General features: G+C 51.3%; 4 protein-coding genes and 1 pseudogene across 4 annotated transcripts in view; 3 read left to right on the forward strand and 2 right to left on the reverse strand.

Moving 5' to 3' along the window:
• The window catches only part of LOC133770598 (DIS3-like exonuclease 1), a 16,711-nt gene extending 12,332 nt beyond the window's left edge, over positions 1-4,379 (forward strand). Inside the window, exons 12-17 of the mRNA XM_062206655.1 lie at positions 569-1,102; positions 1,880-2,034; positions 2,121-2,290; positions 2,860-3,005; positions 3,818-3,998; positions 4,089-4,379. Coding sequence (XP_062062639.1) covers positions 569-1,102; positions 1,880-2,034; positions 2,121-2,290; positions 2,860-3,005; positions 3,818-3,998; positions 4,089-4,379 — 1,477 coding nt within the window. The remainder of the gene's footprint in view (positions 1-568; positions 1,103-1,879; positions 2,035-2,120; positions 2,291-2,859; positions 3,006-3,817; positions 3,999-4,088) is intronic.
• Positions 4,380-25,498: 21,119 nt separating this feature from the next.
• LOC133769599 (mitochondrial import inner membrane translocase subunit TIM14-like) lies at positions 25,499-25,822 on the reverse strand (annotated as a pseudogene).
• A 1,326-nt stretch (positions 25,823-27,148) lies between these two features.
• LOC133769600 (DIS3-like exonuclease 1) lies at positions 27,149-43,549 on the forward strand. The gene is made up of 17 exons (XM_062204808.1): positions 27,149-27,287; positions 28,031-28,181; positions 30,092-30,220; positions 31,566-31,698; positions 33,375-33,551; positions 33,921-33,996; positions 34,573-34,710; positions 35,754-35,923; positions 36,856-37,017; positions 38,651-38,895; positions 39,342-39,434; positions 40,486-41,019; positions 41,798-41,952; positions 42,039-42,214; positions 42,369-42,514; positions 43,009-43,189; positions 43,280-43,549. The coding sequence occupies exons 1-17, from the start codon at positions 27,149-27,151 to the stop codon at positions 43,547-43,549; spliced, it is 3,075 nt and encodes a 1,024-aa protein (XP_062060792.1).
• Positions 43,550-67,838: 24,289 nt separating this feature from the next.
• On the reverse strand, positions 67,839-69,515 carry LOC133770600 (mitochondrial import inner membrane translocase subunit TIM14-like). The gene is made up of 2 exons (XM_062206656.1): positions 69,334-69,515; positions 67,839-68,175 (listed from the first exon to the last, which is right to left on the reverse strand). The coding sequence occupies exons 1-2, from the start codon at positions 69,513-69,515 to the stop codon at positions 67,839-67,841; spliced, it is 519 nt and encodes a 172-aa protein (XP_062062640.1).
• Positions 69,514-69,728, forward strand: part of LOC133770601 (DIS3-like exonuclease 1) — a 17,046-nt gene continuing 16,831 nt past the window's right edge. The window contains exon 1 of the mRNA XM_062206657.1: positions 69,514-69,652. Coding sequence (XP_062062641.1) covers positions 69,514-69,652 — 139 coding nt within the window. The remainder of the gene's footprint in view (positions 69,653-69,728) is intronic.

Genomic DNA, 69,728 nt, shown 5'->3' on the forward strand with positions numbered 1-69,728 from the left:
CAGGAGGTGGGATCTGAGCTGGAGCCCATGCGTCAGTGTGACTAGGATCGAATTGCCTTCAGGGATCACAGCAGGCACATGCTCACCAGCAGTGCAGGATGCCTCATTTCCCATAGGCTTGCACACAATACCTTGTCTGCTTCTCTCTGCCAACTTGATAGAAGGGTTGGAACTACATCCTTGACACTGCCACATGGTACTTTGACCCACTGTGCCACAGCACTGGCCCTGGCACTTGGGTCAACATCCAACACCAGTCCTGGCTGCTCCACTTCCATTCCACCTTCCTGCTAAGGAGCCTGGGGATGCAGCAGAAGATGGCCCCTGCCACCCGTGGTGGAGACCTGATGGGATTTCCTAGCCCCTGGCTTTACGCCTGCCCCAGTTGTGGTTATTGTGGGCATCTGGCATGAACCAGTGTCGGGGCGGTATGTCTCATATTTCTGTCTAGTTGGAGCAGAAACCTGTAGAAATGTCATTTCAGTCAAATCACATTGAAGGTTGAATTCTCTTGCTGCAAGGGGTGAAGATGTGGATAGTGACATTGTTGATGTTACTGCTTTTGTAGATACGCTATGAGTGTCATCTGGGAACTGCATAGGACCACCTACGAGATTAAGAGTGTGTGGTATGGAAGGTCAATTATCCATTCCACATACCAACTCTCCTACGAAGCAGCTCAGGAGCTCCTCGATGGGAACTTGGGCATCACAAATGACATGAAGGAATTCCAAGATATGGACAAAAAGGAGAAAGAAGACAGGCTGCAGGAACTAACATGGGCGATTGAAAAGTTGGCAGACATAGCCAGCCACTTCCGGGCGCAGCGAGGTCTCGATGGTGCCTTAGATCTGGACGGCATTGAAATCGGTGTGCTGTTCGATGACGAGAGGAACATTCTCGACCTCGTCCCCCGGCAGCAACGTACAGTCCATTGGATGGTGGCGGAGTGTATGATACTCGCCAACCACTGGGTGGCCAGGAAAATCTACGAAAGCTTCCCCAGGCAGGCCCTGCTGCGCCGGCACCCGCCTCCACGCCAGAACCTCTTCTCGGAGCTCAAGCAGAGCGCCCAGGCCGGAGGGTTCTACATTGATACGAGGTAGGAGCGCCAGGCTGGGCTGCACAGTCACTAGCTAGCAGGCAGAGCTACAAGGGTTCGTCACCCGTGGGTTCCCTCCCCAGCTGGGCCTTGATCCAAAGCCAGGAGCTTATCTGGGTCTCCCACATGGGGGTAGGGACCAAAGAACTCGGGCTATCTGCCAGTGCTTTCCCCAGGCCATGAGCAGGGAGCTGGATCACAAGCCGTCTGGGATGCCAGTATCAAGTGGAGGCGTAGCCTGTTGGGCCTCAATGCCTGTTCCCAGACCTACTTAACAAACTCGGGATTGTTTGTGCATCTTAGGAGGTGTTGTGCTGGGGCCATAATTCGATAAAACATTTAGAAGGCAGAGTTAGAGAGGCAGAGGCAGAGAGGTCTTCCCCCTGCTGGTTCATTCCCCAATTGGTGGCAATGGCTGGAGCTGAGCCAATCAAGAGCTTTCTCTGGGTCTGCCTCATGGATGGCATCCTCCACTGCTTTCCCAGGCCACAGCGGAGAGCTGGATCAGAAGTAGAGCAGCCAGGACTCGAACCAGCACCCGTGTGGGGTGCCAGCCGCAGCAGGGACAATCTAAACTCGGGGGACACTCAAGTGTAGCATTACTTCTGGAGCTCTAGGCTGCTGTAGTAGAAGAGAAGAGCTGCTTCTGAGATGTGGTCGTGAATGAAACACGTCTCCCTGCTGGCAGAGGAAGTTACTTAGAGGGGACGGGAGGCTTTTCCGAACGCATTGCCTTGTCCGTGCCTGGAGTAAAACCGGGCTCCTCTGTTCTGTCAGCTCTAACAGGTCCCTGGCGCTTTCCCTGGATAATGCGCACGACGTTTCGGACCCCATAGTCAACAAGCTGCTGCGGAACATGGCGACGCTGGCCATGTCCAACGCACTCTACTTCTCGACAGGCTCCTGCAGGGAGCACGAGTTCCACCATTATGGTGAGTGACAAAGGGTCCTGGGTTGCCATAGCCTGGAGCAAGTTGTTTCCAAATCTGATCTTCAATCGTTTGGTTTCTCTTCACAGCACTCGGCCTGGACAAATATACTCACTTTACCTCACCAATAAGGAGATATGCCGATATCATAGTCCATCGATTACTGAGTGCAGCTATCGCAAGAGACAAACCGGAAATGGATTTGTTAAGTGAACGAAGTCTCGAAGAGCTGTGTGATCATATCAACGAACGACACAGGGTAGGAGGTTTTTAAATTCTTAGCCATTGCCTCTTGGTGAGCTGTGCTGGGTACTCAACTTTAGTGCCATGGTAGTCCAGCAAGGATCACGTTAGTCCAGAAGGATCTGACCCATGCTCCCAATCCATTCACAAATGTAAGAGGGGAAAGTTGCATGGACTTGGACTTCACCCTAAACTACACGTCCTCAAAAGGTGGGAAGGTTCACATCACACAGACAGGAAGACCTCCCCACTGAGGTTCTGGACAGCGTGAACGAGAGGATACAGCACTGCTGTTGGACCATGCTCTGTAAAATTCGCATGGTTGTTCCTGCACAGCCCATCACAGCAGGAAAGGTTAGAGAAGCTTCTCGCGGAAGAACTCGAGTTTTAGACTTGGCATGATGATGGGGCCTGGAGAAGTTCCTGGAAATGGCCTTCCCAGGTCTAGAGGTGCGCAGACAGAACACCGGCAACGATCCTGGGTGTTCCCAGGACAGCAGAGAGCAGTGGCTGTGGGAATCGCTCTCCGCTGTAACCTTGTGGAGGGGATCTCTGACCAGGCCCTGGGCCTGTGGCTTCTTACAGGCTGCGAAACTGTGCCAAAGGCAGGCAACGGAACTCTTCCAGTGCCGTTTCTTCCGAGACAAAGATGCAGACAGAGACGAGCGCTGCGTTGCCGACGGGATCATCTATGGCTTCCGGGACACCGCTGTGCAGCTCTACATCCCAAGGTATGTCCCATCTGCTGCAGTAGGGAGTAAGAAAGCCTGCCTCAGCTGCAGAGAGCACGCACAGCACATCAGACGAAATTATTAAACCACTGCTTCTGGAGGTTCCCTATACACATATTGTAAGGATGCCTAACTATAAAGGCAAAGTGGGAGATGGGAGAACAGTGCACCTTCTAACTCAGTGAGTTATCTGAAAGATGGCGGATGCGAAGTAGATCCTCCATCGACTCCTTCCCACCCAAAATGGCCACAGTTGGCCAGGATCTTGGAACGCCGCTTGATGTATGGAGCAGTAGTCACATTCACCTCCTCCCCAGGCACATCAGCAGGGAAGTGGAATACCTGGGACTCGAACCAGCACATCCAATATGGGATGCAGGCAAACACTTGTTTTGCCTTTTTTTTTTTTTGGCAGGCAGAGTGGACAGTGAGAGACAGGTCTTCCTTTGCTGTTGGTTCACCCTCCAATGGCGCCGCAGCCAGCCCGCTGCGGCTGGTGCACCGCGCTGATCCGAAGGCAGGAGCCAGGTGCTTCCCCTGGTCTCCCATGCGGGTGCAGGGCCCAAGCACTTGGGCCATCCTCCACTGCACCCCTGGGCCATAGCAGAGAGCCGGCCTGGAAGAGGGGCAACCGGGACAGAATCCGGCACCCTGACCGAGACTAGAACCCGGTGTGCCGGTGCCGCAAAGCGGAGGATTAGCCTGTTGAGGCACAGCGCCAGCCTGTTTTGCTTTCACTACAAAAGGAACACTGTGTAGATAAGTGTAAAATCTGCTGTAAAAAACTACTGTCTTATCTGTCAATGATTCAGGTATGGGATTAAAGGAAGCGCACAGCTGAAAACCAAAGATGGCTGTGTCCTCCATTTGGGGCCCAATGGTGAAAACCTTGGCAGCTGGGCCCCAGGAGCACCCAGGCGATGGTACAAGAGGACAGACCGTGTCACATCCAGCGGGCAAGGCGTCGCATTCCGCATGTTCGAGCATGTTACGGTAAGGCTGTGCGGGTGCCTTGTGTGTGTCCTTTCCAATGCAAAGTAGAGAATGCAATTCGGGAATACATCTCTCCTCTTCCTGTGACAGGTGAAGATATCTGCACAAGTTCAACCGTATCATCCCAATGACCTACACCTGGAAATCATAAGCAAGAAAGCCTCCGTGGACCCAGAGGCAAGGCATACTCCCCAAAGCTCCCCATCACCCACGAGAGAGTTAGCGGGGGGAAACACTCAGTGTGCCGAAGACGGCAAAGAAAATCTCCCTGAGGAATACCGGCAGTTTCGGCAGACAGAGGGAGAGAGCCTCTACACTCTCCTGGAAGAGATGAAGAATCGAGCGATCCAGGACCTTTCGAGCCATCTTGGAATTCTATGAAACTTTCAGTGTCAGTCACAATTGACTATTTTTACATTTACTGCACGAATCCTGTTATTTGTACAGGATAAACAGTAGTACATATTGTACCGTTATAATTGTGTAGCTACCTCCTGTTGCTATGGAGCAAGTGCTGCATCTGCTTAAGATGCCCTGGGACAGTGATGAATTCTGTGTGCCCTCATCTTCCCAGCAGATTGTGAACCACAGTGTATGTGATGTCTTGATTTGGCATATTTACCATAAATAATAAATGTATTTCTTACAATGTGTCCTCAGCTTCCTTTTCTAAGGGCACAATCTTTGGGAATACAATTTCTTTAAAGATGTTTTCCAATGGATGGAAGATATTCCTCTCGTTTATAACTGTCTCATGTTGAAGATTGATTTGAGGGGACAGATGGGACAGTGCCCTGATGGAGGAGCACTAGAAAGAAGTAGTGCTACTCTTGTCTTTTACTAGCAGACCTGATCTATGATGGCAGCAGCTGGGGGAGGGGCAGTCCGTGAGGAGGGGAGGCGGGGAGGGTGAACTGGGAACATCTGTCTGGAGCTGGGGACACAGCTGTGCTTCACGGAGTGTGTACATTCCCGTCTGTAAGTCGCCCTCCAGTAAAACCATCACTAGAGAAAGAAATCACAGAATCTCAAGAAAGCAACAGAAATAAAGGCAGACTGATCCCAGTAGAGTGTTGGTTGTTCTGTTTTTTTTATAAAATGATGGGATAACAAACCATTTGTTGTTTTTCTAAAGATCTATTTCATTTAATTGAGGCAGAGCCACAGACAGGGGAAGACCAAGAGGCCTTCCATCTGCTGGTTCACTCCCCAAATGCCCACGATGGCTGGGGCTAGGCCTGGACCAGGTGCAACCCAGGAATCTGGAACTCCATCCACGTCTCCAACATGCATGGCAGGGGCCCAAGCATTTGGGCCATCTTCTGCTGCTTTCCTTGACCCTTAGCAGGAATGGTCGACGCCCATATGGAATGCCAGTGCCACAGGCAGAAGCTTCAACTAGTATGCCACAGAGTCCCCTCCCCACCCCCAACTTTGTTTTGCTCTTTTAGAAAAAATTCATCTGAAAAAAGCAGGAGACCCAGAGAGAAAGGGCTCAGCCAACTGTCAGGTGACTCCCCAAACAGCTGCAACAACCAGTCCTGGGCCAGGTCAAAACCAGGAACCAGGAACTCCACCTGGGTCTCCTACGCAGGTGCAGGGGCTCGAGTCTTTCACAGCTTTCCCAGGCGCATTAGAGGGAGCTGGATCTGAAGTGGAGCCGCTGGGACTTGAACCAGTGCTCTTATGTGGGATGCAGACTTGAGAACTGCAGTCTGGGGCCAGTGCCATGGCACAGTAGGTTGATCCTCCACCTGCGGTGCCAGCATCCCATATGGGCCCTGGTTCTAGTCCAGGCTGCTCCTCTTCCTATCCGGCTCTGCTACGGTCTGGGATAGCAGTGGACTTGCGTGGGAGACCGGGAAGATGCTCCTGGCCTGGCCCTGGCGGCCATCTGGGGGGTGATCCAGTGGATGACTCCCCAAAAACTAAAAGCTTGCTATTGAAACTGGCCGGTTCAAGTCCCAGCTGTTCCACTTCTGACCCAGCTCCCGGCTAATGTGCCTAGGTAAGCAGGAGAAGATGGCCCAATTACTTGGGCAGACCTAGAGCTGGATTTTCAACTCACTGGGGCTGGGTAAAGCGTCAACCAGATGTATATACTGAAAGTGTAAATTACAGAACTAAATAGCAACAAGAAATGTTCCTAAAGAGAATAGGAATTTGTGTTTTTGCTGTTTAAAAATAGACACACTCCACAGCAACAGTTGTTTCAAGATGCAAATACACATTACACATCCCGGAATCTACTGAAGACATTCAAAACGGCTGCTGCTTATTTCCCAGGGATCATGTATTTAGACGTCATACTTGTACAAAAATCAATGCCAAAGAGAATAAATTAGCGAAATGTGACAAAGTTAGCAGGAATAGGCGTACGATTTATCAGCTAAGGATTTCCACACACAGACGATACACACTCCTCCTGCGCCTGCAGAACCATGACTCAACAGGCACAGGCAGAGGCCGTGCAGCCACAGCAGCAGCCCTAGGTGCACGAAGCTCCACAGGCTCGGTCTGCTGGTGTCTCCTCTGTCTTTAATTCCTCCTCTTCATTTACAGAAGTGGCTGCGGCACCGTTCTGTGGACAAATGGAAATGGCCTTGCTTGACCCACGTCCCTCCGCCTCTTGATCCTCCCCAGTATTCACCTCTTCAACAGTCTGTGTTCTGGGTGTGTCCATTAACGTATCTGAAAGAGACACCAAACCATTATCACTGATTTTAATTACATGATTCTGTCTCACCTCATGTACACAAATCTCTTCAGAAACCTAATTTTGATCACTGTCTTAGAAATATAAACCTCTTCATATATGGAGGAAGTCCACTGAGATCACAAAGAGGGCCAGGCACTTGGCCTCATGGTTCAGACACCTGGATCAGAATGCCAGGTTTGACTCCCAGCTCTGGCTCCTGGTTCCAGCTTCCTGCCACCCATGTGGGAGACCTTGACTGAGTTCCCAGCTTCTGGCTTCGGCCCAGCCTAGTCCTGTGGGTTTCAGAAGTGAGCCAGGGGATGGGGAGCACTATTCAACTCTGCCTCTCAAATAAACTAAAACATAAAAAACCAATGATTGGATAATTTCATGTCAACTTTAAAGAGTGGGCACTGTGGCACAGCAGGTTAAGCTGCCACTTGGGACGACTGCATGCCTGCATGGAGTGCCTCTACTTCCCACTTCCTGTGCCACACCTAGGAGGCAGCAGACAATGGCACAAATCCCTGGATTCCTGCAACCCACGAATGAGACTGCAGGAAATCCCTGGATCTTAGCTTTGGCCTGGTGCACCCTTGGCTGTTGTAAGTATGTGTTAATCTTATAAATAGAAAGTGATCCTTAACCATCTATTTTCAGGTATATGTTGGTTAAAAAAAAAAAAAGAGCCATTGTTGTCAGTAATAGTTGTACCTTCATCTCAGTTGTCATGGGAGGGCTGTATTGTGGTCCAGTGGGTTAAATTGTCACCTATAATGCCAGCATCCCATATGGGAGCACCAGTTCACATCCCAACTGTTCCACTTCCTATCCTGTACCCCCCCCCCTCTTTTTTTTCTTTAAAGATTTATTTATTTATCTGAAAGGCAGAGTTACAGAGAGGCAAGGTGGAGACAGAATCTTCGATCTGCTGGTTTACTCTCCAAATGGCCACAACAGCTGAGCTAATCCAAAGCCAGGAGCCAGGATCTTCTTCCAGGTTTCCCACATGGGTGCAGAGGCCCAAGGATTTGGGCTATCCTGTACTGCTTCCCCATGTGGAATGCTGGCACCACAGGCATTGGCTTTACCCACTATGCCACAGCACTGGCCACTGCTCCACTTCTAATCCAGCTCTCTGCTATGGCTTGGGAAGGCAGGAGAAGATGGCCCAAGACCTTGCGAGAACCAGAGGAAGCTCCTGGCTCCTGGTTTCAGATTGGCCCAGCTCTGGAAGTTGAGGCTATTTGGGGAGTGGGCCAGGAAATGGAAGCGCTCTTTTTTTTTTTTTTTTTTTTTGACAGGCAGAGTTAGACAGTGAGAGAGACAGAAAGATCTTCCTTCCGTTGGTTCACTCCCCAAATGGCCGCTACAGCCGGCATTGCGCCGATCCGAAGCCAGGAGCCAGGTGCTTCCTCCTGGTCTCCCATGTGGGTGCAGGGCCCAAGTACCTGGGCCATTCTCCACTGCACTCCTGGGCCACAGCAGGGAGCTGGACTGGAAGAGGAGCAACTGGGACAGAATCCGGCGCCCCAACCGGGACTAGAACCCAGGGTGCCGGCCCCACAGGCGGAGGCTTAGCCTAGTGAGCCGTGGTGCCAGCCCAGAGCTCTCTCGCGCTCTGCCTCTCTGTAACTCTGCCTTTTAAATAAATAAATAAATCTTTAAAAATAAATTAAGTATTTTAGAACCTATTCATGGGAGCCATAATTGTAGCATACTGGTTAGGCTGCTATCTCCAACAATGGCATCCAATATGGGTACCAGTTGGAGCCCCAACTGCTCCATTTCTGATCCAGCTCCCTGCTAATGCACCTGGGAAGGCAGTTTAGATGGCCCAAGTCCTTGGGCCCCTGCACCCACATGGGTGACATGGATGAAGCTCCTGGCTTTTGGCCATCTACTCCTCCTGCTCTATTTGGAACTCTGCCTTTCAAATAAATAGGTAAATTTTAAAAAAGGAAAAAAAGAGACGTATTCTTGTTGCAGCACATGGCTTTAAAATCCTCAGTGGGTACACAATGTACCGTTTATATGATTAGAATTGTATCACAATAAGTTTTCATAATTATGCTAAAGACAGCATGTATCACATCCTTTAAGGAGTTCGAAAACATAGCTTTAAAGTATTTTAAATCAGTTATTAAATGGTTACAATAACTGTTTGAGAGCCAAGGAGAGAAGGAAAAAGGGAGAGCAGCGGCACTCGCACGCGTGTGTGTGTGTGTGTGCTCACTACCCATAGGCTTCCCAGGAAGACCATGTGTGTGTGTGTGTGTGTGTGTGTTCACTACCCACAGGCTTCCCGGGAAGACCGGGTGTGTGTGTGTGTGTGTGTGTGTGCTGGCTCACTACCCACAGGCTTCCCAGGAAGACCATGTGTGTGTGTGTATGTGTGTTCACTACCCATAGGCTTCCCGGGAAGACCGTGTGTGTGTGTGTGTGTGTGTCTGTTGGTTCACTACCCACAGGCTTCCCTGGGAAAGACCATGTGTGTGTGTGTGTTCACCACCCACAGGCTTCCCGGGAAGACCGTGTGTGTGTGTGTGTGGCCGCGGTTTGAATACAGTGAGCCAGGAACAGGGGATTCAATTCATGTCTCCTGTAAAGGTGGCAGGAACCCAGCTACTTAAGCCATGACCATTGCCTCCCAGAGACCACGTAAGCAGGAAGGCAGGCAGGAAAGGAACCCAGAAGCTCTGAGGTGGGACACAGGCATCTCAACCAGCATCTTGAACAATCATTCACACTTTTGATTCCTACAGATACTTTGAGAGGATAGTAAAGAAGTCACAATGTCTAACAAGCCCTTGATGTGTTCATAGGAGCCCATAACACTCAGCATGACAGGTACCGTGTCCTGAGGACTGACCGTCGCTCAGCAGCCTGGCCTGCCTTCTCTCCAAGGCCAGCTGCTTATTTCTCTCAATTCTTTGTTGTTGCTCTTCTGTCAGGCTTCCACTCGATTCCGAGGCAAACTTCGCACTTTCAGGTGAGTTTGTAAAAAAGGGATCTATTTCAGCAGCAGTTATATCACGGTCATTATTCTCCCCTACGTCATCTGCAGTAGAAAAGGAAACGTTAGTACATCTGTAGTATAAGACTAGTTACAGAAGGAGCTCGTCTTCAGTCAGGGGCAGGTGCCTACCCGAAGAAATAATTTGTAAGGCATGAGAATGTGAGAATAGGGGCCAGCACTGTGGTATAGCGGGTAAAGTCGCCAGCTGCTCCTCTTCCCATCCAGCTCTCTGCTGTGGCCTGGGAGATCAGTGGAAGATGGCCCAAGTCCTTGGGCCCCTGCACCCACCTGGGAGACCCAGAAGAAGCTCCTGCCTCCTGGATTCCGATCGGTACAGTTTTGAGTATTGTAGCTATTTGGGGAGTGAATCAACAGATGGAAGCTCACTCGCTCTCTCTCTCTCTCTCTCTCTCTCTCTCTGCCTCTATGTAACTCTAACATTCAAATAAATAAATCTTAATAAAGAGAATGTGGAAATATATACTTGATATATTCTTGATTTAAAGACACATTTATAAATCACTTATAATGAGGCATGTTAGTCAAATGGAAATACTGTTTAAAATATGCATGAAAGGAAAAGTTCTTAGTTATGATTAGAAATATTTTATGCTTGGCCCGGTAAGAGAGCTTAAAGAATCCAAATCATCTTCTTGTTCTACATTTTAATTTCTGGCCATAGTGACTCTGTATAGCATACAGTCATAATTTTATGTAGGCCATTATCTCTTAGAGGGCAAAGCAGACACAAATGAAAAAGGAAAAGAAATTTGTATCTGCAGACATATTCCCAAAATAATGTTTAGAAAATAAATGCTCTACATTATTAATGTTAACAAACTCATAAAACCACCTAGATCAGTTATCTCAAAGCAGGATGCCTCCAACGTGATCCACAGTGGTGAGGATTAGATGTTCCATTTAAGTATTAAGAAAAGTGAGTTTTACAAAAAGGTTTAAAATCTTATGACAGAGTCACTGTATCTGTGAGCTCCCTAGAAGGGTGAGAGAGCGGGGCCTCTTTTCACTTTAAGTGTAAGCACACGGGGACACAGTTGTTTCTGACTGCCCAGTCAAGTAAACACACAGATATGATCTTGTCTCACCCAAACAATTCCAAAAAAACACATGAGCAGTAGCTTAAAAAGATTCTGCAAAAGAACACAATGCCTCCAATTGGAATAGAAGCACAAGCAAGAAATATGTGACTTTTATTTAGTTAATAGTTTAAAAAAAAAAAGATTTATTTGAAAGAGTTACACAGAGAAGGAGAGGCAGAGAGAGAGAGGTCTTCCATCCACTGGTTCACTCCCCAATTGACTGCAGCGGCTAGAGCTGTGCCAATCCGAAGCCAGGAGCATCTTCCAGGTCTCCCACTTGGGTGCAGGGGCCCAAGGACTTGGGCCGGATTCTACTGCTTTCCCAGGCCACAGCAGAGAGCTGGATTCAAAGTGGAGCAGCCGGGACTCGAACCGGCGCCCATATGGGATGCTGGCACTGCAGGCAGCGGCTTTACCCACTACACCACAGCGCTGGCCCCTCTATGTAACTTTTAAATTAAAAAGTTTAAAGCTGTGCAAAGGTCGCAGGGCTGTTTGTTCACACCCCCCCCCCCCACACACACACACGCACACGATACTGAAAGTCCTTGTGAAGGTGTTCGCGGATTTCTGCCCGGTTGTAAATGGCAGTGGCCTGCAGGAGCTGGGCATGGTCTGGTTTGTCCTGGGCCACAGTGCAGTGCCACGCCGGGTGGGATGCCTGATGGCCTCTTCTCTTTGGCTTTCCCTTCCCTTGGCTGTCCAAGGACCCCAGGCCACAGGACAGCCCACTGCTCTCGCAGCTTTCAGCACTGTGTTGCTGATGGAAATCTCTGACTGTGGCTCTGTTTTGCTGGTGCCTGACTTCAGGCTCCCCCAGGCTGAGCACCCACGTGCTCAGGCTGCAGAGGAGCGTGGAGCATCTGTATGGGAGTGCAGACATCAGCAACCGCTCTGGATTAAAATCAAAAGGTCTCATCAAAAGCTCAGCCCGGGGAAGGTGGGCATTCTAACAAACAGCTAAGAGGACAGGGAGGCTAAGTGCATAAAAGAAATCCTGGAGGTGAGCTCCAAGGGCCAGAGTGCTTATGGAAGCCAGTTTTGAAACGCTCTGTACTTATTTCTTTCTTTAAGATCACCTAGTGGGGTCAGTGTTGCAGCATAGTGGGCTGAGCTACTGCCTGCGATGCTGGCGTATCATATCTACCCTGCTTGGAGTCCCACATCCCAGCTCCCTGCGAGTGAGTCTGAGGAAAAGATGGCCCAAGTGCCTGGTCCCCTGCCACCCATGTAGGAGACAGGATGGAATTCCGGGCTCCTGGCTTTGGTCTGACACAGCCCTGGCCATTGTGGCCATTTGGGGAGTGAACTAGCAGATGGAAGACCTCTCTCTCTCTCTCTCTCTCTCTCTCTCGCTCTAATTCTGCCTTTCAAATAAATAAGTGTATCACACTAGTACAATGTGCACGTGGCAACACAAACAGTGCTGAAACATGCATACGCCTGACAAAAACGTTCAAGTTCTGTTCCTTTCTGAACTCTTCCCTCCCGAGTCATTCACCCTTGTTGACAGCTGGCAGATGGGGATAATTTTAAAAGTTCTTGGAAAGTGGAATTAAAAATTTATTTTGGTGCAAACATTTTTTGAAATTCATGCATACTTTTTCCCCCATAATGCACATTTTCCATGGATGTTTTGAAAGACCCCTCATGGAGAAGGGATGAAGTGACTGCCATGTCTGTATACCCAGTTCCTGGGAAAGTCATTTTGAACCCAAGCGGTTGGTTACAGAGTTCATGCAGTAGTGACCCGGCTGTGCCACCTTTCGGCTAGGAAATGATCAGAGTTCTAGAAACTGGAGTATAAGCTATGATGGTAGACTGTGGATGAACGCACTTACAGGGCTACAGAATTCTGAAATATGGCATTTAAATTTTTTTGAAAAAAATTGATTTAAAAGGCAAGGTGACAGAGCGAGAGCGAGAGAGAGCAAGAGAGTGAGAGAGAGGGAAGAGCGAGCTTCCATCTACTGGTTCACTCCCCAAATACCCGTGACAGCTAGGTCTGGGCCAGGGCATAGTCAGGAGCCAGAAACTCCATCTGCGTCTCCCACGTGGGTATCGGGGATCCTCGCATGTGGGCCCTCCTCTGCTGCCGTCCCAGCTGCGTTAGCAGGAAGCTGGATTGGAAGTGGAGCGGCCGGGACTTGAACCCGCGCTCTGCTATGGGATGCAGGAGTCCTAAGCGGCAGCATAACCTGCTGGGCCACCGCGCCTGCCCCTCCCCGCCACGTTTCAGTACCCACCCTGCCCTTACCTGGACTCCCGGAGTCTCAGTGACTCCACTTGTAAGTTACGGCTGGCAGGAGGGATGATGCTGGCTATTAACGTGAAAGACCTCGTGATTCCAAAGGCTCCCCTAACTGTGTAAAAGTACCCGGTCTGTCTGAGGAGTCAGTGTATTTCCACCTGGACGCCTCTCCGTGGGAGACACATTGGAGGAGAAATGGCCTCTGAGGTTGCTCTGCTGCTTCCATTAGGGATAATTTCATTTCCTATATGTTCGAGGCTGTTCATCCTGGGTTTTCACTTTTCCCAGCAAATCCAAAGGCTCCCTTCTGGCATTCTAAACGCCCTGTGAATCCCCCTAATCCACTTTGCAATGATTACTCTAAAATGTTCTGCTTAACTCTTGCTGATTTTTCAAAGGGAAAATTATTTTGCTCTCACCAAATGGTGTGTCTTAGCAAGATTTTTAGCGCTGTGTGCTTCGCCTATTGAGAGTTTTGTCCTTCTGCCACTAAGGGGCGCTGCTTCATCACTTTGGTTTGTGTTTTTAGGGGTCTCTGCTGAAGTCCCCCTCTGGGCTGATGCCTTCCTGGAAACTTGGCCTTTCACACCTTGCCCTTAAAACGCATTCCATGACTCCAGGCAACACACACACCTCAGATGCTCCAACCTTAATTAGCAACCTGGCTTCATTGATTGATAAAGAAAAAGAAAATCCTTTAATCTTGAAACAATCGAAGGGGAAATGCACTTGTGCAGACAGCTGCTTATAATAAAAAAATAGAAGCATCCCTGTTTATTGTTTAATTTTTAGCATTGATGTCATTTGGTACAATTACACGTTCATCTGTCTTGCAGGGTTTTTATTTCCAGCAATGATAAATGCTTATTGCATTGGATTAATGTATTTTATGGAGTCTTTGTTTATTTTGCTATTTTATTATGGATATGTTTGAATGTGGGAAAGTGAATTCCATTTGAGTCTTGTATTAAGACAATGAATTAGGGGCTGACACTGTGGTGTAGTAGGTTAATCCTCCGCCTGCAGTGCCGGCACTCCATATGGGCACTGGTTCTAGTACCCGGCTGCTCCTCTTCCCATCCAGCTCTCTGCTATGGCCTGGGAAAGCAGTGGAAGATGGCCCAAGTGGTTGGGCCCCTGCACCAGCATGGGAGACCCAAAAGAAGCTCCTGGATCCTGGCTTCGGATCGGTGCAGCTCCGGCCGTTGTGGCAATTTGGGGAGTGAATCAGTGGATGGAAGACCTTTTTCTCTCTCTCCCTCTCACTGTCTGTAAATCTACTTCTCAAATAAATAAATAAATAATTTTTTTTTTTTGACAGGCAGAGTGGATAGTGAGAGAGACAGAGAGAAACGTCTTCCTTTTTGCCGTTGGTTCACCCTCCAATGGCCACTGAGGCCGGTGCATCGCGCTGATCCGAAGCCAGGAGCCAGGTGCTTCTCCTGGTCTCCCATGCGGGTGCAGGGCCCAAGGACTTGGGCCATCCTCCACTGCCTTCCCGGGCCACAGCAGAGAGTTGGACTGAAAGAGGGGCAACCAGGATAGAATCCGGCGCCCCGACCGGGACTAGAACCTGATGTGCCGGCGCCACAAGGCGGAGGATTAGCCTGTTAAGCCATGGTGCCGGCCAATAAATAAAAATCCTAAAAAAAAATAAAAGACAATTAGTTAGGGGCTGGTGCTGTGCCACAGTGGGTTAATGCCCTGGCCTGAAGCGCCGGCATCCCATATGGGCGTCAGTTTGAGACCCAGCTGCTCCACTTCGAATCCAGCTCTCTGCTATGGCCTGGGAAAGCAGTAGAAGATGGCCCAAGTCCTTGGGACCCTGCACTCATGTGGGAGACCCTGAAGAAGCTCCTGGCTCCTGGCTTCGGATCGGCACAGCTCTGGCCATTGTGACTAACTAGGGAATGAACCAGTGGGTGGAAGACCTCTCTCTCCCTGTGCCTCTCCTCTCTCTGTGTATCTCTGACTTTTAAATAAATAAATAAACCTTTAAAAAAAAAAAAAGGACAATGAATTCTAAAAGCTTATATTTATGACTGAAGGGTTATGAAGGAATGGGGTGGGGGGAGAAGACAAAGATGATTTACAATGATCGCAAACTTCCTGATTTTGGATACATATAAGCAAAGTATTAAAAATTTCAGAGTGGGACCTGGTGCTGTGGCATAACAGGTTAAGCCACTGCCTGCCTCGCCAGCATCCCATATGGGTGCCGGTTCTAATCCCGGCTGCTCCACTTCTTATCCAGCTCCCTGCTAATGAGCCTGGGAAAGCAGTGGAGGATTGGGCCCTGCATCCACGTGGGAGACTCTGAAGAAGCTTCTGGCTCTGGCTTCTGCCTGGCACCACCCCGGCCATTATGGCCATTTGGAAAGTGAACTAGCAAGTGGACAGCTCCGAGCGTTGCAGCCATTTGGGGAGTGAACCAGTGAATGGAAGACTTCTTTCTCTCTCTGTCTCTCCAGCTGTAATTCTGCCTCTCAAATAAATTTATTTTTTATTAATTTTTCATTTTTTGACAGGCAGAGTGGGTAGTGAGAGAGAGAGAGAGAAAGGTCTTCCTTTTTGCCGTTGGTTCACCCTCCAATGGCCGCTGAGGCCGGCGCATCGCGCTGAACCGAAGCCAGGAGCCAGGTGCTTTTTCCTGGTCTCCCATGCGGGTGCAGGGCCCAAGGACTTGGGCCATCCTCCACTGCCTTCCCGGGCCATAGCAGAGAGCTGGCCTGGAAGAGGGGCAACCAGGATAGAATCCGGTGCCCCGACCGGGACTAGAACCCAATGTGCAGGCTCTACAATGCAGAGGATTAGCCTGTTAAGCCACGGCGCCGGACTCAAATAAATAAATCTTTAAAAAGAGAGAGAAAGAGAGGGAGACAGAGATTTTCCCTTGATGGCTCAATCCCTAATTGGCTGGAATGGCCAGGGCTGGGCCAGCCCAAAGCCAGGAGCCAGGAGCTTCATCCAGGTCCGCCACCTTCTGCTGCCTCCCATGTGCACTAGCAAGGAGCTGGATGGAAGAGGAGCAGCTGGGACATGAACTGGCGCCACATGGGATGCCAGAGTCAAGGCGGAGGCTTAGCCTACTACGCCCCAGTGCCAGCCACCCTGTACAAGTTTCCTAATCTCCTCTGTAGAGCACCGGTGTATTAATTAGGGTAATGCTAGCTGCTACAGGTTTATATCTCCAAGAATCCACCAAGAATGCTCCCAGGTTCTGGTAGGCAAGGTTTTGCTCTGCAGAGTCCTCCAGGTTTCCAAGTTGATTGGGGGGAGGGGAGGATCTGCCATCGTTAATGATGACTTCCCAGATGCCTGGGGCCTTGGCATCCAGCAGTGGATCCAGGTGGAGCATGCATGGGGGTCGCCATGGGCCAGGTCTGGACGTGGGGCCACTACATTCCACCCATTAGAAGTCAGTCAAGATGCCAGCGCTGGGATATAGCGGGTAAAGCCACCGCCTGCAGCACCATCCTATATAAGTGCTGCTTCGAGACCCGGCTGCTGCACTTCCAATCCAGCTCTCTGCTATGGCCTGGGAAAGCAGCAGAAGATGGCCCAAGTCCTTGGGCCCCTGCACCCACGTGGGAGACATGGAAGAAGCTCCTGGCTCCTGGCTTCGGATCAGCTCAGCTCCAGCCATTGCAGCCATGTGGGGAGTGAGCCAGTGGGTGGAAGACCTTTCTCTCTCTCTGCCTCTGCCTCTCTGTAACTCTGCCTTTCAAATAAATACTTAAAAAAAAAAAAAAAAGTCAGTCACATGGCCACACCTATCTATCTGCCAGGGAGGCTGGGGAGTGTGGTTCATCTCTGTGCCACAGAAAAGGAGGACATGACGCTGATGGACAGAGTCAGTGTCCACCACAACAAATCACGCACTGAGGGACGGTGCCGAGACTCGGAGGAGGTGTTGTGATGGACACTGGACTCACTGGATCCTGGGGACGGCGGGGCAGGGCAGGGCGGGGCGGCAGGGACAAAGAGAGCAGTGGAGGCCTGAACAGCGTCAGGGGAGGGCAGAGCAGACTGACGCCTCTGGGCTAAGGGTTTCCACTGAGGCACCCCGGTAGTCACAGATGCTGTTCACCAGAGGCTGTCACTGCCCTGCCTTCAGGCCACGGGGTGGGAAGGCAACTCCTGCCCAGCCACCCCCATTGCTGGGGGAGTGGTCATGGGACTAAGTTCTGGCATGGTGTTACTGGACCTGACAGCCCACTTGATGCAGGGTTGGGGAGAACAGAGCCCAGGGACAGGGCAGGAGCTCACAACAAACAAACAAAAGTTACTGAACAAGAGCGAGGTTTTAGATGTGTAATTGCTGGTCAGGCTTGCTTCCACATTTTTGTCTCATTCCATGACACAGAAGTTTCTCACCTTCAGAAAAACTCCCATTGTCTTCAGCTTGTCTCACACGGTAGGCCAACGTCTAGCCAGCTCCCTTAACACCTCCCCTCAAGAGAAGTAACCCACAGTCTTATGCGGGGCGGGGGGAGAGTGAAGGTCCATATTCTGCATTGTCTTCAAGCTGGCATATGGGGGCGTGGAGCTGGTTACGGGTACTCTTCTCTTGAGGTCTGCCCTGTGGTGTTGGAACGTGGTGTTGGAAAAGATGGTCCGGCGTGGTTCACCGGGCTGATCATGTCATCTGATGGACGCACAGACTGGAGGCCCTGCCTCATCATCATCTGGAGCCGGACACCTTCTATTCTGGTAGAGACAAAACAAACGGTGCAGTAAAGACACAGGGTCCAAGGAGCAGTGAGAGTATGAGAGCTATAAGGCCAAGGAGAGACAAAAACCGGGATTTCCACAACCCAGTGTGGGGCCAGAGATTCCAACCCTGTTCAGCCTGGTCCTAGCGCTGCCTGGCCTCAGCCAAGAGATGGTAAATACAGTTTACGTTGTCCCGTTTGACCCAAACACAACCATCGCGCAGCACACCCCTTGGGCAGCAGTTAGCATGTCTAAGGCCCCCTGTTTTGAAGGACTAGGCTTGGCCATCCTTGCGCAGGGGCCCTAACCATGACAGCCTTTCCCTGGGAAAAGGCTGTGTTTTGTTCTCTCCCTGCTTTATTATTTCCTTGTATCTAGGGATCTACAACCGGCTAAAGAAACGGCGGAGCTGTCTTAAGGCTGTCGGGGTAGGGCTTTGCTGCACGGCCCATGTCCTCTCTGGGTCAGCCTCTGTCCCCAGGGGTGAGGACGAGCCCTAAACAGTCTACTTCTGACAGTAACCACCTTCTGTTAGGAAGTTAAGGGTGTTAGTCAAAGGTCCCAACCTGGAGTCTTGAGAGAACACAGCAGCAAATCGTCTACATATTCAAGGATCTCTCTACCCGCCTCAAGAGACTGGTTCTTTGGGTGCTCTGCAGGGGCCTGTCCAAATAGCTGGTAGCACTGTCCAAGTTAGCTGTAACTCTATGCCATTGGCAACTAAGAACCCACAGGAGGGGCCTTTAGGCTTAATGATAATAGAGCAGGCCAGGTATGTGTGAGGCCCAGACCTCTCTTCACATGGGGTATTGGAAGAGACATTGCAACACAGGCATAAATCTCCTTAGGGAAGGCACCATGTGAACCCTCATTACCAGGCAGGACCGGGAGGAGGTTAGCACAGAATAGGCAACTCCAGAATCTAAAAGAAAAGGCATGGCCTGCCTGCAGCATCCAACGACCCTAGACCCTGGCCCCCCGTAGCAACGGTCGGCTTGGGAGCAGATGGAGGGAAGGGCTTCCTGGGCACAGGGCCAGCAGGGCCTGTGGTGCTGACCTGGGAGTCCCCCTGCCCTCGGGGCAATGCGGTGACCCAGCTCTTGGCAGAGAGGCCAGGGCCCTTTCAGAGGCCAGCTTCTGTTGTGACAGCTGCTCGCCCCGTGCCCTGGCTTCCACGTGGAACGCAGATGCTATGTGGGCAGAAGTGGCCTCACTGGGTCTCCTCGATGGCAGGCAGATCACTGCGGAAAGCAGCTATCGGCTGGGCCTGCCATCGCTCCTTTACCACTCCACCTGCTTGGCTCCTTCCTCTTCCTTCTGGTCTCTGTCACAGTAGACCTGGGGCAGCCTTTCGCATGTCAGCCAAGGGGTGCTCGGCCCTATCCCTAACGTTTGAAGCTTCCTTCTACTACCAGGAATGGCCTGAGTTGGGAACCTACAGTCAGGGGCATCTTTAGACTGTGTGTTTTCCTGTGAGCGAGGAGAACCGTGTCCTTCTGGTAAGAGTGAACGTGTCAGTGAGCTCACACCGTCCATCTATCCATGTAGAGCTTCCCATCTCCCTCTGTGTGTCTCGTATTGTAAAGAGGCCTCCTGTCCTGAGCATTCCCCCAGGAGCCGTTCAGTCTCTCGTGTCCTGTAGGGGGTACCTCCCAGTGGCTTCTACACTCAAGGCTGAGGGCTGAATCTCCAAGCACAGGAGAGCAGAGGGCACAGGGACGCTGGGTACCCACAGGGGCACTGTTCTGCGGTGGCAGTTCTTTTGGCTTTGCCTCAGGGTGGGCTCTTGGGGGCAGATTAAGTTTTAGCATGGATGAGTCCAGCTTGCAGTTTTTATAGAGTTCATGATTTTCTCTTAGCGCCATAAAGGCCTTCTCGTCGGGGACTTCTGTCCACTTACTGTGCCCACGGCAGAACAGGTCTAGCTATAAAATGGTATTATAATTTAAAGTTCCATTTTCTGGCCAGGCTTTCTGGTCACCTAATTTATATTGTGGCCAGGTGGTGCTGCAAAGAGAAATTAGCCATTTCACTGATCCTTAAAGTCAGTGAAGGAGGGGGAGTCAAACTGTGACCAATTTTTGAGAATCCGTCCTAGAGGTGAGCCGAGGGGGATGAGGGTCGGTTCCCCATCTGAAAGGGAACAGGGAAGCTAGGGCAGGCGTCCCCGCCATCCGAAGCGCTGCCACCTCCCGACGCCTGGAGAGCTCCATGTAAGTTCTTCCCAGGGCTTCGGCACTGAGCGTGGAGCTTGTGGGCTGCGGGCCAGGGGATTCCACACTTCACTGGCATTTACCCCATACCCCATTAATGTGTTGACCACACAGCCCGGCTCATTTCTGGTATCCGTATGCACCACATGAGCCATCTGCAACCGTGTCTAAGTGTCCTTGGGGACCTCTCCTCCCTTTTGGCTGCACCTCCCACAAAATGCCCGGCTATTTAACGTTCAGCTTGTCTGAGCCTCTGTCAGTCACCCTGTAGAGCATCTGGCCTGTTGACAGAGCCTGCTGGCTTGGGCAGGACAAGAGCATGCATTTATCCCATTTTTGGTTTTGTTTGTTTACCCTTTAATTCGACCAGCCATGACTGCTGGGTAGCTACTGGCAAAATGCACCCGGCTACTGAGTAAAACCCCAGGCCTGACACAGGTGTCCTGTCCAGTGGCAAGGATTTCCCATGGGTGCATTGCTGGACCCCTATATAGACATTCTGCCCCCAACCTGGGGAGGTTAACCTTTAGCGCCTGGGGACCCTGAGCACCTGGAGAAGGCAGGGGAGGGGTGCGAGCGAGGTTAGGAGTGCAGTGGGGGAGGTTAGCCAGCTCCCTGTCTCAGCGACGACCGAGCATACATTCCCGCCACCCTCTGCAGCCCCCTGAGAGACAGGAAGCAACCCTAGGTCCACAGCCAGGGACAAAGGGCCCAGCTGACTCCAGCCTAATGTGCGGAAGGACAAAAAGCCCCCAGGACTCAAAAACTGAAAACCAAACAGGATGTGGTTACAGCTGGACTCGGCCAGCTCCAGATACTGACTCCCCAGCAATGAGATGGTCCTGAGATGTGTGATGCTTGCAAAACCCTGCCCCAACTTCCCCCAGCCCAAAGGATACAAAGCCCTAGGCTCCTGCTCGAGAACACCTCTCACTGAGGGAGCTTTCCTTTGCTTCAATAGAACTTTGCTCTCCCTCGGGACTGGCATTGTGGTGTCGTGGGTCAAGCTGCTGTCTGCAACGCCAACATCCCGTACGAGCACTGATTCGAGGCCCAGCTGCTCCGCCTCGGATCCAGCTCCCTACTAATGTGCCTGGGAAAGCAGCAGAAGAGGGCCCCAGTTCATGGGCCCCTGCCAACCACACGGGAGATCCAGATGGAATTCTAGGCTCCTGGCTCTGTTGTAGCTACTTGGGGAAGGAACGAGAAGATGGAAGACCTGTCTCTCCCTCTCTGTAACTCTACCCTATAGACATAAAATCTTAAATTAAAAAAATGGACTGGCATTGTGCACAGTGGGTAAAGCCACTACCTGCAACACCAGCATTCCATATAGGCACTGGTTCATGTCTCAGCTGCTCCACTTCCAATCCAGCTCCCTGCTAACGAGCCTGGGAAAAGCAGTGGAAGATGGACCCAAGTCCCCAGGGCCCTGCACCCACACCGGAGACCTGGAAGAAGCTCCTGGCTCCTTGGCTTCTGCCTGGCTCAGCCCTGGCCATTGGGACCATCTGGGAATGAACCAGTGGATGGAAGATGTCTGTGACATTCACATAAATAAATAAATCTTTTAAAATATAAATTTCACACCATGCTTTCGCTTTTCACTCAAAGTTTCCTTCCTGCTCATGTTTTCTTGTCCATTTGTCTTGGTCACAGGTCGTGAACCTGAGCAGACAGAATTGTAGTCTGCTGCACCAACACAACCAATGGAACATGCAGGACAGGCCATGTCTGGCCTGGAGCTGTGGGGGATGGGGCCGCTCTGGAACCACACCCCTTTGATGCCAGGATGTAAACCATCAGACCCTTAAAGGAGCACTTGTGAGTTTGGCATCATTGTAGAAACTGTTTACGCGACCTAAATTAACTCACACAGCTATCATCTCTGCAAGTTGACAGTCTCGGCCTGTGAGAGCTGCAGGGATCCACCTAAAAGTCAAAATCCAGAGAGGCCGGCCAGAAGTTACATTTAAGGAATTGTAGGAGGTCAAACCACTTGGTGAAAACAGGAATTTAGACTTTTTGTAAAAGTATTAATCCATTTAACCTGAACACTTTACCCAAGGCTGTGGCCCAGATCTAATTAGAGTTCTGGGAGTCACTCAAACAGGCAGATCATGTGAGCTCCTTTAAGACCCATTTTTGTTTTCAAGCAATCAAGACCTGATAAGGACAACAAAAAAACGTACTGCTCAATTGAAGGATTAGCATGAGGCAAGTGAACCCATGACTTAGGACAATTAAATATATAGTGGAACAAAGAGGCAGAGAAGACACAGGACCTAACTGTAACATAATTTCTTCTAACCTCACCCAGCTTAATCTCACACACCCTTCACTTCCACAAACCTTTACAATGTACATCATCCTCTTTCTCAACCAACCTTACCAAGAATACATGCTTCCTCCACTTTCTTTCCTACCTACTGTTTCCTTCAATTCATGTCCTAACATAGTCCTCCAATATCTCTAAATTAAGAGGAACATATGTTTAAAAGAACAATTTGTACAGCTGCATTTGATCTGTTTCCACAATTGTACTTTGCCAAGTGGTGCACACTTTAGCCTACAAAACATGTAAGTACAGAATCAAGACTGTTTTGCTAAAAGATATAACTGCATGAACCTAATAGCAAATACTGTCATAGAATCACAACTGGATCTCAAAAGACTTATAAAGATGGTCACGAGGGGGCCAGTGCTCTGGCGTAGCTGGTGAAGCAGCCTGCAGTGCCAGCATCCCATGTGGGCACCAGTTTGAGTCCTGGTTGCTCCACTTCCAATCTGGAGAACAGCGGAGGATGGCCCAAGTCCTTGGGCCCCTGCACCCACGTGGGAGACCTGGAGGAAGCGCCTGGCTTAGCATCGGCCAACTCCAGTTGTTGCAGCCATTTGGGGAGTGAACCGGCAGATGGAAGACTTTTCTCTCTCTCTCTGCTTTTTTTTTTTTTTTAATTCTCTACCTTTTAAATAAATAAGTAAATCTAAAAAAAAAGAAAGAAAGAAAAAGATGGTCATTGGGACCAGCATTACGGCACAGTAAGCTGCTGCTTGTGATGCTGACATCCCATGTGAGCGCCAGTCTGAGTCCTGGCTGCTCCATTTCTGATCCAGCTCCCTGGGAAAGCAGGGAAGGGTGCCACAAGTACTCGGACCCCTGCCACCCACATGGGAGACCTGGATGAGGTTCCAGGCTCCTGGCTTTGGCCTGGCCCAGCCCCAGCTGTTGTGACCATCTGGGGAGTAAAGCAGCAGATGGAAGATTTCTCTCTCTCCTTCTCTCTCTGTAACTCTGCCTTTTTATTTATTTATTTATTTATTTATTTATTTGAAAGACAAAGTTACAGAGAGAGAAGGGGAGATAGAGATCTTTCACCCATAGGTTCACTTGCCAAATAGCTGCAACTGCTAGGGCTCGGGCTGGGCCAGGCCGAAGCCAGAATCCAGGAGTTTCACGTGGGTCTCCCACATGGATGGCAGGGGCCCAAACACTCAGGCCACCTTCTGTTGCTTTCCCAGGCCATTAGCAGGGAGCTGGATTGGAAATGGAACAGCCGGGACTGGGACCAGAACCCATATGGGATATTATGCTACAGCACTGCTCCCTCTGTAACTCTTTTAAATAAATAAATCTTCTTTAAAAGATCAGCCAGCCACAGTAACAACTCAGCAATCTACACAGACTTTTAGAAAGAACACACAGAGCATTTTGTCCTGTCCGGTGTGGGGACCTATAATGAGTGGCAGCGGCGATGGGCAAGCTCTTTAACAGGCACATATTGTCTACAACCACGGAACACAGGGATCTGAAATAGGCAATCAGAGAAACTCAGAACTTAATAAGAAAATGTGGACGCTTTGGGACAGGAGGCCCGCCACTGCTAACCTAGGAGGATGGTTAAAGTGCTGGAAAACTTGGCCCAGCAAGCGGTCTTGTTAGTGGTAAAAACAGTTTTGGGAGCAGGCGTTGTGGCACAGTGGGGTAAGGCACCACCTGCAATGTGGGTATTCCATACCAGCACTGGTTCACAACCTGGCTGCTCTATTTCTAATCCAACACCCTGATAATGTACCTGGAAAAGCAGTATCAGCTGGGCCAAGAGCTTGGACCCCTGCCACCCGCACAGCAGACCCGGATGGAGTTCCAGGCTCCTGGCTTCAGCCTGGCACAGCCCTGGCCATTGAGGCCATTTGGAGAATGAACCAGCACATGGAAGCTCTCTCCCCCTTCTCTCTGCAACTCTGCCTTTCAAACACATTTTCGTTTTCATAGCAGTTTAAGAGAAACCATCGCGACCAGTGCTTGCCAGTACTGCTTACAAAACGGTGGCAGAGGGAGAGGAAACGAGGCCCATGGCATCCTGCAGTAGGGACGTGAGAAGCAAAGCTCTGAGGGCTGGCTGCAACCCTGGGCCTGGACTGCTAGACAGACAGGACATCCCCCGCCATGCCGACACAGATGAGGGAGAAGGGGGAGAGGGCAGACCCTGGGCAGGTCAGGCCATCGGGGAGGCCCGAGAGGGCCAGTGTGGGCAGAGTGAGCCAGCTGGCCCTGGTCTCTTGAAAGATACTCGTGATGGGACTGGCCGTGGGGCGTGGGCAGGTGTGTGTCTGCACAAGTGTGGCCAAGAGACTTTGGCTAAAAGACCGGGGAAAGGCCAGGGTGATGATGATGTGGGAGCAGCAACGTGTTAGTCTAGGGCTGCTGAGCTGGCAGCCTTAAAGAACCCCCGAGTATAAGTCCATCCTCCTACTGGCCAATCAAAACACCCTCTGTCCTGGGACGCATCTGCTCTGTCCTGCGGAGGTGGCTGCAAGTGCTGTGTGGGTGCCTGCGCATCCTCCACCTCTCCTCTTTGATGGGCATTTCTCTGTGTGGGCCGACCCACGCTCATGTGTGTCCTTGTTCACTTTTCGCACCTGTTGAATAAAATCTGTTATTAGTTTGCGCACCTTACAAGGGTCTGCATTTAGAATGCTCCTCTGGGTAAGGGACAAGAGCCCGGAATAGAAACCAATACTCCCCAGCCCACATCACCTCGGTTAAAAGCCTCTGGCAAAGAGGCCTTGGCTGCCCCCAGACAAGGCAGGAGAAAGGATTAAAGGTGGCTAGCCACACAATATTCCTCAGGGCAAGGCCGCTCAGGACTTATCACTGCTCTCATTCTCTCCTGGCAGACTAGGACTGGAGTAGGGAGGGGGAGATTCCTCAGGGAGGGGGCTGGAACCCACCCAACAAGCTTACTGAACCAGCACCAGGTTGCAAATACATCATTGTTGGCCACTTGCTTCTTCAAAGCCAGGAGCTTCTTCAAGGTCTCCCACGTGGGTGCATGGACCCAAGGACTCGGGCCATCCTCTGCTGTTTTAGCAGGGAGCTGTCAGAAGCATTTTTTTTTAGTTTGTTCTAAATCATTTTTAAAAACTGTACCTGAGGTATTATAAAAAGTTGGTACCCATATACACATGCTAACATGAACTGAAAATTCATGTAGTTACTTCATTTTTTAGCTTGACCTTCTAGTAAATCTTTAGCTTCCCTGATTTTGGCTGCTGTATTAGGAGATCCTCCCTTGTCTGGGTGATTTAAAAGCATAATTTCTCGATGTGCATCTCTTATTTTTCCTTTATTGGCAGTAGGGCTTACACCTGGTATTAATGCTGCTCATTTTGTCGTTTGGGGTTCAAACCCCCCTCTGTGTTCGCCGCCACTGAAGGCAGATTTCGGGAGACTTTGAAGAACTTGCTCCATACGCTTCATAGCTTGCAACACATAACGGCCTGCAAATCCTGCAGCAGCAATGGTCAATCCGACCGCTACTGCACTGGCCACGGCTTGGGCTCAGCCCCCCTGCCTGCACCGGGAGCACGGTACATCCCAGTCTGGGGCCGCGGCCACCAACCAGACGCCATTACCCCAAAACGAGGAGCCGCCAGCTACACTCACAAGCAGCCCAAGCACAGGCTTCCCGTGGAATCCAGAAGCGTTTTACATGGGGGACAACTGTGGCCACACCCCACCCTCTGGGGTCTCCAGCGTGGACCTCCTGAGGGAGAAGGGGCCTCTGGCAGTGCTGGTCGCCTTCTGGGCTTTCCTGTGCTCTGGCCTGCTGGCCGGCTCTGCGCTGTCTGCCTCTTTGATGCAGCTCCATGTTGGATCTTGTCCACACCATCTGACACTTGCAAAGTAGCTTGCTACCCTGAGTGGGTGGGTGAGTGGGCACCCCTAGGCCTGCCCACTGCAGCATCGGGGTGGGGGAGGGGCCGCGTGTCCCAGCCCCTGGTTGAGCTGCCGTCACTCACCTTCACCGGGTGCCCTCTAGTCACCTCCCCAGGTGAAGTGCCTCTGTTTCATTCCTGTGAACAACATGGCCATCACCTGTAGAGCTGTCCTGATTCCCTGGTGATTGCCCCAGCTAATAACCGGGGAGCCTGGCCTTCACCCCATCATAGTCTATAAAATGGTCATAGTAACGCCCCACGCCTTGGACCTGGAGTGAGATCAAAAGGGACCCATGCAGGCCAAGCTGCTTTCCCAAGGCTGTGGTTGAGTGCCTGGAGGCAAACTGGGCCCCCTCTCCACCAAGGGTGTGTCAGCTCAGGAGGGGCTGCAGTTCTCAGATTGGAAACCTGCCCCCAGGTGCCCGGCCCTGGCAGTTCTAAGCACTGCTCGGCCAGGGGCTGCAAAGGCTGTTTAATTAGGGCCCAGCGGTGCCTCCAAGTTCAGGATTGCTACCCATTTTACCCACATGGTTTGAATTTCTGCCAGTATGAGACACATGCACGTCAGACCAGAGACGGCCTTTTTTAAGGGGGCAACGTTGGGCTGGGAGGGCTGCTGACTTATTCCCCGAAACTCAGCGTTTTTAGCAGCCCCATCCACACCCATGGGTGTGAAGAATCCCAAAGGCGGGCTAATCCCATCTGGTCGCCCTAACCCTTTCAACCCAAGCGTTTATAAACGCGCTGCCCTCCACCTACTCCATCACTTCTGGACAACTTTGCTTCCCGAGCTCCGAGATCCCACAGCAGCAGCAAGATGAGCGGCACAGAGGCTGGAAGACGGCCGCGGCTCACCCACTCCGGAGAGGCCCGGACGGCGGGCTCGGGGTCCAGCTCGTCGGACTGCTGGAGAGCGGGCGAGAGCAACATGCTGGAGAAGACGGAGCGGCTGGTCACCGTGAACGCCGTCTACCGCTGGCCGCTGCGGGTCGTGAGAGAACACTACCTGCGGCCCTGCGTGCCCTGCAGCAGCGCGCTGTGCTCCCAGCCCGAGCGCTGCCGCAACGGTCAGAGACGCTGCGGGGCCGGGCGGGCGGGCGGCGCCGGGAGGCCGCGCGGTGCGGGGCGGGCGGCGGGAGAGGCGCGGCCGCGGCTCCGAGGCGGGAGCGGCGCGGGCTCGGGCGCTCCGGACCGCTCGGCGCTGCGAGCCAGGCGCGCTCTCGTCGGCCGGGGCTCGGGGCGGGCGGCGCGGGCCTGCGGCGGCCAGGGCCGGAGCGGCCAGCCCCGCGCACGGGCTGAGGCGGGCTGCGGGCTCCGGCGCGCGCCGGGGCGCGGCAGAGGCTGGCGCCGCCCACTCGGCTGTGGGGGGAGGCCGCCTCCCGGCCGGGCGCGCGTGCCGGGCAGCTGGTGTGGAGCCGTGCGCGCCAGACCTTCCCCTCCGGGGCTCTCCGCGGCGACGCCGGTCCCCGCCCCGCAGGACACGGGGGGCGCAGCCGGGGCCCCTCCACGCAGCTCGGGCCAGGGCGGACAGCGCTGCGCGGCTCGTGGCTTGCACCGGGCAGCCCGCCCTGCCGGCCCTGGGCTTCCCTCCGAGCTGAGCTTGCGGGGCGTCCGCAGGTGTGCACGCTCGGACGTGGACAGCCGCCCACCCCGCGGAGCCCACATTTCTCGCAGCTTCGAGACAGGATGAAGCGGCCCAGTGCGGCTGACCCCGGGCCTGTCCCGTTATCTACACACTTCTCGGAAGTTGTCTTGCCCCTGTGGAGGGGCAAGGATTAAATGCTCTGCTCTCTTCTGCTTTGTGTTTCAGTGGGCAAACTCTTACCTGCGGGGGGGACCCATTACATGGTCCCAGACAGCTCCGTTTTCCATTACTTTGACATCTTGGAAATGCCCGAATTGAAGGGAGTCATTTGGTTGCAGACGGTGACTGACGCTCTGCGTTCGGAAAGAGGGTGGAGGTATGTTTGTATTGTGTGGAAATGAGAAGGATCCTTAAGATAATGGTCAGTTTGTTAAAAGTATGCATTAGCTGGATTGATTACAGGCTTTTCCAGATAGAATATTTTAAAGTGAGTGTGAAGTTGATTTTATTCAGACACAAAGATATAGATATTTTCTCATATCCAGGTTTAAATGCTGCTCCAGGCGTCATATTTCTGCTACTAAAATCAATGTGCTGTTATAGTCCCATTGCTAACACTGCGAGCCTTTTCAACCTGTTTTCTAAAATATTTTTAATATTAAGGATTGCTTTCGAAGCCAATTCCTGTGACATTCAAAGGCAAAGCATGGGTATTTAAATGTCTTTTCTCTTGAACATTTCCAAATGAGTGAACTTGATGAAAAAGGATTGGTTTTTCCACTGCTTAGTCCTGTCTCCCTTATACTAAATGTGAAAACCAGGGAGGAGCAGTTAGGAAAGCGGCTTCCAGGTGACACCCTGGGCTTTGCACATAGTAAGCACCTCTTGAGCTCCTGTTCCGAGGCCTTGGGGCACACAGTCTTAGTCCCTCTTACTACAAACCTGTTGACTTCCAGGGATGAGATGAGAGGAGCAAGGTTGGGGCAGGTGTTTGCTGCTTGGGATGTTCTCACATATCAGAGTGCTTGGTTTGAGTCTGGCTCCTGCTGATTTGAGCCCTGGGAGGCTGCAGGAGGGGGCCCCTGCACCCGGATGGCAGATCCAGCTGAAACTTCTTTGGCCTGAGCAAGGCCTGGCCATTTTGACCATTTAGGGAGTAAACTGGTAGATGACAGATCATTTTGTCTCCTGCCTTTTTAAAAAAGACGTGGCATGTGATTGGGCCCGATACAATTTTTTTGTCCTCCGCCATCTAAAGCTATTGCTGGGTTCTGGGGAGACCTGTTCAAGGTGCTGGGACGCTCCTAACCTGCCATGCATGCAGGTTATTGAGCTCCATCAAGCACACTGATCTGACTAGAAAATACAGCTAGGGTGGCTGCACTCTTCAGTTACAACCGAGAGCCCACACCTGTCGCCCACAGAGGGACTTGCTGTTTCCTGCTTGTCCTGTTACTGTGCCAGGCCATTTATTAATCTGTTTTGCCTGGCTGATAGGTAGCTGATGCAAGAAGCCTGCAGGTATGGGAGTGAACCTGTTTTGTTTTTTGTTGTGTGTTTTGCTAAGTGTCAGGCAGGGTGGTGGTGGCTCTGTGTACCCGGGTAAGCTTTGATGCATCAGTTTCCGGAGGGCTGAACTTGAGATGCCTGGGGTCTAACGGGAAGGTGTGAAGCCAAAGCATGGCTGGGCTCTGAAGATGTCAGGTACCCACCAAGCACTAACTGCCTTCACCTGCTCTGTACTAAGATGTCTTTATTTGAAAGTGACAGAGCTGGAGCTCCATGTCTCCCACAGGGGTGGAAGGCACCCAGGGACTTGAGCCATCACTTGGCTTCCTCCCAAGCCACATAAGCAGGGAATTGGATTGGGGCAGAGCAGTCAGGTCTTGAAGCAGCTCTCAAAGATGGACATGTACCACAGCACTAACCCCTTGATCCCTTTAAAATAGGCAGATGTTTTCTGTGATTCTATATAACCTTAACTATTAAAAAGCACCTTCTTAGAAACTGGCCCTGTGAGACTTCTTCATTGATTTATGGCACAGGCCAGTGTGGCTGGGATTCTCTCTCCTTTCCTAGGGCTGCCAGCAAGAAGTAAAATGTTAATGCTTCCCAAGGTACAAAAATACAAGTGGCTATAGTCTGCTGGAAGGGACAGGTGGAGCTGGGCAGAAAAATCATACAAAAGCTCTACCACCCGGCTTCTGCTGTAAAAGACCTCGGCTTGGGTTGGCAAGATGGAGATGCGTGCCTGCTGTGCGTTGACTTGTCTCCCCCATGTCACAGGTACTATAACAAGCTGCGGAGCCTCCTCAAGGACCCGAGCCACGAGTGTGTACTCTTCGCAAACGAGTACCATGCTTCATGCTACCATGCTTGGGAAAAGCAAATGTTGAAGAAAGATTGGGAGAAAAGGTATGGTCATCTGCTGTGGTTTTCATGTGGGCATCTCTTGCTGCCTCATTGGAAGTTGATCTAAAACAGACCAGGAGTTTTTTAGGGGAACCATGATACTAAAAGCACGTGATGTTGGTAGTTTAGATATGTCATTTGAATATGTAATGGAAATATTTTAGAAATCGAGATGAGGAAGATCTAGGTAGCCAGTGGGAGTTTGCCCCAGATCCGAACTGCAAGATAATGCAATGTTTGGGGCATGGGTGTGGGGACAAGGGGCCCTGCTTTGAAGCCAATAAGATAATCTCATTTTGTTGGGTATGAGTTCTAAAGTCCCAGCTAGACCCACTGAACTGAAACTGCTAGATGAAAATTCTGAAAGCTCTTGGAGAAAGTGCGGTGGCTTCATTGAGATCCATCCTAAGCAGCAGAGCCCAGCGCAAGCGCTTCGATAGGCAGTGTCTGGGTGGGAGCTATACCCAGAGATGGCGCTAGGACACGGTGGCCAGCTGAGTGACACGAGGCCCAGCTGCCACTGCGGAGTGGCCTGAGATGCCATGCAGAATGTGCCTCCGAAGTCATCCCCGGTGCAGAGGCATTGGGCTCGCTGCTCCCAAAAGCTGGGACATTCCTGAGCGGTGTGGACTCTGTCTAGTGGCCCCTCATCAAGGTGAGCCCAGGGTACAGGTGCTAGGCACACACACACACAAAAAAAAAACCTGACCGTATAGAACATGTCATCTTTTCCTCGTACGACTGATCGCTATAGCTCTTAAACACGTCCGTTCTGCAAAGGCACCTAGGAATGGATCCATCCTGGGTGCTGTTGCAGCCCCAGGTTTTCTCAGGGGACAAGACCTGAGAGGAAAAAGCATTTCTCTCAACAGGGACCCCTGAGTACCACAGAAGTGCTTATCCACGTTGGGCTCTCCTGTGCTTACAACCCAGTCTTGGAAGCACAGCCTGGGTCTGAGAACTGTGTTCAAGTTCAAGTACTTTGCAGCTGATTTCTGGGCATTTTAGATGGTTCCGTTTCAGACTGAATCATGGTCTTCAGCTGTTGGCAGCCTTGTCTTGTTAGCCAAAGATTCACCTGTAAATCTTGTGGGCTTCCCCAGGCATCGTGTGGGGTGCTGTGTGCGAGCCCTCCAGTTAAAAGGTGCTAAAATATGACAGACAGGGTGTCTCAAGGAAGAAATGCAAATTCTGGTTCCTCTGTGTGTGTCTTAGAACCCAGGGCTTATCAATAATAGAAGCCCAAAGCTTTTTGGGATGAGGAGTGCACGAATGGTCTCAAGAGACCAGAGGACGGCAGATCGGTGAAATTCTGGCAGTGTGAGGGCTCCTGTGTGCTTTGTTCCAGGATGATCTACGCCGCGGCTTTGTGGTATTATAAGCACTGCGGGGAGAAGATGCCCATCGTCATTGTGGCAGACGAAGATTCCATAAAGAGATTCAAAGTGAAGAGCGAAGGAGTATCTGTCATGACGTTCAAGGTATTTCCGGCTGTGGTGTACATGGCTGTGTGTTCACTTCCAGTGTTGCTCCTCGGAGTCTAGATCCCTTTGGCAACCCAGAAAAGAGAAAGTAGAGCTTGAAGCAGTTCCATCCTGCTAGGTAGAAACTTAATGAGACGCTCCGATCGCTGTGGATTTACAGAAACCCTAGCTGGACTCTGAATTGTAGGTTCTCTGAGGGTTCCCAGGAGCATGTATTCCTAAAGATTTGCCAATGGGATTTTCGTGGCCTTGCTCTAAAGAAGTGTTCTGGCATGCCAGAGAATTCCAGGGGTGCTGGATATGAATAGCAGTGTCACTGGTGTTTTTCTGTGGCAGTATATCATGTCTTGTCCCTGCAGAGGACAGTCGGGTAAAAAGTATTACATTTCTTTGCTTTTTGTGAGAATTAGTTTTCTTTGTAGTCCAGCAGTCTAGAACACTTCTCATTGTGTGTAGCATCTCCAACTGTGCCCCCCTCAAGGTGAGTGAGAGCAGGAAAACAGATTTGAGTTTGGATGAAAGGGAAGGCCAGCATCTTTGGAGATGGAGAAGCACTGAGACAAGCTGGCCCATAATGACAAGTTTGGTGCTGATAAGTGGCCGGTGAGCATAGCATGGAGGCACTGAAGTGAGCATAGACAAAACTTCTGAAAGGACCAAAGGAAGCACAGCAGTTACCACAGGATCCGGAAATGAATGGGGGAAATGCTGGTGCTGACACTGAGGACAACCTATTTGCTGTTCAATTCCAATACAGACGTGAGCTAAGACCCCAGGAGAGGATCAAGCCACCACTTGCAGGGCTGGCATCCCACATGGAAATGCCTGGCTGCTCTTCGTGGCTCTTGGATTCAGCCTGGCCCTGCCCTGGCTGTGGTCATTTGGGAAGTGAACCAGAGGATGCAAGATCTCGGCGTGCTCCTGTCACCCTGCCTTTCCAATCTTTTTCATTATTAGACAGGTGGAGTTAGAGGGAGACCGGTCTTCCTTCCATTGATTCACCCCCCAAATGGCCGCTATGGCCAGCGCTGCACCGATCCAAAGCCAGGAGCCAGGTGCTTCCCCCTGGTCTCCCATGCGCAGGTGCCCAGTCACTTGGGCCATCCTCCACTGCACTCCCGGGTCACAGCAGAGAGCTGGACTGGAAGAGGAGCAACCGGGACTAGAAGCTGGCACCCATAGGGGATGCTGGCGCTGCAGGCGGAGGATTAACAAAGTGAGCCACGGTGCCGGCCCCTCAATCTTTAACACAGCATATAAAGAGGAGCTTTTGCCTCTGCCTTCTCTGTAGGCCATTGTGTGTAGCCATGAGGTCCATACAAAGTGCAATCGGAAAGACTTCAAGGTGCCAAGTCCTGGTCCCTACCCCCTGGGCACCTTCAAGGTGCCAAGTCCTGGTCCCTACCCCCTGGGCACCTTCAAGGTGCCAAGTCCTGGTCCCTACCCCCTGGGCACCTTCAAGGTGCCAAGTCCTGGTCCCTACCCCCTGGGCTTCCTCTGAGTCTCGGGCTTTAACAGGAAGGGAGAAAACCACTCGGTGGCAGCAGGAGGCTCAGGAGGGGACTGCTGTGGTCAGTCCTCACCGTGCAGACGGCAGTGCCAGCCGGGGCTTGGATAGTGCCACCACACAGTTCTGTTCTGATCCTGTTTCTCCATGCCTTTGTACGACACAGGACTATTTGAAAAAGTTCTATTCGGATCTGGAGGCTGCCCACAGCTCCTGTGACTTCACTGATGAAGCCCTGTATGAAGAAAAGCTGGAGCGCTTGGAAGCCTCAGGACTTAATTACAACCACTATCTCCCCCCGGACGTTCTAGAAGCTGGGCTACAGTCTGGCCGCTACGTGGAGGTGAGGGCTGCCATGAAGAGGCAACAGCTGTTTCCTTCCCCTCCTGGCGGCCTGAGGCTGCAAACCAGATGGGAACAGGCAAGCCAGGACAGTGGACGTGCACACAGCCTTGGGCCCGTGTCCCTCGATGTTGGCTGTCCAGTTGGCGGCCACTCTGGAATGATGCCGTTCCGTTGTGTGTTGTCCTGAGCCTCAAGACCAGAGACCGAAGCAGTTGTGTACATGCCTCCTGTCACTGGTTTCGAGATAAGATTTGTTCAGGGCTCCTGACCACGTGGATTGGTGTTAGTGACGACTGTTGTTCATAGCACTTGGAAGGAAAATGGGCAGAAAAACTGTTGACCACATTGATTTTTTTTCTGGTTTTAGGGAATATTGTGTGTGAATAGACAAACAAAAGCGGAAGCATTTGTCCGCGTGCAGGACACAGACCAGAGGGAAGAAGGTACAGTATATAAGCCTCACCTACATTTCCACCTGACTTGATAGCACACAACAAGGAAGCAAAGGTGTAACTGACACCCCAATCTCATGGCACCTGGTGAGGGGGTGTGGAGAAGGGTTCCCTACATTTTCACTTCATTTTTATAAACTTAAGGTCTCAGAACCAGTAAGCTGAGCTTGGATCCAAGCCTCTGTGGCTGTGGTTTAAAAACATTGCTCTGTCCTGCCTCAGTGTGGTCTGAGCTCCCCGAGCTTTCGAAAGGAATGCAAATGGGGGGAGAAAGCCAGGTAAATGAGCTGTCCTGAGATGGAGTGTAGTTCTTGGTTCATACTGACCTCTGGGTGGAGAAAGGAAAAGCCTGGAGAGGGCATGAGCAGGAATGGGTGGGAAGAGGAGCAAGAGGGACAGGAGGCGGCCCTGGGGAGAGCGTGTGCACAGGGCCTCCAGCCCCAGCCTGCAGAAGCACACAAGTGTGGCTCTGCCTTCGGAGGGCAAGGCGGTGAACAGGAGGACTCGGGCCTCCCTGGAGCGGAAGCCCCCTTGACGTCGTGATTTCTCTGCTGCCCCAAACACTAGATTATGAAATCCTAATCAACGGGATGAATCCCCGGAACCGCGCGCTCCACGGAGACCGGGTAGCCGTGAAGCTGTTCCCTGAATCCCTCTGGAAGAGAACAGCCACGGGTCGCGAGGCCGGCGAGTATATGCCCACAGGTGAGCCAGCGGATGCCACCCTGGCATCCAGCCTTCTTCCAGAATTGGGTATTTCTCAGCAATCGAGGAATAGGGCAATTTCATTGGAAGTGGCAGACCAGTTGTGATGTATGGACATCCTGCAGAATGGCTGCATCGAGGTAACCAGCATGGGACACATGGTTACCGCTTTCCCCAAACAAGTTCTCATTGCATTCCAGCCTGTGCTCTGCTCATTATTCAAAGCAGCTGCCACCTCCAGCCCTTTTGCATACCACACCGCAATCCCTGGGGTCAATATAGGCTCAGATTCCAGCTCCCTTCTAATACTTGGGAGGCAGTGGTGATGGCCCAGGTAGGGTTCCTGCCACCCGCATAGGAGACCTGGAGTGAGATGCTGGCTCCTTGATGTAGCCTCTAGCCTTGTTCCTAGCCTTGTGGGTATTTAGGGAGTGAACTCGCAGGTGGATGTGAACTCATTCTCTCTGCCTCTCAATAGAATAAGCATATTTAAATAGGTAATTGATTATTTTGCAATGAAAAGTAATAGTTCTTGTATGCCAAGAACTCCATGAAGGTCTCTTACAGGGGTTGCAGGGGCCCAAACACTTGGGTCATCCTCTGCTGCTTTTCCTGGACCGTTAGCAGGGAGCTGAATCAGCAGCCAGGGCATGAACAGGCAACCACGTGGGATGCCTGCTTGGCAGGCCATGGCTTCACCCAGCTATACCACAGTGCTGGCCCCAACAAGTTTATTTCCTTAATAAAACAAGGGTGAGAATGATTTGATTTTCCAAGATACTGAAACCCGAAATCAATGAGGTAATGGCAAAAGAAAAAGCAGGATTCCAAATGTCACCTCCGAACCCATAGAAAAAAGCTACCAAAAGATTATCCATGTTTAAAAAAAAAAAAAAATCGGGCATCTCTAGAAAGTCTACATGTTTGAAATGGCTAAGAAGGCAAATCTTCAAAGATTCCCTTGAATTAAGTGCTTGGAAAAGTGGGACAGGGACAGTTAGATGACGGCTAGCTGGCTAACCCTTGTGATTTGTTTTCCACAGGACATGTGGTGGGCATTACTCAGAAACACAAGCGCGATTATATAGTAACCTTTCCATCAAAGGAGGATATACAGTATTACAGCAAGAAAACGAAGAAATACGTTGCTGTGCCATGGGACTGTAGGATCCCCAGAATTCAGATCCACAGGAAACAGGCTGAAAAGTACCAGGTAAAGGACACTGCACCATGGCTGCCCTGCTTCTGTCTTGGCCAGCTTTTGGATCAGTGCCAGAAAGCACTGTTAATTGCTTTGCAAATAAATTGTGGGTGGCATCTGGCATTCCAAGGTGCTGTTAAATCCTAAATATATAGGTGCCATCTATTAAGTGGTCTAAGGCTAACAAATGAAGGCTTGAGCACGTCCTAGAAAGCGCTCTGTAGGACAGCCAGAGAGAATACATTGTCCTGCTGACCAATGGAGAAGCTTCCAACAGCTGCACTTGGCCAACACTAATGCGCTTTCTTCCAGCAAGCAAGGTAGAAATACAAGCCCTGTGCCTCGTAGGGATGATGTAGAAGCTCTTCAAAGAATCGATTATCCGTGAAGGAATATAGGTGGGAGGGAAGACATGTTGTCGCCAAGAGACTAGGCACTGTCCAGCATCACCTGCCTCCAGCTATGCAGCCCACTAGCCTGGTCATTGTCCCTCGGACACCCTAAGCCTTGTGACAGGCTCCCAGGGGCCTGTTTCAATGGCTTGCTGAAACTGCTAGACAGTGAGGGTCCTGTTGACACTGATGCCCCAACCCAAAAGGACATGAAACTTCGAAGTACCTCCTACAATCTGAGACCTAGGTTCCGGAACTTACCCTGAACCCTGCACCACTGGGTTCCCGGCTTGTGTTGCAAGTGTGAGCCAGCTGGCTGTTCACAGGTGGCACATTCCAGCCTCCTTATTTGATGCCGAAGAAAGGCCTCCCACTGCAAAAGCACTGGGCCAGGCCATTCCATACCACCTGGCAAGTCCCAGAATCAAACACGCCAGCCTGCAGACTGGCCACCCTCTATAGAACTGTCTCGAACCTCTCGTTAGCGAATGCTTTCAATAACCCACGGAACCCTGGAGGCGAGGCTAATGCTTTATGTACCTTCTCCTGCAGTGTTGCAAAGCAGTCGTCCACATTGATTCCTGGGACGTGGGTTCGAGGTATCCGGACGGACACGTCGTCGGGACACTGGGAACAAGTAGAGACCTGGAAGGGGAAATGAAGTCTCTGCTCGTGGAGCACGACATCTCCGAGCGGCCCTTCTCTGAAGCCCAGGTCAGATTCCCGGAGGCCTCTGGTCTAATGGCAGACACGTTATGCACACAGGGAAAGATCTCTAGACTCCAGCGACTCGCTGGGAAGCCACAGAAAACCCTCAACCAGACCCAAGTCAGTTTCCAGTGGAGCTCTCAAGTCTGTAGATCCTACAACTATGTTTCAAAGTGGCAGGTCGGTGTCTCCTGGTCAGGATAGGTCCATCCGGCAAGTCGAGGAGAGCTGGTTGTATCCCCAGCAGAGCTCCGTCTCTACCCATCATTCAACGCCAGCAACAGGGAGCAGAGTCCAGGATGCCTGTACGTCTGAGCCTTAGGTCTGAGAGCAATGCTCGTGACGCAGCTTTCCTAGACTTTCCAGAAAATGGAAAGCCCACAAACGCAACACATTGGCTTTTCCATCACTTCCACGTCATTAGAAACAGATAATAGCTATTCTCTTGAATGTGCTATTGGCTGATAGGTTTCTTTTGCTTAATTATTACATATTGGCAGAGCCTATGTGGTTTTAACAGTTAATGGTAAACTACTGTATATTGATGTGCCCCTGTGTGCTCAGCCATTTGGCTGTTGGCCTGTTATTTTTATATTCAGTATTATAAAATTACACAGCAACATTACTTTTTTAATATGGTCAATCCTTCCCTTGGTAATCTCACGTTAAGGATTACCTTTTCCAAGTCAAAGGGGACATTGAAGTAGCTTTGTTACTTGTTGGCAGACTGTTTCCCAGCTTGCACCGCCATTAGGAGAATGAGCGTTTTGGCAGAACCAGAGCTATCCTCGTCAAATATTTGAGAATGCTTTACGTCGTCAAATGTTCATGTTTTACAGTAGTTCCTGGCCATTATTTTGTTGACTTGTCTGGCAGCTCTTGGAGAAAATGATTCCATAAAGTGGGTTTAGAGGTCACAGGACGAGAATTCTCTCTTCCCTGTTGGCCTCAACTCACTGCACTGCAAGCTGAAGGTCAAGACAGGGACAGGGAGAGAAAGGACCATACTTTTTGGTCCTGTTGTAATCATCCCTGGCATCTTTTTATTAAAGATTTATTATTTGAAAGTCAGTTACACAGAGAAGAGAGGCAGAGAGAGCGAGGTCTTCCATCCGATGGTTCACTCCTCAGACAGCCACAACGGCTGGAGCTGTGCCGATCCAAAGCCAGGAGTCAGGAACTTTTTCCGGGTCTCCCACGTGGGTGCAGGGGCCCAAGGTCTGTCAGAGCAGAGCAGAGAGCTGGATCAGAAGAGGAGCAGCTAAGACCCATATGGGATGCCGGCACTTCAGGCCAGGGTGTGAACCTGCTGCGCCACAGTGCCAGCCCCCCTGGCATCATTTTTTAATATATGCGATGCCTTAGATGTTGTCCCCCATGGTTGGACCAGAACAGGCCAAAGACATTGAAACGTGGATCATTGTGGAAAGGGGTACATGCGCTCTTAGAATTTGCCACTCGTGCTGGCTCCAGTACCCTAACAAGGCTGGTGGGAGGTCTCCCGTCAAACTCCCAGGGCACCCAGGGCAGGAGGCACAGCACCTGACCCATCGGAGGCCAGCACAGGATGACGCAGAATGGAACTGAGCCCCTGAGGGTCAGAGGAGGCAAATGGCTGAGAAGGTGGCCTCTCTTGCAGATGGGCGAGTTGCCGGTGAACACCCCAGAGGAGCCTTGGAGCGTGGACCCCGAAGAACAAGACCGCAGAGATCTAAGGCAAACGAATCTCGTGTTCACTATTGACCCAAGAGGGTGTGAAGATGTGGACGACGCGCTGTCCGTGCGCACTCTGAGCAGCGGCAACCTGGAGCTGGGCGTTCACATAGCAGATGTAACCCACTTTGTGAAGCCGAAATCTTGCCTGGATAACGAAGCTAGGGCTAGGTAAGGCCGTGTGCAAGCCTTGGAATGCCTGCGACTTTCAGATGAATCTGTTGGTGCCCTGCTGATGGTTTCATCCAAGAACCCCCACCCCACACACCCACACACCAACTAGAGTTCAGTGACTGGCTCGGCTTGCCTTTCCTGTCTCCCACAAACGGGTCACGGGCTAAGTTGTCACATAGGAATGTGTTATTTGATGTCACGCATGGGGTCATCACACTCCAATTTGGCTTCCACGAGCAAGATTGATGTCAGTTTGCCTTCCCGGAAGAATGTGCCCCGAGCAGTGTCAGAGCAAAGTGGGTCCATGGGGATCGTTTTAGCACTTGATGAAGAGGCAAACGGCGTCGGATTCTGGGCAGTGATTTCTGGCTGTCTCCTCCCTGTGGGACCCTGCAGCCCGCGGGCCTATGTCTGCTGACAGTCTCACTGCCTATGTGTTTCAGGGCCACAACGTACTACCTGCCCGACCGGCGCTATGACATGCTGCCCTCCGTCCTTAGCTCCAATTTGTGCTCTTTGCTGCGCGGCGTTGACAGGTGAGCTCACGACTGTAGCCCTTGGTTCCACTGTGCTCTCCTCCCCAGCCACCCTGTGCTGGTCTGTGCCCGACCTGAACGCCTGATCTTGTTCCCCTAGCCTCCCTGTCCCTCCTCACCGCTTGCCTCTGCTCTCCCTCTATCTGTACCTCTATCTGTATTTTGAAGATTTAGTTGAAAGGCAGAGTTAGACAGTGAATGGCAGGGGCCCAAGCACTTGGGCCAGGATCTGCTACTTTGCTAAGCTCATTAGCAGGAAGCTGGATCAAAAGCAGAGCAGCCAGGACTTTAACCTTTCTAGAGACAATACTGCACACACATGATCTCCTTTCTTACACACCTAGCATTTTTTTAAATGGAGCAGTTCATGTGTCTTGGAGATAATTCCACATTAAGAACTGGAAAGTCAGGTATTTGCCCGTTGTCCTATTACAAGCAAAGCTGTGCTGAATTTTGCATGTTCAGAAGGACAGGGGGGAATCTCAGGAGGTGGGATCTGAGCTGGAGCCCATGCGTCAGTGTGACTAGGATCGAATTGCCTTCAGGGATCACACCAGGCACATGCTCACCAGCAGTGCAGGATGCCTCATTTCCCATAGGCTTGCACACAATACCTTGTCTGCTTCTCTCTGCCCACTTGATAGAAGGGTTGGAACTACATCCTTGACACTGCCACATGGTACTTTCACCCACTGTGCCACAGCACTGGCCCTGGCACTTGGGTCAACATCCAACACCAGTCCTGGCTGCTCCTCTTCCATTCCACCTTCCTGCTAAGGAGCCTGGGGATGCAGCAGAAGATGGCCACTGCCACCCGTGGTGGAGACCTGATGGGATTTCCTAGCTCCTGGCTTTACGCCTGACCCAGTAGTGGTTATTGTGGGCATCTGGAATGAACCAGTGCCGGGGCGGTATGCCTCATATTTCTGTCTAGTTGGAGCAGAAACCTGTAGAAATGTCATTTCAGTCAAATCACATTGAAGGTTCAATTCTCTTGCTGCAAGGGGTGAAGGTGTGGATAGTGACATTGTTGATGTTACTGCTTTTGTAGATACGCTATGAGTGTCATCTGGGAACTGCATAGGACCACCTACGAGATTAAGAGTGTGTGGTATGGAAGGTCAATTATCCATTCCACATACCAACTCTCCTACGAAGCAGCTCAGGAGCTCCTCGATGGGAACTTGGGCATCACAAATGACATGAAGGAATTCCAAGATATGGACAAAAAGGAGAAAGAAGACAGGCTGCAGGAACTAACATGGGCGATTAAAAAGTTGGCAGACATAGCCAGCCACTTCCGGGCGCAGCGAGGTCTCGATGGTGCCTTAGATCTGGACGGCATTGAAATCGGTGTGCTGTTCGATGAAGAGAGGAACATTCTCGACCTCGTCCCCCGGCAGCAACGTACAGTCCATCGGATGGTGGCGGAGTGTATGATACTCGCCAACCACTGGGTGGCCAGGAAAATCTACGAAAGCTTCCCCAGGCAGGCCCTGCTGCGCCGGCACCCGCCTCCACGCCAGAACCTCTTCTCGGAGCTCAAGCAGAGCGCCCAGGCCGGAGGGTTCTACATTGATACGAGGTAGGAGCGCCAGGCTGGGCTGCACAGTCACTAGCTAGCAGGCAGAGCTACAAGGGTTCTTCACCCGTGGGTTCCCTCCCCAGCTGGGCCTTGATCCAAAGCCAGGAGCTTTATCTGGGTCTCCCACATGGGGGTAGGGACCAAAGAACTCGGGCTATCTGCCAGTGCTTTCCCCAGGCCATGAGCAGGGAGCTGGATCACAAGCCGTCTGGGATGCCAGTATCAGGTGGAGGCGTAGCCTGTTGGGCCTCAATGCCTGTTCCCAGACCTACTTAACAAACTCGGGATTCTTTGTGCATCTTAGGAGGTGTTGTGCTGGGGCAATAATTCGATAAAACATTTAGAAGGCAGAGTTAGAGAGGCAGAGGCAGAGAGGTCTTCCCCCTGCTGGTTCATTCCCCAATTGGTGGCAATGGCTGGAGCTGAGCCAATCAAGAGCTTTCTCTGGGTCTGCCTCATGGATGGCATCCTCCACTGCTTTCCCAGGCCACAGTGGAGAGCTGGATCAGAAGTAGAGCAGCCAGGACTCGAACCAGCACCCGTGTGGGGTGCCAGCCGCAGCAGGGACAATCTAAACTCGGGGGACACTCAAGTGTAGCATTACTTCTGGAGCTCTAGGCTGCTGTAGTAGAAGAGAAGAGCTGCTTCTGAGATGTGGTCGTGAATGAAACACGTCTCCCTGCTGGCAGAGGAAGTTACTTAGAGGGGACGGGAGGCTTTTCCGAACGCATTGCCTTGTCCGTGCCTGGAGTAAAACCGGGCTCCTCTGTTCTGTCAGCTCTAACAGGTCCCTGGCGCTTTCCCTGGATAACGCACACGACGTTTCGGACCCAATAGTCAACAAGCTGCTGCGGAACATGGCGACGCTGGCCATGTCCAACGCACTCTACTTCTCGACAGGCTCCTGCAGGGAGCACGAGTTCCACCATTATGGTGAGTGACAAAGGGTCCTGGGTTGCCATAGCCTGGAGCAAGTTGTTTCCAAATCTGATCTTCAATCGTTTGGTTTCTCTTCACAGCACTTGGCCTGGACAAATATACACACTTTACCTCACCAATAAGGAGATATGCCGATATCATAGTCCATCGATTACTGAGTGCAGCTATCGCAAGAGACAAACCGGAAATGGAGCTGAATTTGTTAAGTGAACGAAGTCTCGAAGAGCTGTGTGATCATATCAACGAACGACACAGGGTAGGAGGTTTTTAAATTCTTAGCCATTGCCTCTTGGTAAGCTGTGCTGGGTACTCAACAGGACAGCAGAGAGCAGTGGCTGTGGCAATAGCTCCCTGCTGTAACCTTGTGGAGGGGATCTCTGACCAGGCCCTGGGCCTGTGGCTTCTTACAGGCTGCAAAACTGTGCCAAAGGCAGGCAACGGAACTCTTCCAGTGCCGTTTCTTCCGAGACAAAGATGCAGACAGAGACGAGCGCTGCGTTGCCGACGGGATCATCTATGGCTTCCGGGACACCGCTGTCCAGCTCTACATCCCAAGGTATGTCCCATCTGCTGCAGTAGGGAGTAAGAAAGCCTGACTCAGCTGCAGAGAGCACGCACAGCACATCAGACGAAATTATTAAACCACTGCTTCTGGAGGTTCCCTATACACATATTGTAAGGATGCCTAAATATAAAGGCAAAGTGGGAGATGGGAGAATAGTGCACCTTCTAACTCAGTGAGTTATCTGAAAGATGGCAGGAGCCAGGTGCTTCCCCTGGTCTCCCATGGGGTGCAAGGCCCAAGCACTTGGGCCATCCTCCACTGCACTCCCGGGCCATAGCAGAGAGCTGGCCTGGAAGAGGGGCAACCAGGACAGAATCCAGCACCCTGACCGAGACTAGAACCCAGTGTGCCGGTGCCGCAAAGTGGAGGATTAGCCTGTTGAGGCACAGCGCCGGCCTGTTTTGCTTTCACTATAAAAGGAACACTGTGTAGATAAGTGTAAAATCTGCATACTAAGACTACTGTCTTATCTGTCAATGGTTCAGGTATGGGATTAAAGGAAGCGCACATCTGAAAACCAAAGATGGCTGTGTCCTCCATTTGGGGCCCAATGGTGAAAACCTTGGCGTCTGGGCCCCAGGAGCACCCAGGCGATGGCACAAGATGACAGACCGTGTCACATCCAGCGGGCAAGGCGTCGCTTTCCGCATGTTCGAGCATGTTACGGTAAGGCTGTGCGGGTGCCTTGTGTGTGTCCTTTCCAATGCAAAGTAGAGAATGCAATTCGGGAATACATCTCTCCTCTTCCTGTGACAGGTGAAAATATCTGCACAAGTTCAACCGTATCATCCCAATCACCTACACCTGGAAATCATAAGCAAGAAAGCCTCCGTGGACCCAGAGGCAAGGCATACTCCCCAAAGCTCCCCATCACCCACGAGAGAGTTAGTGGGGGGAAACACTCAGTGTGCCGAAGACGGCAAAGACAATCTCCCTGAGGAATACCGGCAGTTTCGGCAGACAGAGGGAGAGAGCCTCTACACTCTCCTGGAAGAGATGAAGAATCGAGCGATCCAGGACCTTTAGAGCCATCTTGGAATTTTATGAAACTTTCAGTGTCAGTCACGATTGACTATTTTTACATTTACTGCACAAATCCTGTGATTTGTACAGGATAAACAGTAGTACATATTGTACCGTTATAATTGTGTAGCTACCTCCTGTTGCTATGGAGACAACTTCAAGTGCTGTATCTGCTTAAGATGCCCTGGGACAGTGATGAATTCTGTGTGCCCTCATCTTCCCAGCAGATTGTGAACCACAGTGTATGTGATGTCTTGATTGGGCATATTTACCATAAATAATAAATGTATTTCTTACAATGTGTCCTCAGCTTCCTTTTCGAAGGGCACAATCTTTGGGAATACAATTTCTTTAAAGATGTTTTCCAGTGGATGGAAGATATTCCTCTCGTTTATAACTGTCTCATGTTGAAGATTGATTTGAGGGGACAGATGGGACAGTGCCCTGATAGGAGCACTAGAAGTAGTGCTACTTTTGTCTTCTACTAGCAGACCTGATCTAAGATCTACTCATTTAATTGAGGCAGAGCCACAGACAGGGGAAGACCAAGAGGTCTTCCATCTGCTGGTTCACTCCCCAAATGCCCACAATGGCTGGGGCTGGGCCAGGTGCAACCCAGGAATCTGGAACTCCATCCACATCTCCAACAGCATGGCAGGGGCCCAAGCACTTGGGCCATCTTCTGCCGCTTAGCATCTTAGGATCTGAAGTGGGTCAGGACTCGAGCCGACGCCCATATGGAATGCCAGTGCCACAGGCAGAAGCTTCAACTAGTATGCCACAGAGTCCCCCCCGCCCCCCCGAGTTTGTTTTGCTCTTTTAGAAAAAATTCATCTGAAAAAAGCAGGAGACCCAGAGAGAAAGGGCTCAGTCAACTGTCAGGTGACTCCCCAAACTGCAACAACCAGTCCTGGGCCAGGTCAAAACCAGGAACCAGGAACTCCACCTGGGTCTCCTACGCAGGTGCAGGGGCTCGAGTCCTTGGGCCACCTTTCACCGCTTTCCGAGGCGCATTAGAGGGAGCTGGATCTGAAGTGGAGCCGCTGGGACTTGAACCAGTGCTCTGATGTGGGATGCAGACGTGAGAACTGCAGTCTGGGGCCAGCGCCATGGCACAGTAGGTTGATCCTCCACCTGCGGTGCCAGCATCCCATATGGGCCCTGGTTCTAGTCCAGGCTGCTCCTCTTCCCATCCAGCTCTGCTACGGTCTGGGATAGCAGTGGACTTGCGTGGGAGACCAGGAAGATGCTCCTGGCCTGGCCCTGGCGGCCATCTGGGGAGTGATCCAGTGGATGACTCCCCAAAAACTAAAAGCTTGCTATTGAAACTGGCCGGTTCAAGTCCCAGCTGTTCCACTTCTGACCCAGCTCCCGGCTAATGTGCCTAGGTAAGCAGGAGAAGATGGCCCAATTACTTGGGCAGACCTAGAGCTGGATTTTCAACTCACTGGGGCTGGGTAAAGCGTCAACCAGATGTATATACTGAAAGTGTAAATTACAGAACTAAATAGCAACAAGAAATGTTCCTAAAGAGAATAGGAATTTGTGTTTTTGCTGTTTAAAAATAGACACACTCCACAGCAACAGTTGTTTCAAGATGCAAATACACATTACACATCCCGGAATCTACTGAAGACATTCAAAACGGCTGCTGCTTATTTCCCAGGGATCATGTATTTAGACGTCATACTTGTACAAAAATCAATGCCAAAGAGAATAAATTAGCGTAATGTGACAAAGTTAGCAGGAATAGGCGTACGATTTATCAGCTAAGGATTTCCACACACAGACGATACACACTCCTCCTGCGCCTGCAGAACCATGACTCAACAGGCACAGGCAGAGGCTGTGCAGCCACAGCAGCAGCCCTAGGTGCACGAAGCTCCACAGGCTCGGTCCGCTGGTGTCTCCTCTGTCTTTAATTCCTCCCCTTCATTTACAGAAGTGGCTGCGGCACCTTTCTGTGAACAAATGGAAATGGCCTTGCTTGACCCACGTCCCTCCGGCTCTTGATCCTCCCCAGTATTCACCTCTTCAACAGTCTGTGTTCTGGGTGTGTCCATTAACGTATCTGAAAGAGACACCAAACCATTATCACTGATTTTAATTACATGATTCTGTCTCACCTCATGTACACAAATCTCTTCAGAAACCTAATTTTGACCACTGTCTTAGAAATACAAACCTCTTCATATATGGAGGAAGTCCACTGAGATCACAAAGAGGGCCAGGCACTTGGCCTCATGGTTCAGACACCTGGATCAGAATGCCAGGTTTGACTCCCAGCTCTGGCTCCTGGTTCCAGCTTCCTGCCACCCATGTGGGAGACCTTGACTGAGTTCCCAGCTTCTGGCTTCGGCCCAGCCTAGTCCTGTGGGTTTCAGAAGTGAGCCAGGGGATGGGGAGCACTATTCAACTCTGCCTCTCAAATAAAATAAAACAAAAAACTAATGATTTGATAATTTCATGTCAACTTTAAAGAGTGGGCACTGTGGCACAGCAGGTTAAGCTGCCACTTGGAATGACTGCATGCCTGCATGGAGTGCCTCTACTTCCCACTTCCTGTGCCACACCCAGGAGGCAGCAGACAATGGCACAAATCCCAGAATTCCTGCAACCCACGTATGAGACTGCAGGAAATCCCTGGATCTTAGCTTTGGCCTGGTGCACCCTTGGCTGTTGTAAGTATGTGTTAATCTTATAAATAGAAAGTGATCCTTAACCATCTATTTTCAGGTATATGTTGGTTAAAAAAAAAAAAAAGCCATTGTTGTCAGTAATAGTTGTACCTTCATCTCAGTTGTCATGGGTGGGCTGCATTGTGGTCCAGTGCGTTAAATTGTCACCTATAATGCCAGCATCCCATATGGGAGCACCAGTTCACATCCCAACTGTTCCACTTCCTATCCTGTAACACCCCCCCCTCTTTTTTTCTTCAAAGATTTATTTATTTATCTGAAAGGCAGAGTTACAGAGAGGCAAGGTGGAGACAGAATCTTCGATCCGCTGGTTTACTCTCCAAATGGCCACAACAGCTCAGCTAATCCAAAGCCAGGAGCCAGGAGCTTGGAGCTTCTTCCAGGTTTCCCACATGGGTGCAGAGGCCCAAGGATTTGGGCCATCCTGTACTGCTTCCCCATGTGGAATGCTGGCACCACAGGCATTGGCTTTACCCACTATGCCACAGCACTGGCCACTGCTCCACTTCTAATCCAGCTCTCTGCTATGGCTTGGGAAGGCAGGAGAAGATGGCCCAAGACCTTGGGAGAACCAGAGGAAGCTCCTGGCTCCTGGTTTCAGATTGGCCCAGCTCTGGAAGTTGAGGCTATTTGGGGAGTGGGCCAGGAAATGGAAGCGCTCTCTCTCTCATTTTTTTTTTTTTTGACAGGCAGAGTTAGACAGTGAGAGAGACAGAAAGATCTTCCTTCCGTTGGTTCACTCCCCAAATGGCCGCTACAGCCGGCATTGCGCCGATCCGAAGCCAGGAGCCAGGTGCTTCCTCCTGGTCTCCCATGTGGGTGCAGGGCCCAAGTACCTGGGCCATTCTCCACTGCACTCCTGGGCCACAGCAGGGAGCTGGACTGGAAGAGGAGCAACTGGGACAGAATCCGGCGCCCCAACCGGGACTAGAACCCAGGGTGCCGGCGCCACAGGCGGAGGCTTAGCCTAGTGAGCCGTGGTGCCAGCCCAGAGCTCGCTCGCTCTCTGCCTCTCTGTAACTCTGCCTTTTAAATAAATAGATAAATCTTTAAAAATAAATTAAGTATTTTAGAACCTATTCATGGGAGCCATAATTGTAGCATACTGGTTAGGCTGCTATCTCCAACAATGGCATCCAATATGGGTGCCAGTTGGAGCCCCAACTGCTCCATTTCTGATCCAGCTCCCTGCTAATGCACCTGGGAAGGCAGTTTAGATGGCCCAAGTCCTTGGGCCCCTGCACCCACATGGGTGACATGGATGAAGCTCCTGGCTTTTGGCCATCTACTCCTCCTGCTCTATTTGGAACTCTGCCTTTCAAATAAATAGGTAAATTTTAAAAAAGGAAAAAAAGAGACATATTCATGTTGCAGCACATGGCTTTAAAATCCTCAATGGGTACACAATGTACCGTTTATATGATTAGAATTGTATCACAATAAGTTTTCATAATTATGCTAAAGACAGCATGTATCACATCCTTTAAGGAGTTCGAAAACATAGCTTTAAAGTATTTTAAATCAGTTATTAAATGGTTACGATAACTGTTTGAGAGCCAAGGAGAGAAGGAAAAAGGGAGAGCAGCGGCACTCGCACGCGTGCGTGTGTGTGTGTGGGTGTGTGTGCTCACTACCCATAGGCTTCCCAGGAAGACCATGTGTGTGTGTGTGTGTGTGTGTGTTCACTACCCACAGGCTTCCCGGGAAGACCGTGTGTGTGGGTGTGTGTGTGTGGGTGTGTGATGGTTCACTACCCACAGGCTTCCCGGGAAGACCATGTGTGTGGGTGTGTGTGTGTGCTGGTTCACCACCCACAGGCTTCCCGGGAAAACCGTGTGTGTGTGTGTGTGTGTGTGCTGGTTCACTACCCACAGGCTTCCCGGGAAGACCGTGTGTGTGTGTGGCCGCGGTTTGAATACAGTGAGCCAGGAACAGGGGATTCAACTCATGTCTCCTGTAAAGGTGGCAGGAACCCAGCTACTTAAGCCATGACCATTGCCTCCCAGGGACCACGTAAGCAGGAAGGCAGGCAGGAAAGGAACCCAGAAGCTCTGAGGTGGGACGCAGGCATCTCAACCAGCATCTTGAACAATCATTCACACTTTTGATGCCTAAAGATACTTTGGGAGGATAGTAAAGAAGTTACAATGTCTAACAAGCCCTTGATGTGTTCATAGGAGCCCATAACACTCAGCATGACAGGTACCGTGTCCTGAGGACTGACCGTCGCTCAGCAGCCTGGCCTGCCTTCTCTCCAAGGCCAGCTGCTTATTTCTCTCGATTCTTTGTTGTTGCTCTTCTGTCAGGCTTCCACTCGATTCCAAGGCAAACTTCGCACTTTCAGGTGAGTTTGTAAAAAAGGGATCTATTTCAGCAGCAGTTATATCACGGTCATTATTCTCCCCTACGTCATCTGCAGTAGAAAAGAAAACGTCAGTACATCTGTAGTATTAGAGTAGTTACAGAAGGAGCTCGTCTTCAGGCAGGTGTCTACCCGAAGAAATAATTTGTAAGGCATGAGAATGTGAGAATAGGGGCCAGCACTGTGGTATAGCAGGTAAAGTCGCCAGCGGCTCCTCTTCCCATCCAGCTCTCTGCTGTGGCCTGGGAGATCAGTGGAAGATGGCCCAAGTCCTTGGGCCCCTGCACCCACCTGGGAGACCCAGAAGAAGCTCCTGCCTCCTGGATTCCGATCGCTACAGTTCTGACTATTGTAGCTATTTGGGGAGCGAATCAACAGATGGAAGCTCACTCGCTCTCTCTCTCTCTGCCTCTATGTAACTCTAACATTCAAATAAATAAATCTTAATAAAGAGAATGCGGAAATACATACTTGATATATTCTTGATTTAAAGACACATTTATAAATCACTTATAATGAGGCACATTAGTCAAATGGAAATACTGTTTAAAATATGCATGAAAGGAAAAGTTCTTAGTTATGATTAGAAATATTTTATGCTTGGCCCGGTAAGAGAGTTTAAAGAATCCAAATCATCTTCTTGTTCTACATTTTAATTTCTGGCCATAGTGTCTCTGTATAGCATACAGTCATAATTTTATGTAGGCCATTATCTTTTAGAGGGCAAAGCAGACACAAATGAAAAAGGAAAAGAAATTTGTATCTGCAGACATATTCCCAAAATAATGTTTAGAAAATAAATGCTCTACATTATTGATGTTAACAAACTCGTAAAACCACCTAGATCAGTTATCTCAAAGCAGGATGCCTCCAACGTGATCCACAGTGGTGAGGATTAGATGGTCCATTTAAGTATTAAGCAAAGTGAGTTTTACAAATAGGTTTAAAATCTTATGACAGTCACTGTCATCTGTGAGCTCCCTAGAAGGGTGAGAGAGCGGGGCCTCTTTTCACTTTAAGTGTAAGCACACGGGGACACAGTTGTTTCTGACTGCCCAGTCAAGTAAACACACAGATATGATCTTGTCTCACCCAAACAATTCCAAAAAAACACATGAGCGGTAGCTTAAAAAGATTCTGCAAAAGAACACAATGCCTCCAATTGCAATAGAAGCACAAGCAAGAAATATGTGACTTTTATTTAGTTAATAGTTTAAAAAAAAAAGATTTATTTGAAAGAGTTACACAGAGAAGGAGAGGCAGAGAGAGAGAGGTCTTCCATCCACTGGTTCACTCCCCAATTGACTGCAGCGGCTGGAGATGTGCCAATCCGAAGCCAGGAGCGTCTTCCAGCTCTCCCACTTGGGTGCAGGGACCCAAGGACTTGGGCAGGATTCTACTGCTTTCCCAGGCCACAGCAGAGAGCTGGATTCAAAGTGGTGCAGCCGGGACTCGAACCGGCGCCCATATGGGATGCTGGCACTGCAGGCAGCGGCTTTACCCACTACACCACAGCGCTGGCCCCTCTATGTAACTTTTAAATTAAAAAAAAAAAGTTTAAAGCTGTGCAAAGGTCGCAGGGCTGTTTGTTCAACACCCCCCCACACACACACACACACACACTAGATACTGAAAGTCCTTGTGAAGGTGTTCACGGATTTCTGCCTGGTTGTAAATGGCAGTGGCCTGCAGGAGCTGGGCATGGTCTGGTTTGTCCTGGGCCACGGTGCAGTGCCACGCCGGGTGGGATGCCTGATGGCCTCTTCTCTTTGGCTTTTGTGGGGAAATTAGTTACATGATGGTGCCCAAAGGAAGTAAGGTGGGCAGAATCCAAAGTTGTTTACCACTAAAACTAATTGGCTGCGCAACATCAGGGGAGGTAACAAAACTAGTAACAAGTGTATAGACATATGGCTAGTCCTATAGAAATCCCCCCGTAAGGTGATTTTTTAAGTGATTGGTTGGTCCTTAGCCCTGCCCCAATGACTCTGCAGTTTTGTGCTATAAAAGGTTCTGTTTCGCACGAAGTAAATGAGTCCTTGCTAGACTTGGCTCCCCGCTGCGTCTGATTGTCTCCGAAATCGGGAGGCTGGGGAACGTGCGAGCGGCGCACTTACCTTTCCTCGGACCCAGTCCATCCTGTACGGGTGGGGGTGGACTAAGACCCAGCATCTGGCGCCCAATGTGGGGCACGAGCAGTTACTTTTCGGTCGAGGCCAAGCGGTCTCTCAGGGTAAGTGAAACCTTAGTATGGGTAATGCAATTTCATCCAAAGTGGACCAGGCCTTAAAGGCCTTACAGGACTTGGGAGAGTTCAGAGACTCAAAGGAAGATGGCGGGGAAAGAGAATGGGCTAAATTTAATCAAAAAGCAAAAACTAAAGTAAAAGTCACCCCGCCTAGCCCATCCACTCCAGAAGGGCCGGAACCCCCCCATACCTCCTGGGGGCAGAGGCGGCCTCCCCCTATGTAGAGCCGCGGAGGGAGCTACCTGATGCGGACCCTTCCGATTGCCCGGGAGGAGGGAGGAGAAATGAGGTAACCTGTGCGGGAGCACCCGCTGGCATGGTGGCGGCCATGCCGCCCGCTCTGCTGGTGCTGCTGCTCCTGGGGCCAGGCGGCGGGGGCCAAGCAGGGCCCCCACACAATACCCTGCTGGAGGATCATCCCACTGCCTTCCGGGGACATGGCTGCCGCCTTCCAAGGCCCCTGGGCGCACCTGTTGCACAGCCTCACCCACCTCGCCGAGGGCTGCTGCGCGCTGGCCGCATACCTGGCCGGCCCGGACCCCTCGCGGTCGCCATCGGAGCCGCGCCTGGCCGTGGAGCTGGGTGGCACCGCAGCCCCCTCGCACCTGGACAAAGCAGTGCGCGTACTTCGCTGCACCCCGCAACGCAGAGCATGGAGCCCGGCGGGGACCACCGGAGCCGGAGCAGCGGCGGCAGGGGCAGCCCCAGGCCAGCAGTGGCCTCAGCATGGGGCAGACAGCTGCTGCCCACCGAGTCAAGCAGCGGCGCGGACCGGGAGGACGACGATGGCGATAAGCACTGGCGCCGGGCCCGGGCGGGAGCCCCGATGTGGGGGAAGGGGAGGGCTGAGGTTCCAGGCCCCTCTTTCCACCGCGGAACAAAAGCGGGAGATCTGGGGCCGGGAGAGGAGAGGCTGGGGAGACTCGCGGAGAGGCTGCGACGGGGAAGCGGGCCGGCCGCGGACCCCGGTCCGAGGGTGCCGAGCGAGCACGCGCCTTGCAGCCCCGCGGTGCTCCCACCGGGTATGGGGCGCTCCGCAGCCGCCTGAGGCTGGGGCCTGGCCCGGCCTCCCGAGGACTCACTGGACCTGGCCAGAGGCGGAGGGCGGTACGTCGCAGGACTGGGCAGGCACCAGTTTGGAGCGCGGCAAGCAGGCACGCCGGGAGGATACCTGTTCCTGGCCCTTCTGCTGCACGGGCTGGGAGAGGGTTGACAACACCCACCCATACCGCGCCTTCCCCATGGCCCTGGTCTACGTGCCCATCACGTCCCAGGGCAAGGCGACCAGCCTGCCCAGGACTGCCTGCAGCTCCACCTCCTGGAGACGCTCATTCAGCTGCCTGCCAGCTCCATCACCAAGGTCTCCATCCAGTTTGAGTGGACCATGCTCAAGTGGACTGAGTACACTCCAGACCCCAGTCATGGCTTTTATCCTCAATCCAGCTACTTGGTGAGACTGTACACAGAACTGCTGCTGGCGAGCCTGCCCACGCAGGACTACAATGTGATCTGCGTGTGCTACGGCTCCTTCTCTACATCGAAGAACCTAGCAGCGGCGGCCTGGCCAAGAGGCTGGCCTAAAGGAACAATCTTTAAAAGAAAAAGGGGGCACCAACCCCCCTCTCAATGGGTGTGTGAGACTACGGGGATGGGTCATTGGATTAGTCAAAAGGTTCTCAGGAAAAAATCTGGAATGGATGTCAAATTGTTAATGAGACTTTGGGCCAATGGGTGGCACCTCAGAAGGGAGGGATGTTTTTGTTATGCAGGGCTACAGACTCACACCTTGTATTTCCATAGGGGTATTGGTGCACAACAATGATTCCTGCGTGCTAGTGTCCCTCATCCTCCACGTACTGTAACCACGCTCCCATAATTACAAGTCACGTGACACCCCAAGACGGGTAAAGCACCCTGTACCAACCTAAGACAGGGCTCACAGCCAAGCTGCCTGGGTACCAATGACGGGTAAGGGCAAGGACGGATGGGGGCAAATAAGACAGGGACCGCGTGCTAAAACAAAAAAGGGGGAAATTAATTACATGATGGTGCCCAAAGGAAGTAAGGTGGGCAGAATCCAAAGTTGTTTACCACTAAAACTAATTGGCTGCGCAACATCAGGGGAGGTAACAAAACTAGTAACAAGTGTATAGACATAGGGCTAGTCCTATAGAAATCCCCCCGTAAGGTGATTTTTTAAGTGATTGGTTGGTCCTTAGCCCTGCCCCAATGACTCTGCAGTTTTGTACTACAAAAGGTTCTGTTTCGCACGAAGTAAATGAGTCCTTGCTAGACTTGGCTCCCCGCTGCGTCTGACTGTCTCCAGGATCGGGAGGCTGGGGAACGTGCGAGCGGCGCACTTACCTTTCCTCGGACCCAGACCATCCTTGTACGGGTGGACTAAGACCCAGCAGCTTTCCCTTCCCTGGGCTGTCCAAGGACCCCAGGCCACAGGACAGCCCACTGCTCTCGCAGCTTTCAGCACTGTGTTGCTGATGGAAATCTCTGACTGTGGCTCTGTTTTGCTGGTGCCTGACTTCAGGCTCCCCCAGGCTGAGCACCCACGTGCTCAGGCTGCAGAGGAGCGTGGAGCATCTGTATGGGAGTGCAGACATCAGCAACCGCTGGATTAAAATCAAAAGGTCTCATCAAAAGCTCAGCCCGGGGAAGGTGGGCATTCAAACAAACAGCTAAGAGGACAGGGAGGCTAAGTGCATAAAAGAAATCCTGGAGGTGAGCTCCAAGGGCCAGAGTGCTAATGGAAGCCAGTTTTGAAACGCTCTGTATTTCTTTCTTTATTTAAGATCACCTAGTGGGGTCAGTGTTGCAGCATAGTGGGCTGAGCTACTGCCTGCGATGCTGGCGTATCATATATACCCTGCTTGGAGTCCCACATCCCAGCTCCCTGCGAGTGAGTCTGAGGAAGCAGATGGCCCAAGTGCTTGGTCCCCTGCCACCCATGTAGGAGACAGGATGGAATTCCAGGCTCCTGGCTTTGGTCTGACAGAGCCCTGGCCATTGTGGCCATTTGGGGAGTGAACTAGCAGATGGAAGACCTCTCTCTCTCGCTCTCTTTCTCTCTCTCTCTAGCTCCAATTCTGCCTTTCAAATAAATAAGTGTATCACACTAGTACAACGTGCACGTGGCAACACAAACAGTGCTGAAACATGCATACGCCTGACAAAAACGTTCAAGTTCTGTTCCTTTCTGAACTCTTCCCTCCCGAGTCATTCACCCTTGTTGACAGCTGGCAGATGGGGATAATTTTAAAAGTTCTTGAAAAATGGAATTCAAAATTTCTTTTGGTGCAAACATTTTTTGAAATTCATGCATACTTTTTCCCCCCATAATGCACATTTTCCATGGATGTTTTGAAAGACCCCTCATGGAGAAGGGATGAAGTGACTGCCATGTCTGTATACCCAATCCCTGGGAAAGTCATTTTGAACCCAAGTGGTTGGTTACAGAGTTCATGCAGTAGTGACCCGGCTGTGCCACCTTTCGGCTAGGAAATGATCAGAGTTCTAGAAACTGGAGTATAAGCTATGATGGTAGACTGTGGATGAACGCACCTACAGGGCTACAGGATTCTGAACAATGGCATTTAAATTTTTTTGAAAAAAATTGCTTTAAAAGGCAAGGTGACAGAGCGAGAGCAAGAGAGAGCAAGAGAGTGAGAGAGAGGGAAGAGCGAGCTTCCATCTACTGGTTCACTCCTCAAATACCCGTGACAGCTAGGTCTGGGCCAGGGCATAGTCAGGAGCCAGAAACTCCATCTGAGTCTCCCACGTGGGTGTCGGGGATCCTCGCATGTGGGCCCTCCTCTGCTGCAGTCCCAGCTGCGTTAGAGGAAGCTGGATTGGAAGTGGAGCGGCCGGGACTTGAACCCGCGCTCTGCTATGGGATGCAGGAGTCCTAAGCGGCAGCATACCCTGTTGGGCCCCCGCGCCTGGCCCTCCCCGCCACGTTTCAGTACCCACCCTGCCCTTACCTGGACTCCCGGAGTCTCAGTGACTCCACTTGTAAGTTACGGCTGGCAGGAGGGATGATGCTGGCTATTAACGTGAATGACCTCGTGATTCCAAAGGCTCCCCTAAATGTGTAAAAGTACCCGGTCTGTCTGAGGAGTCAGTGTATTTCCACCTGGACGCCTCTCCATGGGAGACACATTGGAGGAGAAATGGCCTCTGAGGTTGCTCTGCTGCTTCCATTAGGGATAATTTCATTTCCTATATGTTCGAGGCTGTTCATCCTGGGTTTTCACTTTTCCCAGCAGATCCAATGGCTCCCTTCTGGCATTCTAAACGCCCTGTGAATCCCCGTAATCCACTTTGCAATGATTACTCTAAAATGTTCTGCTTAACTCTTGCTGATTTTTCAAAGGGAAAATTATTTTGCTCTCACCAAATGGTGTGTCTCAGCAAGATTTTTAGCGCTGTGTGCTTCGCCTACCCAGAGTTTTGTCCTTCTGCCACTAAGGGGCGCTGCTTCATGGCTTTGGTTTGTGTTTTTAGGGGTCTCTCTGCTGAAGTCCCCCTCTGGGCTGATGCCTTCCTGGAAACTTGGCCTTTCACATCGTGCCCTTAAAATGCATTCCATGATTCCAGGCAACACACACACCTCAGATGCTCCAACCTTAATTAGCAACCAGGCTTCATTGATTGATAAAGAAAAAGAAAATCATTTAATCTTAGCTGCTTATAATTAAAAAAAGAGAAGCATCCCTGTTTATTGTTTAATATTTAGCATTGATGTCATTTGGTACAATTACACGTTCATCTGTCTTGCAGGGTTTTTATTTCCAGCAATGATAAATGCTTATTGCATTGGATTAATGTATTTTATGGAGTCTTTGTTTATTTTGCTATTTTAATATGGATATGTTTGAATGTGGGAAAGTGAATTCCATTTGAGTCTTGTATTAAGACAATGAATTAGGGGCTGACACTGTGGTGTAGTAGGTTAATCCTCCGCCTGCAGTGCCGGCACTCCATATGGGCGCTGGTTCTAGTACCCGGCTGCTCCTCTTCCCATCCAGCTCTCTGCTATGGCCTGGGAAAGCAGTGGAAGATGGCCCAAGTGGTTGGGCCCCTGCACCAGCATGGGAGACCCGAAAGAAGCTCCTGGATCCTGGCTTCGGATCGGTGCAGCTCTGGCCGTTGTGGCCATTTGGGGAGTGAACCAGTGGATGGAAGACCTTTTTCTACTCTCCCTCACACTGTCTGTAAATCTACTTCTCAAATAAATTTAAAAAAAAATCTTTTTTTTTTTTTTTTTGACAGGCAGAGTGGATAGTGAGAGAGACAGAGAGAAACGTCTCCCTTTTTGCCGGTGGTTCACCCTCCAATGGCCGCTGCAGCCGGCGCATCACGCTGATCCGAAGCCAGGAGCCAGGTGCTTCTCCTGGTCTCCCATAGGGTGCAGGGCCCAAGGACTTGGGCCATCCTCCACTGCCTTCCCGGGCCACAGCAGAGAGCTGGACTGAAAGAGGGGCAACCAGGATAGAATCCGGCGCCCCGACCGGGACTAGAACCTGGTGTGCCAGCGCCACGAGGTGGAGGATTAGCCTGTTAAGCCATGGCGCCGGCCAATAAATAAAAATCCTAAAAAAAAAAAAAAAAAAGACAAATAGTTAGGGGCTGGTGCTGTGGCACAGTGGGTTAATGCCCTGGCCTGAAGCGCCCTCATCCCATATGGGCGTCAGTTTGAGACCCAGCTGCTCCACTTCGAATCCAGCTCTCTGCTATGGCCTGGGAAAGCAGTAGAAGATGGCCCAAGTCCTTGGGACCCTGCACTCATGTGGGAGACCCTGAAGAAGCTCCTGGCTCCTGGCTTCGGATAGGCACAGCTCTGGCCATTGTGACTAACTAGGGAATGAACCAGTGGGTGGAAGACCTCTCTCTCCCTGTGCCTCTCCTCTCTCTGTGTAACTCTGACTTTCAAATAAATAAATAAACCTTTAAAAAAAAAGGGACAATGAATTCTAAAAGCTTATGTTTATAACTGAAAGGTTATGAAGGAATGGGGTGGGGGGAGAAGACAAAGATGATTTACAATGATCGCAAACTTCCTGATTTTGGATACATATAAGCAAAGTATTAAAAATTTCAGAGTGGGGCCTGGTGCTGTGGCATAACAGGTTAAGCCACTGCTTGCCTCGCCAGCATCCCATATGGGTGCCGGTTCTAATCCCGGCTGCTCCACTTCTGATCCAGCTCCCTGCTAATGAGCCTGGGAAAGCAGTGGAGGATTGGGCCCTGCACCCACGTGGGAGACTCTGAAGAAGCTTCTGGCTCTGGCTTCTGCCTGGCCCTACTCTGGCCATTATGGCCATTTGGTAAGTGAACTAGCAAGTGGACAGCTCCGAGCGTTGCAGCCATTTGGGGAGTGAACCAGTGAATGGAAGACTTCTCTCTCTGTCTCTCCAGCTGTAATTCTGCCTCTCAAATAAATATTTATTTTTTATTAATTTTTCATTTTTTGACAGGCAGAGTGGGTAGTGAGAGAGAGAGACAGAGAGAAAGGTCTTCCTTTTTGCCGGTGGTTCACCCTCCAATGGCCGCTGAGGCCGGCGCATCGTGCTGATCCGAAGCCAGGAGCCAGGTGCTTTTTCCTGGTCTCCTATGCGGGTGCAGGGCCCAAGGACTTGGGCCATCCTCCACTGCCTTCCCGGGCCACAGCAGAGAGCTGGCCTGGAAGAGGAGCAACTGGGATAGAATCCGGTGCCCCGACCGGGACTAGAACCCAATGTGCAGGCTCCACAATGCGGAGGATTAGCCTGTTAAGCCACGGCACCGGCCTCAAATAAATAAATCTTTAAAAAGAGAAAGAGAGGGAGACAGAGATTTTCCCTTGATGGCTCAATCCCTAATTGGCTTGAATGGCCAGGGCTGGGCCAGCCCAAAGCCAGGAGCCAGGAGCTTCATCCAGGTCCGCCACCTTCTGCTGCCTCCCATGTGCACTAGCAAGGAGGTGGATGGAAGTGGAGCAGCTGGGACATGAACTGGCGCCACATGGGATGCCAGAGTCAAGGCGGAGGCTTAGCCTACTACGCCCCAGTGCCAGCCACCCTGTACAAGTTTCCTAATCTCCTCTGTAGAGCAGCGGTGTATTAATTAGGGTAATCCTAGCTGCTACAAGTTTATATCTCCAAGAATCCACCAAGAATGCTCCCAGGTTCGGGTAGGCAAGGTTTTGCTCTACAGAGTCCTCCAGGTTTCCAAGTTGATTGGGGGGAGGGGAGGATTCGCCATCTTTAATGATGACTTCCCAGATGCCTGGGGCCTTGGCATCCAGCAGTGGATCCAGGTGGAGCATGCATGGGGGTCGCCATGGGCCAGGTCTGGACGTGGGGCCACTACATTCCACCCATTAGAAGTCAGTCAACATGCCAGCGTTGTGATATAGCGGGTAAAGCCACCACCTCTTTCAGAGGCCACCTTCTGTTGTGACAGCTGCTCGCCCCGTGCCCTGGCTTCCACGTGGAACGCAGATGCTATGTGGGCAGAAGTGGCCTCACTGGGTCTCCTCGATGGCAGGCAGATCACTGCGGAAAGCAGCTATTGGCTGGGCTTGCCATCGCTCCTCCACCACTCCACCTGCTTAGCTCCTTCCTCTTCCTTCTGGTCTCTGTCACAGTAGACCTGGGGCAGCCTTTCGCATGTCAGCCAAGGGGGTGCTCGGTCCTATCCCTAACGTTTGAAGCTTCCTTCTACTACCAGGAATGGCCCGAGTTGGGAACCTACAGTCAGGGGCATCTTTAGACTGTGTGTTTTCCTGTGAGCGAGGAGAACCGTGTCCTTCTGGTAAGAGTGAACGTGTCAGTGAGCTCACACCGTCCATCTATCCATGTAGAGCTTCCCATCTCCCTCTTTGTGTCTCGTATTGTAAAGAGGCCTCCTGCCCTGAGCATTCCCCCAGGAGCCGTTCAGTCCCACGTGTCCTGTAGGGGGTACCTCCCAGTGGCTTCTACACTCAAGGCTGAGGGCTGAATCTCCAGGCACAGGAGAGCAGAGGGCACAGGGACGCTGGGTACCCACAGGGGCACTGTTCTGCGGTGGCAGTTCTTTTGGCTTTGCCTCAGGGTGGGCTCTTGGGGGCAGATTAAGTTTTAGCATGGATGAGTCCAGCTTGCAGTTTTTATAGAGTTCATGATTTTCTCTTAGCGCCATAAAGGCCTGCACGTCGGGACTTCTGTCCCACGGCAGAACAGGTCTAGCTATAAAATGGTATTATAATTTAAAGTTCCATTTTCTGGCCAGGCTTTCTGGTCACCTAATTTATATTGTGGCCAGGTGGTGCTGCAAAGAGAAATTAGTCATTTCATTCATCCTTAAAGTCAGTGAAGGAGGGGGGGTCAAACTGTGACCAATTTTTGAGAACACGTCCTAGAGGTGAGTCGAGGGGGATGAGGGTCGGTTCCCCATCCGAAAGGGAACAGGGAAGCTAGGGCAGGCGTCCCCGCCATCCGAAGCGCTGCTACCTCCCGACGCCTGGAGAGCTCCATGTAAGTTCTTCCCAGGGCTTCGGGAGTGAGTGTGGAGCATGTGGGCTGCGGGCCAGGGGATTCCACACTTCACTGGCATTTACCCCATACCCCATTAATGTGTTGACCACACAGCCCGGCTCATTTCTGGTATCTGTATGCACCACATGAGCCATCTGCAACCGTGTCGAAGTGTCCTTGGGGACCTCTCCTCCCTTTTGGCTGCACCTCCCACAAAATGCCCAGCTATTTAACGTTTCGCTTGTCTGAGCCTCTGTCAGTCACCCTGTAGAGCATCTGGCCTGTTGACAGAGCCTGCTGGCTTGGGCAGGACAAGAGCATGCATTTATCCCATTTTTGGTTTTGTTTGTCTACCCTTTAATTCGACCAGCCATGACTGCTGGGTAGCTACTGGCAAAATGCACCCGGCTACTGAGTAAAACCCCAGGCCTGACACAGGTGTCCTGTCCAGTGGCAAGGATTTCCCATGGGTGCATTGCTGGACCCCTATGTAGACATTCTGCCCCCAACCTGGGGAGGTTAACCTTTAGCGCCTGGGGACCCTGAGCACCTGGAGAAGGCAGCGGAGGGGTGCGAGCGAGGTTAGGAGTGCAGTGGGGGAGGGCAGCCAGCTCCCTGTCTCAGCGACGACCGAGCATACATTCCCGCCACCCTCTGCAGCCCCCTGATAGACAGGAAGCAACCCTAGGTCCACAGCCAGGGACAAAGGGCCCAGCTGACTCCAGCCTAATGTGCAGAAGGACAAAAAGCCCCCAGGACTCAAAAACTGAAAACCAAACAGGATGTGGTTACAGCTGGACTCGGCCAGCTCCAGATACTGACTCCCCAGCAATGAGATGGTCCTGAGATGTGTGATGCTTGCAAAACCCTGCCCCAACTTCCCCCAGCCCAAAGGACACAAAGCCCTAGGCTCCTGCTCGAGAACACCTCTCACTGAGGGAGCTTTCCTTTGCTTCAATAGAACTTTGCTCTCCCTCGGGACTGGCATTGTGGTGTCGTGGGTCAAGCTGCTGTCTGCAACGCCAACATCCCCTACGAGCACTGATTCGAGGCCCAGCTGCTCTGCTTCGGATCCAGCTCCCTACTAATGTGCCTGGGAAAGCAGCAGAAGAGGGCCCCAGTTCATGGGCCCCTGCCAACCACATGGGATCCAGATGGATTTCTAGGCTCCTGGCTCTGTTGTAGCTACTTGGGGAAGGAATGAGAAGATGGAAGACCTGTCTCTCCCTCTCTGTAACTCTACGCTTTAAATAAATAAGACATAAAATCTTAAATTAAAAAAAAATGGAGTGGCATTGTGCACAGTGGGTAAAGCCACTACCTGCAACATCAGCATTCCATATAGGCACTGATTCATGTCTCAGCTGCTCCACTTCCAATCCAGCTCCCTGCTAACGAGCCTGGGAAAAGTCCCCAGGGCCCTGCACCCACACCGGAGACCTGGAAGAAGCTCCTGGCTCCTTGGCTTCAGCCTGGCTCAGCCCTGGCCATTGGGACCATCTGGGAATGAACCAGTGGATGGAAGATGTCTGTGACATTCACATAAATAAATAAATCTTTTAAAATATAAATTTCACACCATGCTTTCGCTTTCACTCAAAGTTTCCTTCCTGCTCATGTTTTCTTGTCCATTTGTCTTGGTCACAGGTCGTGAACCTGAGCAGACAGAATTGTAGTCTGCTGCACCAACACAACCAATGGAACATGCAGGACAGGCCATGTCTGGCCTGGAGCTGTGGGGGATGGGGCCGCTCTGGAACCACACCCCTTTGATGCCAGGATGTAAACCATCAGACCCTTAAAGGAGCACTTGTGAGTTTGGCATCATTGTAGAAACTGTTTACGCGACCTAAATTAACTCACACAGCTATCATCTCTGCAAGTTGACAGTCTCGGCCTTTGAGAGCTGCAGGGATCCACCTAAAAGTCAAAATCCAGAGAGGCCGGCCAGAAGTTACATTTAAGGAATTGTAGGAGCTGCAAACCACTTTGTGAAAACAGGATCTTAGACTTTTTGTGAAAGTACTAATCCATTGAACCTGAACACTTTACCCAAGGCTGTGGCCCAGATCTAATTAGAGTTCTGCTAGTCACTCAAACAGGCAGATCATGTGAGCTCCTTTAAGACCCATTTTTGTTTTCAAGCAATCAAGACCTGATAAGGACAACAAAAAAACGTACTGCTCAATTGAAAGGATTAGCATGAGGCATGAGAACCCATGACTTAGGACAATTAAATATATAGTGGAACAAAGAGGCAGAGAAGACACAGGTCCTAACTGTAACATAATTTCTTCTAACCTCACCCAGCTTAATCTCATACACCCTTCACTTCCACAAACCTTTACAACATACCTCATCCTCTTTCTCAACCAACCTTACCAAGAATACATGCTTCCTCCACACTTTCTTTCCTACCTACTGTTTCCTTCAATTCATGTCCTAACATAGTCCTCCAATATCTCGAAATTAAGAGGAACATATGTTTAAAAGAACAATTTGTACAGCTGCATTTGATCTTTGTTTCCACAATTATACTTTGCCAAGTGGTGCACACTTTAGCCTACAAAACATGTAAGTACAGAATCAAGACTGTTTTGCTAAAAGACATAACTGCATGAACCTAATAGCAAATGTTGTCTTAGAATCACAACCGGATGTCAAAAGACTTATAAAGATGGTCATGAGGGGGCCAGTGCTGTGGCGTAGCTGGTGGAGCAGCCTGCAGTGCCAGCATCCCATGTGGGCACCAGTTTGAGTCCTGGCTGCTCCACTTCCAGTCTGGAGAACAGTGGAAGATGGCCCAAGTCCTTGGGCCCCTGCACCCACATGGGAGACCTAGAGGAAGCGCCTGGCTTAGCATCGGCCAACTCCAGTCGTTGCAGCCATTTGGGGAGTGAACCGGCAGATGGAAGATTTTTCTCTCTCTCTCTCTTTTTTTTAATTTTCTACCTTTCAAATAAATAAATAAATATTAAAAAAAAGAAAGAAAAAGGTGGTCATTGGCATTAGCTTTTTTAAAAAATTCAAGGAAATCATCTGTTCATTAATGTCGTGAACATCTACTAATATCTGTCTAATGTAAGTCTTCATTTAGTATTGCATATTGTACAATAAAAGACAAAATTTTACTGAAAAAAAAAAAAGAAAAAGATGGTCATTGGGACCAGCATTACGGCATAGTAAGCTGCTGCTTGTGATGCTGACATCCCATATGAGCGCCAGTCTGAGTCCTGGCTGCTCCATTTCTGATCCAGCTCCCTGGGAAAGCAGGGAAAGATGGCACAAGTACTTGGACCCCTGCCACCCACATGGGAGACCTGGATGAGGTTCCAGGCTCCTGGCTTTGGCCTGGCCCAGCCCCAGCTGTTGTGACCATCTGGGGAGTAAAGCAGCAGATGGAAGATTTCTCTCTCTCCTTCTCTCTCTGTAACTCTGCCTTTTTATTTATTTAATTATTTATTTATTTATTTATTTATTGGAAAGACAAAGTTACAGAGAGAGAAGGAGAGAGAGAGATCTTTCACCCACCGGTTCACTTGCCAAATAGCTGCAACTGCGAGGGCTGGGGCTGGGCCAGGCCGAAGCCAGAATCCAGGAGTTTCATGTGGGTCTCCCACATGGATGGCAGGGGCCCAAACACTCAGGCCACCTTCTGTTGCTTTCCCAGGCCATTAGCAGGGAGCTGGATTGGAAATGGAGCAGCTGGGACTGGGACCAGAACCCATATGGGATGTTATGCTACAGCGCTGGTCCCTCTGTAACTCTTTTAAATAAATAAATCTTCTTTAAAAGATCAGCCAGCCACAGTAACAACTCAGCAATCTACACAGACTTTTAGAAAGAACACACAGAGCATTTTGTCCTGTCCGGTGTGGGGACCTATAATGAGTGGCAGCGGCGATGGGCAAGCTCTTTAACAGGCACATATTGTCTACAACCACGGAACACAGGGATCTGAAATAGGCAATCAGAGAAACTCAGAACTTAATAAGCAAGAAAATGTGGACGCTTTGGGACAGGAGGCCCGCCACTGCTAACCTAGGAGGATGGTTAAAGTGCTGGAAAACTTGGCCCAGCAAGCGGTCTTGTTAGTGGTAAAAACAGTTTTGGGAGCAGGCGTTGTGGCACAGTGGGGTAAGGCACCACCTGCAATGTGGGTATTCCATACCAGCACTGGTTCACAACCTGGCTGCTCTATTTCTAATCCAACACCCTGATAATGTACCTGGAAAAGCAGTATCAGCTGGCCAAGAGCTTGGACCCCTGCCACCCGCACAGCAGACCCAGATGGAGTTCCAGGCTCCTGGCTTCAGCCTGGCACAGCCCTGGCCATTGAAGCCATTTGGAGAATGAACCAGCACATGGAAGCTCTCTCCCTCTTCTCTCTACAACTCTGCCTTTCAAACACATTTTCGTTTTCATAGCAGTTTAAGAGAAACCATCGCGACCAGTGCTTGCCAGTACTGCTTACAAAACGGTGGTAGAGGGAGAGGCAGAGGGAGAGGCCCATGGCATCCTGCATTAGGGAAGTGAGAAGCAAAGCTCTGAGGGCTGGCTGCAACCCTGGGCCTGGACTGCTAGACAGACAGGACATCCCCCGCCATGCCGACACAGATGAGGGAGAAGGGGGAGAGGGCAGACCCTGGGCAGGTCAGGCCATCGGGGAGGCCCGAGAGGGCCAGCGTGGGCAGAGTGAACCAGCTGGCCCTGGTCTCTTGAAAGATACTCGTGATGGGACTGCTGTGGGGAGTGGGCAGGTGTGTGTCTGCACAAGTGTGGCCAAGAGACTTTGGCTAAAAGACCGGGGAAAGGCCAGGGTGATGATGATGTGGGAGCAGCAACGTGTTAGTCTAGGGCTGCTGAGCTGGCAGCCTTAAAGAACCCCCGAGTGTAAGTCCATCCTCCTACTGGCCAATCAAAACACACTCTGTCCTGGGACGCATCTGCTCTGTCCTGCAGAGGTGGCTGCAAGTGCTGTGTGGGTGCCCGCGCTTCCTCCACCTCTCCTCTTTGATGGGCATTTCTCTGTGTGGGCCGACCCACACTCATGTGTGTACGTGTTCACTTTTCCCACCTGTTGAATAAAATCTGCTATTAGTTTGCGCACCTTACAAGGGTCTGCACTTAGAATGCTCCTCTGGGTAAGGGACAAGAGCCCGGAATAGAAACCAATACTCCCCAGCCCACATCACCTAGGTTAAAAGCCTCTGGCAGAGGCCTTGGCTGCCCCCAGACAAGGCAGGAGAAAGGATTAAAGGTGGCTAGCCACACAATATTCCTCAGGGCAAGGTCGCTCAGGACTTATCACTGCTCTCATTCTCTCCTGGCAGACTAGGACTGGAGTAGGGAGGGGGAGATTCCTCAGGGAGGGGCTGGAACCCACCCAACAAGCTCACTGAACCAGCACCAGGTTGCAAATACATCATTGTTGGCCACTTGCTTCTACATTTTTCCTCATGCTACCCAACAGAAATTCCCCATTTTCTTAAAAATCCCCATCGTCTTTACCCCTCTAACACATATACATTAATGTCTGTCTAGCTACCTTAACATGACCAACCATCCTACAAAGAAGTCATTCTGATCCATTCTAGATCATTAGTGCTAAGAATTAGGGGGTGGAGGCCAGCATCTGGCAAAACGGGTTAATGCTGCAACATCAGCATCCCATGGGGGCGGCAGTTTGAGTCTCAGCAACTTCGTTTCTGATCCAGCTTCTTATTAGTGGCCTAGGGAAGCTTAGTAAGATGGCCACGTACATGGGGTCCTGAACCCATGTGGGAGACCTGCATGAAGCTCCTGGCTTTGGCCTGACCCAGCCCTGGTGTTGTGGATACCTGGGGAGTGAACCAGTGGATGGAAAACAGCGCTCACTCGCTCTCTCTGCTTCTCCTTCTCTGTAACTCTGCCTTTCAAATCAATAAATGAATCTGAACGAAACAAAACAAAACTAAGGGGTCATGCTTTTAGAAATGCGATTTGCAGGCCCGGCATTGTGGCATAGCGGGTAAAGCTGCCACTTACAGTGCTGGCATCCAATATGGGCCCCAGTTTGAGGCCAGACTGCTCCACTTCCAATCCAGGTCTCTGCTATGGCCTGGAAAATAGAAAGTAGAAGATGTCCCAAGTGCTTAGGCCCCTGCATCCATGTGGGAGAACCGGACCCAGCTCCTGGCTTTGGATCACCCCAACTCTGGCCATTCTGGCCATTTGGGGAGTGCACCAGTGAATAGATGTTTCTGCCTCTCTAATTCTGCCTTTCAAATAGCTAAATAAATTTTTTTTTTAAATGTGATTCGCACATTATTGTCACAATGCAAGCAAAGGCTTTGGATTACTTAAAGTATTGATAAAAAATCAACTTTTGGCTAAAATTCCAATCTTACCCTTTGAGAAATCATTGGGGGGGTGGGTATGGCCAGTAACTGAGCTGCCCCAGGACGCCTGCCTCTTATAACAAAGGGCCTACATTCCAATTCCTGCTAAGCATACCCTGGGAGACACCAGATGATGGCTCAAGCACTTGGGTCCTTCCACCCCCATGGGAGACTCAAATGGAGTTCCTGACTCCTAGCTTCGGCCTGGCCCAGCCCTGCCCTCGCTGTTGCAGGTGTCAGGGAAGTGAACCAGTAAATGAGCGAGCGCTCTCTATTTGTCTCCCTCTGCCTTTCAAAATCAAATAAATTTAAACATTTTTAAAAAGACCATTCAGCTTGTTCCAGAAACGGCTCAGAGGGTCTTGTCTCCGCAGAAGAAGGCATTCAGATGTGAGCAAGCAGTGGTTAAGGTAGGCAGCAAAGTTTAAAGAAGAGGAACAAGACCTGATAAGCCAGGTGGCCGTGTCAGGAAATGACTGAGAGCCCAGCCTGCATCCAGACGGAAGGTTTTTGGTTTTTTTTTTTTTTTTTTTTTTTTTTGACAGGCAGAGTGGACAGTGAGAGAGAGAGACAGAGAGAAAGGTCTTCCTTTTGCCGTTGGTTCACCCTCCAATGGCCGCCGCGGTTGGCGCGCTGCGGCCGGCACAGCACGCCGATCCGATGGCAGGAGCCAGGTGCTTCTCCTGGTCTCCCATGGGGTGCAGGGCCCAAGGACTTGGGCCATCCTCCACTGCACTCCCTGGCCACAGCAGAGAGCTGGCCTGGAAGAGGGGCATCCGGCAGACTGAAGGTTTTATAGAAGTTGGGTATGGCCCACCAATTCTGGGATATCGCGGGCTGGAGGGCTTCCTGGGCTCAGAGCTCTTAAAATTCCTCCCCAAACTTCCTCAGCACAGTGTTGATGGACCTACCAGCCCTCTTGGTGCAGGCAGGCAAGAGTCCCCCAAGCTGGGCTAGGGAGAAGACCATCCAAGGTTAAGGAACAAGGGTAAGATTTTGGATGGGCAAATGCTGAGCTGCTTCCAAGGCTTGCTTCTACATTTCTTCCTTCATTCAACGCCACAAAAAATAAATTCCCATTTTCTTTGGCCCCTCTTACACACACAGGCTAATGTCTACCTAGCTACCTGAGAGAGAGAGAGAAACTTCTATCCAAGGGCTCATTCTCCAAATGCCCACAACCTCCAGAGCTGGGCCAGGCTAAGGCCAGGAGCCACAGCCAGGAACTCCATCCAGATCTCTCACGTGGAACCCAAATAAGTGAGCCGTCATCTGCTGCCTCCAGGGTGCACATCAGCAGGAAGCCGCCTGGAAGCAGAGGCGACGCTCAACCCCAGGCTCTCCACTATGGGACACAGGAGTCCCAAGTGACAACCTCTGCTCCAAACACACGCCCTGTCCAACATTTATTTTATACATTTTATATGAAAGGCAGAGTTACAGAGAGAGAGGTCTTCCATCTGCTGGTTCACTCCCCTAATGGCCTCAATGGCTGGCCGGAGCTCCGCCAATCCAAAGCCAGGAGCCAGGAGCTTCTTCGGGGTCTCCCACGCGGGTGCAGGGGCCCAAGGACTCGGGCCATCCTCTGCTGTTTTTTTGGTTTTTTTTTTTTTTTTTTTTTTTTTGACAGGCAGAGTGGACAGTGAGAGAGAGAGAGAGACACAGAGAGAAAGGTCTTCCTTTGCCATTGGTTCACCCTCTAATGGCCGCCGCGGTAGCGCGCTGCGGCCGGCGCACCGGGCTGTTCCGATGGCAGGAGCCAGGTGCTTCTCCTGGTCTCCCATGGGGTGCAGAGCCCAAACACTTGGGCCATCCTCCACTGCACTCCCTGGCCACAGCAGAGAGCTGGCCTGGAAGAGGGGCAACCGGGACAGGATCGGTGCCCCGACCGGGACTAGAACCTGGTGTGCCGGCGCCGCAAGGCGGAGGATTAGCCTGTTTTGCCACGGCGCCGGCATCCTCTGCTGTTTTAGCAGGGAGCTGTCAGAAGCTTTTTTTTTGTTTGTTTGTTCTAAATTATTTTTAAAAACTGTACCTGAGGTATTTTATTATAAAAAGTTGGTACTCATATACACATGCTAACATGAACTGAAAATTCATGTAGTTACTTCATGTTTTAGCTTGACCTTTAGTAAATCTTTAGCTTCCCTGATTTTGGCTGCTGTATTAGGAGATCCTCCCTTGTCTGGGTGATTTAAAAGCATAATTCCTCGATGTGCATCTCTTATTTTTCCTTTGTTGGCAGTAGGGCTTACACCTGGTATTAATGCTGCTCGTTTTGTCGTTTTGGGTTCAAACCCCCCTCTGTAATCGCCGCCACTGAAGGCCGATTTCGGGAGACTTTGAAGACCTGGCTCCATATGCTTCATAGCTTGCAACACATAACGGCCTGCAAATCCTGCAGCAGCAATGGTCAATCCGACCGCTACTGCACTGGCCACGGCTTGGGCTCAGCTCCCCTGCCTGCACCGGGAGCACGGTACATCCCAGTCTGGGGGCCACAGCCACGAACCAGACGCCATTACCCCAAAACGAGGAGCCGCTAGCTACACTCACAAACAGCCCAAGCACAGGCTTCCCGTGGAATCCAGAAGCATTTTTACATGGGGGACAACTGTGGCCACACCCCGCCCTCTGGGGTCTCCAGCGTGGACCTCCTGAGGGAGAAGGGGCCTCTGGCAGTGCTGGTCGCCTTCTGGGCTTTCCTGTGCTCTGGCCTGCTGACCGGCTCTGCGCTGCCTGCCTCTTTGATGGAGCTCCATGTTGGATCTTGTCCACACCATCTGACACTTGCAAAGCAGCTTGCTACCCTGAGTGGGTGGGTGAGTGGGCACCCCTAGGCCTGCCCACTGCAGCATCGGGGTGGGGGAGGGGGCCGTGTGTCCCAGCCCCGGTTGAGCTGCCGTCACTCACCTTCACCGGGTGCCCTCTAGTCACCTCCCCAGGTGAAGTGCCTCTGTTTCATTCCTCTGAACACATGGCCATCACCTGTAGAGCTGTCCTGATTCCCTGGTGATGGCCCCAGCTAATAACCGGGGAGCCTGGCCTTCACCCCCATCATAGTCTATAAAATGGTCATAGTAACGCCCCACGCCTTGGACCTGGAGTGAGATCAAAAGGGACCCATGCAGGCCAAGCTGCTTTCCCAAGGCTGTGGTTGAGTGCCTGGAGGCAAACTGGGCCCCCTCTCCACCTAGGGTGTGTCAGCTCAGGAGGGGCTGCAGTTCTCAGATTGGAAACCTGCCCCCAGGTGCCCGGCCCTGGCAGTTCTAAGCACTGCTCGGCCAGGGGCTGCAAAGGCTGTTTAATTAGGGCCCAGCGGTGCCTCCAAGTTCAGGATTGCTACCCATTTTACCCACATGGTTTGAATTTCTGCCAGTATAAGACACATGCACGTCAGACCAGAGACGGCCTTTTCTAAGGGGGCAACGTTGGGCTGGGAGGGCTGCTGACTTATTCCCTGAAACTCAGCGTTTTTAGCAGCCCCATCCACACCCATGGGTGTGAAGAATCCCAAAGGCGGGCTAATCCCATCTGGTCGCCCTAACCCTTTCAACCCAAGCGTTTATAAACGCGCTGCCCTCCACCTACTCCATCACTTCTGGACAACTTTTGGACAACTTTGCTTCCCGAGCTCCGAGATCCCACAGCAGCAGCAAGATGAGCGGCACAGAGGCTGGAAGACGGCCGCGGCTCACCCACTCCGGAGAGGCCGGGACGGCGGGTTCGGGGTCCAGCTCCTCGGACTGCTGGAGAGCGGGCGAGAGCAACATGCTGGAGAAGACGGAGCGGCTGGTCACCGTGAACGCCGTCTACCGCTGGCCGCTGCGGGTCGTGAGAGAACACTACCTGCGGCCCTGCGTGCCCTGCAGCAGCGCGCTGTGCTCCCAGCCCGAGCGCTGCCGCAACGGTCAGAGACGCTGCGGGGCCGGGCGGGCGGCGCCGGGAGGCCGCGCGGGGCGGGGCGGGCGGCGGGAGAGGCGCGG

The sequence above is a fragment of the Lepus europaeus genome, chromosome 11 (assembly GCF_033115175.1).
Source record: "Lepus europaeus isolate LE1 chromosome 11, mLepTim1.pri, whole genome shotgun sequence".
NCBI lineage: Eukaryota > Metazoa > Chordata > Mammalia > Lagomorpha > Leporidae > Lepus > Lepus europaeus.

Coding starts and splice junctions, on each gene's coding strand:
- LOC133770600 (XM_062206656.1), bottom strand. CDS start 69,515: ATGTTGCTCTCGCCCGCTCTCCAGCAGTCCGAGGAGCTGGACCCCGAA. Junction 68,176..69,333: donor AGTTGTCCAGAAGTGATGGA/GTAGGTGGAGGG, acceptor AGCCGTGGCCAG/TGCAGTAGCGGTCGGATTGA.
- LOC133769600 (XM_062204808.1), top strand. CDS start 27,149: ATGCTGGAGAAGACGGAGCGGCTGGTCACCGTGAACGCCGTCTACCGC. Junction 33,552..33,920: donor AGTCTGGCCGCTACGTGGAG/GTGAGGGCTGCC, acceptor TTCTGGTTTTAG/GGAATATTGTGTGTGAATAG. Junction 42,215..42,368: donor ATATCAACGAACGACACAGG/GTAGGAGGTTTT, acceptor GGCTTCTTACAG/GCTGCAAAACTGTGCCAAAG.